Here is a 72,089-nt window from a genome sequence, read left to right as displayed (position 1 = left end):
GGGCAGTGTGGTTGTGGCGAATCATTTATGACGAACCCAAGTTCTTCTTCAACAAAATCATAATGCCATGCTAAAATGAAGTTTAGCCTAATTTTGTTAGTGCTTTAAGTTGAAGAGTTTGAGTGTAATAAGTGAAGAGGTTATTTTTTGTAAGATGCATTTGTTTCAAATTACAATTACAAAAGTTTGGAAGGCCTGTTTAATTGCTTCATGTAAATCCCCATTGCTATTTATAACATTTCCATTTTTTTTTTATTACTAATTGGTACTTGAAGGTACAATGTATAAAAGAAAATGAACATTGTTAGCTGTTCAGCTTATCTATTTATTGTGTTTCCCTTTTTTTTTCACTTTGAGGTTTCTCTCTCTTCTGATGCCAAGGACTACAAATTTGACTTTATTGCATTCCCCAAATTTGACAGCTCCTGTCAAGATTTAAAGACAAAAAAAAATGTAATAATAATATAAAAGCAGGTAGAGCTTTTAATTATTGTATACATTTCTTTTGTTGTATTGAATAATTTGTTTGGAGAACCATTAGTGCATGCTTTGACTTTCTAATTACAGAAAAAAGAGTTTATGTATGCATAATTAAAAAATTCTTTCTAGTCTTAAATTTCTGGGTATAAGTATAGAAATATTCAATTCAATCAAATAATTAAAATGATAAGCCAGTGTTTAGTTTGGAAGAATTGATGTAGGCCTACTGGTCATGTAAGAACCAAAAAAATAATAATAATTAAAATGATCGAATACAAGTAGCAATGCAAAAAAAAATAATAATAATAATAATTGCTTATTTTATTAGATTGGATTTCAAGAAAATAATAGTGTATTAGTTGATGAAAGAAAGTCTAATGCTGAAAGGGAAATTATTTAAAGAAAAATTTGTCGATTAAATGAAGTTTCTATGATGTTGTGTCAATAACAAATTATGTTGTGCTAGTACCGATAATCACGAAAATGTTTTTCATTCAAACTTACGGATGAAATGAAAAATAAAAGATAAATTCCGTCGGAGGTACTAAACTTTAAACTTTGTAACAAATTAGTCACTCAACTTTAATTTGTTCCAATCGAGTCACTTATCTTTTAATGTATTCTAAATTAGTCAATCTATGACTTTTCCGTCCAAAATATTAACAGAATATACTAATTTTATCTAAATTGCTAACCGAATATGCTCATTCTGTCTAAATTTCTAACGCCATGAATATATTATGTCCAAAATTCTAACAAAATGAGCATATTCTCAATTTTAGTTTTTGAAATAGCCTCGGAAGTCCGATTCACGAGTCGACTCAGCTCAGCTCGAATTCAGTTCAGATTAAGCCATAGTATTTGAGTCAAATCGAATTGGACTTTTTTCAGTTTAGAGTTGGATTCATTATAAAAAAATTAAATTGTTCAACTTATTGGCATGTGAGACTTGGCTGATTAGCAGCCCTATGTCCGATGGGCTCTACACCGTTTGATTTTCAATTTCTACCATAGGGTCTCTGATTCTGAATTAAACCCGTTTTGTCACTCCGTCTCCTCTCCCCAATAACATCTATTCTTTCTTACGCGCATCCGCACCGCTGCCTCTCCCAACTCAAAAGTGCCTTATTCGTGCTCTCCCTCTTCGATCCTCCCCTCCCGTCACGCCCTCTTCCATGCTTCATGCTCTTCCTTCACCTCGTCCGATGCCTCTGACAGAGATCAATTTGGTATTCTAAATCAAAATCTCTTCAATTGAACTTTATAAAGCTTATCTTACTTTACAACTTCCATGAAATAAGATTCAAGGCGTAGTGATCTTTACATCTTCAAATTTTAAGACACAAGTTGAAAGGTGCAGAAAATTTCATATCTATGATTAAGGATATATTTATTTAGTTTAGATCTAGCTTTATCGCATCAAAACTACAAGTTGGTGCCTAGTAATGCTATTTTTAGTTGCAATCACATTTACCAGTATAACTGTATAACCACAGCATTTTCTGAATTGAGGATGACTAAACCTTAATTTTGCTTCAATTTGTACTGACATGATTTCGTATCAGTACAATGACAGCGTATTCCTAGCTTACACGACATGATTTCGTATCAGTACAATGACAGCGTATTCCTAGCTTACACTTGTCGTCCAAATAGCAGATTATGAAGCTAAACAGAAGCTGATGGAGACTGACAACCAGGGCCAACCCTGTCAGAAATGGAAGAAGAAGGCATATGGTGGTATCCAGCCTGGCTACCCGGACAACCACACCGACTCCACCTTCCTTCAGGAAATGATAACAAATGCTAATGTAGTCAAGCGCGATCTCTCCAAAGCCATCCTTGATTCGATATCCATCTCCCAATATGTCTCCATAGTATCCCTTGTGGTCTCCATCTGGACCCACACTCTCAATTCCAAGATTGACGAGCATTCGCTGCTCAAGTTGGATATATGCCTTCTGGCACTGGGTTTTTCAGTCCTGTTAGTAACTGCTCCTAGTTTCTCTTTGCAGTTACTGGTAAAGTACTTCCTGAATATATCATTTTTTACCAGTGGTCTTTATGTTTTAGCACCTGTGTACCATACTCTGACGAGGTCAATAAGTTCAGATTCTATTTGGGCACTCACAGTTTCTCTTTTAGTAATTCATTTGTTCTTGCACGATTATTCTGGGTCCACTATTAGGCCACCAGGGGCATTAAATAACCCGAAATTGACTAGTAATATCTCATTAAATGCTTCTATTGTGGCCTCAGTTTTGATAGCATCTCGGCTACCCTCTCGGCTTCATGTCTTTGCTATCATGTTATTCTCACTCCAGGTTTTCCTGTTTGCACCACTTGTGATGTTTTGTGTCAAGAAGTATTCCTTCAGAGTTCATCTAGGGTTTTCGTTCGTCTTGGTGGGAGTGACTCTAGCTATTACATATCAGCTGCACCGGTTGTTTTTTGGCACATTGTTGGTTTTGATAGTGTTTATTTCGGTAATATGCCCATATTGGCTTATTAGGATTCAAGAGTACAAGTTTGAGATTAACGGGCCTTGGGATGAAGCTAAGCTTTGTTTTGATATATCCGAGTAAAAGCAAGTTATTAACATATAGATTTTAGGAAAGAGTAAGAGCCATTTTTCTTTCTGTTTATAATTATCCCATTTGTTTTGTATTTTGCTTTGTGCTTGTTAGTTTGATTTTTTGGAAATTAATCAACTTCTGTTGTTTTGTGGTATTACAGATTTTTAGTGTGAAGTACATTCATTGTTCAATCAAATAATATCTTCATTCCACTAGATGTTATAAGCCACCAGAAGGTGTGCAATGTCCCATTTTTTGCACGAATTCTCTGTTCTAAGCCACCATTGTTGTAAATTTTGTCAAGGCGTCGTGTTGGTTACCTTTCTGATTAGAATACAAAAATTAGAGTCGACAATTTTTGTTTTTTCCTGAAAACATCTGATACAATTGACGCTAACATACTGATACGAGCATAGGACTAATAGCAAGTGCAGACACGTTATATCAGATGTTTTGTGGCACCACAGCTGTAGTTTGCATTGGGTTTGTTTTGATCAGCACCAGCAGAGGAGCTAGGCCGGCTGGACGAGGCCACAGAACGTTTTGAAGTGCTTCCGGTGCGAGAAGTTGACACAGCGCGAGTAGGAGTTGAACCATTTCCCTTCTGAAATCATAAGATTATGAATGTATTAGGTACAACTTATCAATCTAAATTATTTACCCTACTAATATTGCTACATATCTTATGCTACTGCCATCATAGTCGTCGTCGGTATCTCACTACACTATGATTCTTAGAACATAATTATTACAAATCGTCAAGTAACCTACGTGGTTTTTTTGTTTTTGTTTTTGCAATTATCACGTTTTTGGTAAATAACTGGTCAGAACTTGTTTTGATCAGAGAAAGAGAAGAATGAGTTTCTGTTAATCTATAGCACATAGCACAGAATTGACTCATTATTCTACATAGGAACGACCTGTCTTGGTACAATTTAAGATTTTTCCTTTCACATTCATACCCCCGGGATGAAGGCATAGGACCATAGAAGGAAAAATCGGAATCGGGATCGGTCTTTTGACCGTGGAATCATAATCAGGTGAATATGTCGGAATCGGTCAAATCATATTGGAAACTCGGACTTTTTTGCCAGAAGCTTGTTTTATTCTAAAAAATAGGAAAAAAAAATGATAAAAAAATAATGTGTCCATAATTTTTGTTTAAACAAACGATTACAATTGAATAATCCACTAATACAATATAATACAAGCATTTGAACACTTATATTGACATGTAATTAAATATGTATTTTAGCAACAAAAGATAGTTGTCTTGGTTATCAACCAATTGTTGGTTCGAATCACATGCTGAAATTTGAATGGAATTGGACCGTTTTGGCCAAAATTGGACGAAAAATTCACATACCGTGTAACTCGGCTTGAAATCGGATCGGTACAGCCCGATTTCGATCTGGATCAGTCAATTCCGGTCAGGAACGGCCGATTTTTCCTTGCCATCGTTAGTGAATCTGCATCCTCTGCATTAACATACCGTTTGAGTTAATTTATGGACCGTACGATCAGAGCTGAAAGGGAAATTATTTAAAGACAAAACTGTCAATTAAACAAAGTTTTCTATGATGTTGTCAATAACAAATTATGCTGTGCTAGTACCAGTAATCATGAAACAGTTTTTTCATGCAAACTTATGAATGAAATGAAAAAATATATATTATATGTTGTGCTAGTATTGTTAATCATGAAACAGTTTTTCATGCAACTTTATGAATGAAATGAAAAACAAATATTAAAATCGCAAATAATATTACCATGTCAAATTTATTTGATTAAAATATCACCTCAGAACATCTAAAAGTTGGTAATACCAGAAGATCCTCCTGAGTTTTTGACTTGTAACAGATGTTCCCCCAAAATATAATCTTTGCAATTGAAATGAAAATCGTAACCTGATACTTTTGTTCTTGTTGAAATATCTTTGATGAAGTTTAAGCCTTTGCAGCATAAACTTTATATACAAAAATTCCTGATGGCTGATTTTATATTGTTTTCTGTTGCTATTTGAATTCTAATGCTTTGAAACAAAAAAGTTTCTTTAAAGTAAAACTAATTCAAGAATTATGGACTTTCTGTTTCCTTCTTCAATTGAACCCTTTGTCCTTTGTATAGAAATTTATTAACATCTTAATTGGGTGAGGTCCCGTTCCTTAGAGATGGATTAGAAACTGTAAGTTTGTGACCAATTCAATTTGAATTTTTAGGTTAATAATTGAAAGTTTGAAACAAATAAGGAGTTGGAGCAATAAGTAGAAAATCACACATAAATGGCGTCTGTAATGAAGGCAATGGTTAACCGAGCGGGACCAACCATGCAGAGACAGGTGCTCTCAGCTTTGACAGGTCCCACCGCTTCTAGACTAAAGCATCTCCTTAACCAGCGTCAACAGCCTTACCTTTCATCGGTATTATGGAGCGTGGTTGTAGTGGTTTATCGTACACTCTAAATTATGCTGGTAAAATATATTTTTATTACATTAATTTTCATAAGCTTCTTTCTTCTGTTTGAAGTTTGAACTAATTTTCATTTAATTCGGTTTGAGGGTTTATATATATATATCACATCTGGGCTGATAGGAATGATACATGCAAGTCAAAAGACAATTGTTTCACATGAAATATGAATATGATATGGCCATTTTTGTTTACTTGCTGTTGTTGTTTCGGTATTCATGTAGGTCAGAATTTGTATTTATAAATCCAAATGCAACGAGGAAGTGTGGTTGTGGTGAATCTTTTATGACGACAGGTGATGAGCTTTAGCCTAATTTTGCTGATGCTTTAAGTTCAGTTTGAAGAGCTTCGACTATAATAGTTAGTCAAGAGGTTGTTTTTGTATGATGCATTTATTTCATATTACAATTACAAAAATTTGGAAGGCCTGTTCAATTACTTCATGCAAAGTCTCATTGCTATTCGATTCGTAAATTAGGAGAGTAGCAAAATTAAAATGGAAGGATATATAAGCTTGCAATTCTGATCCTCTGTAATCATCTCTGTCATTGTAATTTTGTAGCGAACATTTGTCCGTGATTTATATTGACTCGGTACGTATTTATTAACAATTAATTGGTCGCTGAAACTCAATTTGTAAGTATAGGCGCGCGAGTGCGTATCCTCTGAGATATCTCAACTTTTGCGTGACCGACGTGTCCGGTGCCTATTCGGGGGTGATGTAGAGGGTCAGTATAATGTGTGCTTTAAGATTCGTGCAGAACATATTTAAACGGTTGGGAATTTCCATAAAGTCACGCAAAGTTTGAGATATCTCAGAGGATACGAATTCTAGGAGCGCAGGCCTCGAAAGAGAACAGTGAACATAGTTTTGTCGCGACTTTTGAATTCTCTTCTGACACAAACGGTAATTTTAATTAATAAAAAAAAATTAAAACTGAAGCTTAAATTCAGTTCTTGAAATTTAATCTCCGATTTCGAACGGTACAAATAAATTTTTAGTAATTTGACCTAAAATTGGAAATTTAATCTTTGATTTATGATTTAGTATTTAGGATTTATGGTTTAGCTCCCGATTTTTTATTTATATCCAAAAAATAAATAAAATTATAAAAAATAACCAATTCGGTTCTGTTTTTTCAAAACTACCCAAACCGGAAAAAAAAAATTTTGGTTTCAACATCCAAAACCGGAAAAAAAATTTCCGATTTTTTGTCCCAAAACCGGAAAAAAAAATTTATGGAAATGGAATTTTCCATTTTTTTTATAAACTCATTTACTATACATATACATATACATATATACATGTATTATATTATATATACATATATACATGTATTATATTATATATACATATATATATATATAGGATCCGGCTAAAATGCTGCGGGCAGCATTTTAGCCGGAGGTGCTGCCACCATTTTTTATTTTCTAATGTCCAAACAACAAATTCAAACCTTTAGATGTTTAATTTATACTATAATCTACTTGGAGACCAAATTTTACATTTTTTGGAATTTTTTTACTATTTATTAAGCTAGTTTGAAAACCGCTGTTTTCAGTCAATTTCTGCAGCATTCAAATCAGCAGTTTTCAAACTAGCTTAATAAATAGTAAAAAAATTCCAAAAAATGTAAAATTTGGTCTCCAAGTAGATTATAGTATAGATTAAACATCTAACAGTTTGGATTTATTGTTTGGACATCAGAAAATAAAAAAAAAGGCTGGCAGCACCGCCGGCAGCAAATTAGCCATAGCCTATATATACATATATATTATAAAAAAATGAGTTTATAAGAAAAAAAAAAACCCAAACGACGTTTATAAACAAAATACCGATCGTTGTATGCCTATCGTTTGCTCAGAGATAATTGGATTATTTGATTATTGTTGACATATACCATTTGCTCGGAGATAGGCAAATGAACACAATAAATAGTAAATGCATTTTAAAATAATAATATCAATAATTCTTGAATAATCTTAGGCTTTTGACTAAACAAAATACCGATCGTTGTACGTCTACCGTCGAACGAAAACTTAAACTGGATTTTTGAGGCCCTAAACAATATTTTTTTTGAAATTCTGATGCTTTGAATACACGGGAGGTGATCCCCGGGGTGATATTCGGATCCGTCTCGTCCCCCCTTTCCGAAAAGTCGTCATACGCGCAAATCCGACTTTCCTAGCCAAAGTTATGGCTGTTTAAAGTTTTTTCAAAAACTGAACTTCAGAAATTCATAACTAACTGTAGAAAAATTCAAATAAATTGAAATTTGTGTCAATTCTATGTATTTTTGAATACTCTACATGCTGGTGTAGTCGCTTTTGCAGTTTGGTCCCTATATCAATCCATACTTGCTGATTTACCAGCAAATGTCAAATTTGATGTTTTTAGTGCGTTGCACTATACCAACGGCCTTTGCCTAGTGCTTGGCTGCTGAGTTTGGACTTGATACCATACCAGAGGTCTAGGGTGCTATAGCGTGCTATTGCGCCCCTATAGCTCGCTATTTAGAACCTTGTTTTAGGCATACAACGGTCGGTATTTTGTTTATAAACGTCATTTGAGTTTTTTTTATTTTATAATATATGTAAAAAAAAATTGAAAATCTCATTTCCGGAAAAAAAATTTTCTGGTTTTGGAATCAAAAACTGGAAAAAAAAATTTCGGATCAAAAACCGGAAAATTTTTATCAGGTTTTAGATTTGAGTTTCCGGAAATTTTTTTTCCAATTTTGGATGTTGAAATCGGAAAAAAAATTTCCGGTTTGGGTAGTTTTGGAAAAACAGAACCGAATTGGTTATTTTTTATAATTTTATTTATTTTTTGGATATAAATAAAAAAATCGGGTTTAGCTCTGTGTCGTGCTATTTTTATTAAACTGGAGAAGATTCAAGTAGCTGTTAAGAAGACAGTAGGACATATCAACTAAAAAACGATGATTAATTAATTACATAGTGCAATCCAAATTTTCACTCGCTTACTCTCGCAAACTAACCAGTTAGAATTTTATAGTCGTATACTCGTATTATATGATATAAATAAAATTTCAATTTATCCCTAAACCGAGTCATATTTAATTCGGAGTTGGGCTGTCTGTAATACACTGGAAATTATTAAAAATAAAAATTGTTACAGAAATTATTAATCAGAGATGAATTGGTTGGAAATATTACCTGCATTAAAAATTAAGCAGCAGCATAAAGTTTATACCGAAGATCGCCACAAAAGTCCCGGATCCAAGAGCGCGTGGCAGCCACCGGAGAAGAAGGATGAGATTCCATCAAAATGGGCTTCGGCGGTTCGGCCCGTAATTCTCTTTGCACCTAGTACTTGCTTTACATAACCTGCAACAAAGAGAAAAGATAAGGTGCGTTGTTCTGGAGGAGAGGGATTTGTTTCTATTAATTTTCCTGTATAACTACGGTGCAGCATAAATTCGTTACAGATATAAGCAACGGTCGCTAGTCTCCACTAGCGAACTTCGATATTTATGCCGCACTAAATCAAAGAGCTAGCAAGATGCACATTCAAAGTTTTTGTTTTGACTTGCGGCAAAGTTACATCTTGGCCCAAAAGGACCAGAACGAGAAATTACATAATGTTAAGTCCATCCGCAAGCTTTTTTTTTTAAAAAGAGTTTTCCGCGTGGTTTTTGGATCTGTGTCTCCCAGGTACCTGACTAGACAAAATTGAAACACACGGCCCAGATATAGTATCAGCCGGTGCCTGATCAAGATGATAGAGGGGGCAGTATTATTTGTGCTTTGAGATTCGTACCCAAGTTAAAAATTCCAATCTTGAGCCGTCCAATTTAATTGTACTCAGTCAGGTAACTGAGGGGTCGTGAATTCTTGTGACGACGATGTCATGCATTCGTAGTTTCGTACACACTCTCGTTTGTCTGCTACCGAAAAAGAAGAATAACTCTTTCTGATGAATATGATGAATTCTTCTCTTCTCCCTTTGGTAAATATACAAAATGCTTCATTTTTTGTTTTCTTCTCTCTTCTCCCATTAGATATATACTTGTTATTTTTTTTGCATTTGTACCATAAAAAAGAAAATGGAGGCGATGTGAATTCTGCATTTGTAGAAAGGTACAAAAAAGAAAATAGTGCAGCAAACGCATTACTATTACACTCTCTCTCGTTTGTCTGCGACAAAAAAAGAAGAACCAACTCTTTCTGATGAATACGATGAATTCTTCTCTTCTCCCTTTGGTAAATATACAAAATGCTTCATTTTTTGTTTTCTTCTCTCTTCTCCCATTAGATATATTGCAGATCGATCAAGATGTTTCAATTCTTATTCAATTTGTTTTTCTAAATTATGATGTATGTTCCATGCATAATTTGTAAAATTACCTAATGCTCTTGGTTATCTTATTCTTTTTTTTCTAAATTATGATGTATGTTCTCTTGATTTGTACTAATTTAATACTAATGAATAAATGGTTTTGATCTATGACCAGAGAGAACCAAGCAGAGAAACCATGAAGCCATGCTTCGATAGGGTTGACATCCCTGCAAAGGCCTTGATGGCAGCCTTTGGTGTAATCGTTGTGGCAGCACTCGGCGGATACAAGGACATCGTCAAAGAGCCACTCGATTCTCTAACCTTAACAACTGCTTTCTTCCTCATCCTGACATTGATTTTTGGTTATGTGTTATGGCTTTATGTTAATTACATGTATAACCAAGTTAACCTCACAAAATGGCAATACATGCTTCATGTTGCGCTTGTGTCATTCGGTGGGGTTTGCCTAATGTGCACCAATGTTATGCTTTTGGCTTTTGTAAACCGGGTAAATGCATTGTTAGCTTGTTTTCTAGTTGTCGTGCCATTTGTCACAGGCATGCTTGGTTATGCCGGAAGTCGAATAAATGGCACCAACCACCTACCCAGGGATCAATTTTTTGAATTGGCCATGAAGAGCTGCTGTGATGTGGCGTATTTAACCGTTGGAGGTGTTTTTTCGATGCACCTAGCTGTAGTTTTTGAGTACTACAAGAATCCCTCATTGCAGGTTAACCAACTTCCATCGGTTGATATTTCAGTCACATTCTTGGCATTAATAATGGGAGTTTTCTCAATGATGATTACCGCAATGCCCTTAGAGTTGTTGCCGCTTACCATGAGATCTAAATTACTATTTATATTCAAGTTTATGAAATATTCCATGCTGTTTCTTACAGCAACAACTGCAATGACACTGGGTGGTAAATTCCTTGATGGGTTAGTTTTGTTGGTCCTGATGCCTATATTAGTTGTCATAGTCGCATACCGAGCAATGATGCTCTTCACTGGACCAGAAGTTGATCCAGACCCGAACTACATCAATGAAGAACCTGCGATCCCGAGCATGTTGACTGGTGTGACGAACGCTTGTATCGTTATGTTATCATCAGTTTATGCTTTGTATAATGGGGGTGAAGGTGAACATGACGACAATGTTTATTTCCGTGTTGGTATCTTTGTTCTCGTATGTATTATCGCATCATGTTTGAGTTGGATAGCATTACTTATGAACCCATCGATGAATGAGCAGCGGGCCAATATGACAAAATTGGTCATTGGCATCCTCCTGGGTTTGATGATCACCATTGCTGCTGCTTTTCTTCTAAAGATATACGTTGATCTTTATGATCAGACCAAGTAGTTTTATTTCCTCTATGTATAGTTGTAGAAAATTATCTACGCATGCACATCTTTTTTTATCTATTCTAGAATAAGTTTGCTGCCTAGAAAGAACTTTAATTTGTAGAGGGCAGAGAACCAAATTGAAAGAAGAGAACCAAATTGAGAGAGAGAAGTTTGTTGTTTTTCCTTTTATCTATACTAGCCAAGTTTTCGTGTGTTACAACAGAGATTGAAATATTATTTTGATCACTTTCTTTAGATGTGATTAATTTTTATTTGATTTTTGTTATTATATATTAGTCAATAATGAGAGTAAATGATAACCTTAGAGCTTAATATTACTTGTCTTCTTTTAATAATTCATTCTAGTAGAGATAATTAATTGTAAATAACTCCGAAATAAAATATCAAAATCTTCCTACTATAGCACTGATCAATTATTATATGACATTTTTAATATGAGTATCAATTGCCTCCTCCCTTCCAAAATTGCTAATAACATGAATAAAAATTATATGTAGTTAAGCACAAATTTATGTAACATTCGTGAAATGTAAATGTTGCAATTAAGATTGATTTAAATGCATGAAAAATGCTTATGAATCCAGATATTTTCAAGACATAATGACACTAATTAAGAAACACTTATCTGTTGATTAAACAAAAATTGATTAATAATTCAAATTCAATACCTGAGAATAAACAATTGTATCATGTATCATCTTCATGAAAGAAAAGAGAGGATAATATCAAATCAAATCTTAATGAAAGAAAAGAAGGAAAAGGTCAGATCAGATTTATGAAAGAAAAGAAAAAGAAATAGGTCTAACAAGAAAGAAAAATTCAAAACCATGAATTAGCTTCTACTGCTACTTATTCTAATCAATGTACATCGTTTAAAGATCTAATAACAGATCAGAGGCTCTTTCATAGAAAAGAAAAGAAGAAACCGTAAGCATAAAAATGAAAGATAATTGTAAAATAGAAAAGATTGAGATTCTTCATGATCTCCAGCTCCTCCATCAATCAGAAGAGGCTAACTGTCAGAGTTATTACCATTCACACTGCAACAGAGGAGGGAGTTACTTTTTGTTTCTGAATTGTTTCAAAATTGTTCAACAGACACTATAATTCTCCCAGGTGTTGTATCAACCCAAAGGCAAACATCAACATGAACTCCCTTCCACCCCCCAGAATTTGCATACACGGAATTCACGAGTCCACATCGTCTGCATTAATTCAAAAGAGAATCTTTTCAGTTAATGTATATGGACCGTCTAATTGTAAACGGAGCCCATCCGTCCTATGCCTATAACATAGGGGGTCTTTAATATTTGTGCGGATCTAATTTGCACGAATCTTAAAGCTGATCGGACGGTCCAGATATATTAACTCAAAAGATTCCTTTTTGAGTTAATGCAGAGGATTCGAATTCCGGAATTCACTCCCCATGTACCATCCAGAAAAATTAAAGAAAAGAAAATGGCACAAATAAATGTACAATTTGATTGTTTACCTGAGAAACAGTGGAGTGGTTGGTACCAAATGCAGTACCTACATTGACCAGAGAATCGCCAGAGCTTGAGATGCCTAAGAGCAACAACAACCTAACCTTCACGGCCATGGCAGTGCCATCCACAAAACAGTGGTTCATATTTTTGGTCATGAGGATGTCTCGCACAAGAGATTAGATGTAATTGAAGGTTCTTTCCGACATTTTTAGTATCGATTCGGACTCCAACTTCTCAATCGGCATCGACAGCGTTCTAAAAACTATCAATCCCAGAATCTGCAAAAGGAATGCAAAAAAATTGGTATAAAATATTTCTAATTAGAAGCTAAAGGTTTTATTGCTTAACTTTAATAGCAAATTATGTAAATTTTCTATTTCTAAAGTTCTTTTTGGCTTTGATTTGAGAACAGTTGTAAAAAGGGTCAATTTAACGATCCCTGGTAAATGTTATGAATCCTGCATTTTCATACTGCATACTGCTATCAACAGATACTCCCCCTATTTGTTATGAATCAACAACGGTTTATTAGTTCAATTTGCTACAGGGATGCTAATACAAGAAATACTGCATAGTACTGCTACCACAGTAGCAAAGTTAACTGATCGGACATATATTCAAAATTCAACATGTCTAGGAGCCCTTTTTCTTTTCTTTTTTTCCTTTCAGTATGGAAACCTTGCTTAAAAGAGAAGGCTTTTCTTACTGCGTGAATATAAAAGGTTCCAGTATTTTCTGGCAACAGACATTAACAAGCATGAAATTCTTTTTCCTTCACAATAAAGCAAAAGGTACTTATTAATATGCAAAAGATTAGGCCTCTAGTCTCTTAGTTGGTCACAAAATAAAGCACACAAATCAGAAGGACAGTAAATTAGAATACAACACAAGATTCAATTTTAAAATGATAAATAAATATATATCTCAGCAAACCTGAATTAATTAAGTTACCCTGAATACTGGACCGAATCCACCTTACTCGAGCTTATTCTTCTGACCGAAGTTTTGAGTAGAGGCCACTAAGGTCTCATACCTAAAAGCCTTGTACTCCTTCGCTCGAGATCTTCTAATTCACCTTTCTATAACCTAAAATCGAGTGTTTCGGAACAACATTAGCAGGGGAAAAAAATCTAAAGAAGCAAAAAAAAGAGTAAGTGCAAACAGTTTGAAATCTCACTTGGAACTGGCGGTAATCCAGAATCTTGGTACAGAGAGAACTGAGAGCGAGCGTTTAGGAGAGTGGAGATTCCGGCAGCATTTTGTAAATTTCGGAAGTAATAAATGAAAGGGCCTTCTTTGTCGCGCGAGATGAACAGAACAGAGAGTGTGAGAGAGAGATGCGCTGTGTCACGCGAGACAGAGAGAAACTGAGAGTGACTGAGAGCGCAGACAGTCAAAATCCCGAATTCGTATCCTCTGACATATCTCAAACTTTGCGTGACTTTATGGAAAATCCCAACCGTTTAAATACGTACTTAACGAATCTCAAAGCACACATGATACTGAACCCCTACATCACCTCCGAATAGGCACCGGACACGTCGGTCACGCAAAAGTTGAGATATCTCAGAGGATACGCACTCCACGCGCGACAGAGTAGGACGAAAAAGCGCCTCGTTGGCTGCACAAACGGATACAATTTGTGCGCGGCTCTTCGTATGGTGAATATAATTTTTTTTGTGTGCCCTTGTGCTATAAATATTGAATCATACTTTTTTTTTTGTTTTGTGTGTGCGCGGGCGCTGTAAGAGTAACCGGACAGGGAGGATCCCTTGTGACCATGTACTTTTTTTCATAAAAAAAATGTTTATATGGTCCATTTAATTTAAATTATAAAAATAAAATTGTATAGATGTGCTTTCAATTATTATAGAATGCCTATAAAATTCGAATCAATTTTAAATTTTAATTGGTGATTTATGGTAAAGTCATTAAAAGTCTAATAATGTGGAAAAAAACGTCTTTTAAAGTCAACTCTAATTTCATATGCAACCTATCTAACTAATTAAAAACATACCCATAATTATTTATTTAACCTTTAATCTAATTATTCTAAAAAATAAACCGATCAATTAATATACCCTCTCTAATTTTAAATGGAGTGAGTTTACTAACCCTCTCTAATTTTAAAGCATCTCATCAAGTTTAATATCTCTTCACACTTTCGTACTTATTGCAATAGATATTCTATGTATGAGGTACTCCTCTCTCTCTCTCTGTCCCGCTGGATCCTTTTATAACAAACTGATCATTAAAGAAACTTGGGTTTCTCCAACTAGTAACCTTGATCAGGGATTTTGGGAATCTATATTTTTGCTTGATGGAGAAGAAGAAAGAGAAACAAATATGTTAGGGAGAATCAAATTGTTAATTGGTGAATTTAATGGCGAAATGAATTCGAGTTGGGATGATGCGAGTTGGGTTACAATGAGATGCAATGGAGAATTGATTGAACTTGAAGAGACGATTGTTACAAGCAAAAATCAAGAATTATTTTTGTTAATGAGAGAAATTTAGAAAGAAGCATTATTAATTAGTGAGATTTCATGAAAAAAAAATGAGAGATGGATAGCTGGTTTAGAAAGAATTCAAATTAGGATTAACTTTATTCCCTACAGTACTGTAGGATGTACTTAAGCATTCCTCTGTATTGGAGTGCTTTTATTTTTATTGCTAATTGTAATTGGTACTTGAAGATATAATGTAAAATGCACATTGTTCAGCTTAGCTATTTATTGTATTAACATTTCCTTTATAAAAAGTTTAGTCACTCAATTGATAATTTTTTTATTAACAGTACCTTTGGTTGATTGTAAATATATAATTCATTTAAATACTTTGACAACTGTACCTCTAAATCGCATGGTAATTAACTTTTTCTATTAATATGTATTAATTTCTTTACTTCATTGACCTTATAATCTGAGTTTTTATTAATACCACTGTCAAAAAAATAATTACAAATTATGGAAAATTCAAAAAATAACATGACCTCCAAGTCAATCTGCGGTCTCCCAAAAGCCCAAAAATGCACCATAGTATATTAATATTTTGGTTTTTGAGGAGCTGCAGATTGACTTGGAGGCCTCCCAAGAATGAGGCCGCAAATTGAATTGGAAGCCTTGATATTTTTTGAATTCTGCAGTTTCAAATTTCAGTGGGGTTTTTTTTAAATGGTATTAATAAAAATTTCGGCCTAATAACATCCAAATAGGCATGATATTGATTGAAAAATGCACAAGCTTTATAAGAGATTTTTTTTTAGCACACAAATATACTATATTTGTTAATTAAAATAACATCAATCCAAAGCTAATTTTTTAAGAGATATTCATCTAAAGGCATTTTACTTTATTCTAGCTTTGTCATGTTGAATGCTATGCTTAGTGAATAAACTTGTTTTGTGTTTATAAAAAAACTTAATGCATTAATTTGTACGTTTCCGAGTTGATTTAGAACAAAAAAACATTTAATAATGATATAAAACCAGGTAGAATTTTTAATTATTAAATACATTTCTTTGGATGTATTGAATTTTTTGTTTGGAGATTCTTTATGCATGCTTTGACTTTCAAATGTTATATAAAAATAAATTAAAATAAAAAGAGTTGGCGTGTGCATAATAGTTTTGAGTGCGTATCCTCTGAGATTAGGGGTATTCAAACGGTTCGGTTTAATCGGTTTTGGACCGAACCGAATTAGTTCGGTTTAAACGGTTCGGTTATTTCGGTTTATTGGATCGGTTCGGTTGGCTTTTGAAAACCGAATTATAACTTCGGTTCAGTTCGGTTTGGAAATTTTCAAAACCGAAATAACTGAACTGACCGAACTATCATATAATATGAATTTGATCGGAACCACCCCGGTTTATTTTTTAATCAATTGTTTTAAATACTTAGTTTATTTCTAAATATCTTAATTTATTTCTTAATACTCCGGTTTATTTCTTAATATACTTTGATTTATTATAAATCAATTGTTTTAAATAAAAATAATAATATATTTCGGTTTGAACCGAACAAACCGAAATAAAACTTCGGTTCGGTTCTATTTTTAAAACCGAATTATAACTTTGGTTTGCCAAATTCGATTCAGTTTCAACCGAACCGAACTGATGAACACCCCTATCTGAGTTATCTCAAATTTTGCGTGACCGACGTGTCGGTGCCTATTCGGGGTGACGTAGGGGGGCAGTACTATTTGAGCTTTGAGATTCACGCAAAACGTATTGCAACGGTTGAGATTTTCCAAAAAGTCACGCAAAATTTGAGATATCTCAGAGGATGTGAATTCTAATAGTTTGTCGTGTTGAATGCTATGCTTAGTGAATTTTATTTGTTTTGTTTGTTTTTATATATAAACTTGGTGCATTAATTTGAAGTTCTTATGTTACGGAGTTGATTTAGAACAAAAACAAGCATTTAGTAATGACATAAAACCGGGTAAAGTTTTTACTTACTAAAATACCTTTCTTTTGCTGTATTGAATTATTCTTTATGCACGCTTTGACTTTCAAATGATATATAAAAAAAAGAGTTACCTTGTGCATATTAAAAATATTATTTCTGATTTTTACTTATTTGCTACAAGTATAGAAATATTCAATTAAATAACTAAAATGAACAACTACTAAGTTTCAATGTAAATTAAATTTGTTTACTTATTAAATTAAAATTTAAGAAACTAATATTGTGTAACCTTATGAATAAAATAAAAAATAAATATTTAAAATTGGGGAAGGATATGAGAGGAAAAAAAGAGGAATATTTATTACAAAATCTCAGTTACACACCGAGAAGTTGCAAGGATTAGTTCAGTTACAAGGTACCAGAAAGAATGTGCAAAGGATATACATATATAGCTACATGGCTCAAACTCTTGTAAGCGTCAACTAAACAAACCGCGGCAAATATCTCCTATTGGCAAAGTATACAAGTTCAAATGAAAGAAGAAAGATAAATCACCCAAAAATTTATACACTGCTCAATTTCGATATCCTTTGTGCCTCCTCCAAATCTTTTAAAAACCTACCATTTTATCACAAATAAACATGTCAAATTTATTTATTTTGAAAATATCAGCTCAGAACATATATAAGTTGGAGTAATGGCTTGCACTTGAAATGACCGCCATAACCTGATAATTGTATTCTAGTTAAAATATCTTTGATGAATACTAAGCCTTTGCAGCATCAACTTTTAAGTACATAAAATTCCTGATCATATATTGTTTTCCTATAGGTAGAATTCTTCTAATGTTTTGTAACATATATTTTTCTTTAAAAACAATATATATGAAAAATAGGAATATAAGAATGTCTATACTGCCTCCAATTTAAGTAGTAACGCAATTACATATAAGGGTGTTTGGTCAATTCGCACCAAAACTTAACATGTTAACAGGTAGAGGTCATTGTCAAAATAAAAGTTCACCCGAGTGCTATTTGTTGCAAACCAAGCCCAAAAAGTTTTATCTATTATTTCAGGGCTCAGCCATTTCTATTAGTGTTATTAGAAATAAGCACCTTTTGGAGTTGAGAACAACAGAGCCACCAAGAAAGAAGCGGGTCCCAGTATTCGTCGCATTGTGAAGAGCGACAGCCCGTGATTCCTCATAAGTTGTGCCTCCAACTATAAATATTACGACATCCTGTGGCCTATTTCAAAGATCAAAAGCAGTTCAATATATCTGCAGTTACAGAAGTGAGGGTAATAGAGCAGCAATTTTCCCTGTCAGGTTATATTTTTGTAGCTTTTATTTGTTAGGGGGGGTGGGTTTCTAACCTTCCCTGTTGAAAATGATTCCCAACCAAAGGATAGTCAACGTCCCTGAGTCTACCCTTCATTATGCCTTCCATGGTTTGCAAAAGAAGAGGCTGATGTTGTGTGTAAACGTTCTCCACTCCCTATACCAGTAACATGCAGGAAAAATATTAATGCGCGTATGTATACTTCATCAGATCTCTTAATGTTTACAGCAACTACTAACAAACCTTGAGTCCTCGAGCCATATTGCGAGCAATATTTAGGAAATCACGATTTCCATACAAATCTCCAGTTCTTTTATCCACACCAGCTTGCTTTAGTAGAAATTGCACAAGCTACACCAGCACAAGAAAAATCCAATTTATTGGTTTTCCAACTAAAATACACAGTAAAAAATATAATTATAAAATAATAACCATAAGATTCCAGAATGCTATATGCACCTACCCCAGGTTTGTACTTGGCAGTGCGAGACAGCTTATTGCAAAGTTGCATTAAATGAACTGGGCTATCTTTCTCATAGCGCAACGCATAAAGCAACACCAACCGGAATCGGTCAATATCTGACACGCTCTCATTGTTTAGTAGATTTGTGACCTCCTCAAGAGCAGCAGCTTGGCCACTATTACAAGCAAGGTCCTGCTCGGTTTGAGATACCAACATAAGCTTCCTTTCATCAACTATTCTACTCATCTCTGTCACCAACGTTACATGCTTCGATACATTTCCTTGCATCTTTCTATACTCTGGATAATTGTTCACAAACTTCGCCATATCCTCTTAAATTGCATACAAGAAATATCAAAATTACTTGTTAGACGATGGATGATAAAGAGGCTGATTAGATATAAATAATTTAAGTTGTAAGTACCTATAGTCTGGATATTTTGGTTGCTCTTTGCTATCTGTTGGAAGTCATCGACCATTCTCTTAATATTCATCCCCAGATCTCCAAAGTTCTCATACATATTCGCCTTAAAAAAATCATCTTGCACTGCAGATAGAACCACCTCCTATGACATATTAAAACTAATATCAGCAAAAAAACATAAAAATATGTTCACCACTGTTAGAAAATGAAAAAGGAAAATGCAAAGGTGAAAACCTGCTGATCTTTTGGAACTTTGCCAATGTTTCTAAGATCAACTTTGTTATCTTCAACTCCTATTAACTCATGAACCATTGCCTGGAATTGATTATTGCATAAAACAAAATTTACAATAAGCATATATCAAAATAGTGTGGAAATTTCAAATTTTAATGGGACCAACCAAATACAAAATACATGGAGATAGATCAATTATACCTGATAAGTCCATTGATTTAACAAAGGTGTGACAGGGTCATCTCTCCTGTCAATTACCAGCAATAGAGGAGAATTCTCTGTTCTCCTAAAATCAAATAAACCACTCTCCTGCTCATACATCAACTTCTGCACGTATTTAAAAACAAGGTAATTACACAGTCTAATATCTAAATTACATTTCAAATCCTTATCAAAATAATGATATATCCTCAGACAAGTTACATACTGCAGTTTCTTGTGCAATACGTTTCGCGATGTCAGATGTGCGCTGGTATCGAATTACAGGTCGTTTTTTTAGGGCCAAGAAAACTGCAGCTATTCCATCAACTGCTCTGTCACAGAAGATCTGAGTACTGTGTGGGTCCGCCACCGTAGGCAGCATGTATACATGGTTAGCATTTATGTTCAGTGTGAAGTGGTATGGGTCAATTGCGCAAAAATCAGCATAGAACTCCTGGATTATTTAAAGAATTAAAACAACATATAATATTAATTATATAATTGGGAAAATGCAAGCAAAAGGCAGAGAAATTACCTGAACTTGTTGCACCACCTCTTGTTCGTCAGAATCAGCAAGCACTTGAATTTGAGGGATCTTCAATATGTTTGAGAAAACTTCATCCAAATAATTACTTGTCAATACACATCCAGTAAAAGAAATACTAAATGTTTCTGTATTAAAAGTAAACATGAAGTCCCTACATTATCATCAAGCTCCTCTTTTGGTTAAGTAAAGGCCTCATTTTGATCCCCCCAAAAATTCCATTTGTATCATAGGAGCATCAATAAAACTTTTAAACAGGAAAAAGAGATAGCATTCCTACTACTACTCATTTCTGACGTGAATCTATCTTTTTATTAAGAAAATAGGTGGACAGAATGGTTCAACCATAATTAATATATTTTTTTTAATGATAAATCATGATATGGACCAGAATCGGAAAATTGAAGCTTTACGGGGCAAAAATGGAGGTGATACTATAAGAACCATCTATGTAAGTTACTCTTTCCTTTGCAATAACAAACTTAATGGTGGTAGGACATACACAAATGGTATTCCGCAAATCGAGGGGCTGCAAGCTGGCGCCTTAATTTCTGAATAATGTCTGACGAGGGTCTAAGGAAATAGACGGCTTTGAGGTGAGACATAGATTCTTGCGACATGTTATCAACTGTCTCCACCAAGAAGACCTCTTTCTTCAATAGATCTGATTGGCTGTATACCACACTTACTATACTGACCTGCATTTAATAAGTATTTATTAGTAAAGGCAACTTCCAATTTTTGATAAAGGAAACGAATGGCTATAAACTTGCAGGAAGAAAGCAAGTAGCAAAGTAAAGAAAACCTACTGGGATCTAAAAAGCAAAAAAATATCACACAATTGTTGACAATTAGCTATATATATTACTTCAAGAAAACTAGCAATATTGAAATATGGAGAATAATACATTGCAACAGCATGACTCTAAATACACCATTTCACAAGGTACTATACTTTTAGTGACAGTTTAAATACACTATTTCACAAGATTCTAGACACCAGTGATCATATAGTAATGACTTTGAAGGAAAGATTGATGGGCCAGACATTGAGAGAAAACACAACAATAATGGATCCCCAATTTGCCCCTTTTCCTACAAATTAAGCTGTGTTGGTGAAAATTAACATCTGGTAAACAATATTAAGCAAACCAAGAGGAAGCAATTGGTTAAGCTGGTTAACATATGCTGCTTCTGTTACTTTCATGAGCTAATTAAGTCACAAAGTAAAACAAAATTTACTTTATCAAAAAACTATCTGATACACACAAACATTCAGTATAACAAACTTAGTATAAAGATTTATAACCTTGAATCAATGTTTACCCAATGAGCTAGCAAGCTAACATTTAATATGGAAGTCAATCTACACTTCTAGACTATTAAGCTAAGTGAAGCTCTAATAATGAGGTACTTTAAAAAAAATTAATCAAAATTAATCCATTACCGTGAGCGGATCTAGGATAAGAACTTTCATGCCAGAGATGTCCTGTAGCATTCGATCAATGTAATCCCTCACGACTGACACAAGCGCCATTGTTGTGAAGTACCTTAGTTAAAATTAGAACCTTCTACCAAATCAAGCCACAGTCCTTTGTTGCTACCATAGTCTGGAAAATCTATCTATCAGCAACCCCCGATCCGATTATTTGGGCGAAAGAACGCTTGAATCGGAAGAGATTCACCTTATTACGTCGATTCTTCCTTCTTCTAGTTTGTTTGCGATTCTTCCTTCTTCTAGTTTGTTTGCGATTCTTCCTCGTTCAGATTTGATGTTTTACCGATTCTTCAAAAATGGATGCGGTTTATGATCGGAAGAAAGACTTGGAGTAGCGTCGGTTTACGATCGGAATGGAATTCGTATCCCAGAGGTAACTCAAAGTTTACGTTTAGATTATGACCGTCCGATCAGAATCCGCACGAATATTGAAGTAAAACCGTGAATTATAATTTGAACCGGATTGCCCGGATTCTGATAGGACGGTCCAGAGATAAACTTAAATTTTGAGTTACTTTAGAGGATCCGACTAGTTCAGATTTGATGTTTTACCGATTCTTCAAAAATGGATGCGGTTTATGATCGGTAGAAATCTGAGTTCGGATCTCCTAAAGTAACCCAATTTTTGAGTTTAGATCTGGACCGTCAGATTCGAATCAGACTGTCATATTAAGGGGACCCGTACGCTCCAGTTTGGGCCGGATTGGCCCGAATTCGAATCGGACGGTCTGCATCTAAACTCAGAAATTGGGTTACTTTATGTGATCCGGACCAAGAAAGACTTGGAGTAGCGTCAAGTTCCGCTATTCCGGTTTACGATCGGAATTGAATTCGGATCCCAAAAGGTAACTCAAAGTTTGCTTTTGGATTCTGACCGTCCGATCAGAATTCGCACGAATATTGAAGTAAAATTGTGAATTCTAATTTGCACCGGATTGCCCAGATTATGATAGGACGGTCCAAATGTAAATGCAAATTTTGAGTTACTTTATAGGATCTGACCCCCCGTCAGGTGGGATCCGATTGGTTATAACAGGCCGATGAAGAAACAAGCAACTTTTCTGGACCGTTAATTTAGAATTTTTTGGGCCGACTGTCACTTCTATTTATTTCATTTAGCGTGCTATTATTATTTTTTTAATCTAAAATCTCTATTTTCTGTTTTCAATTATTTATAAATTTTAAAACTTTTCTGCATTGATGTTATTTTTTAGTTATTTTTGTTGTTTGTATTTTAAAATTACTGATATAAAAATTTATTTATAGCAGTTTTTAGTTGAAGTTCATATATTTTTTTGAAATAATTTATGAGGTGGTGTTCTTTCGTTGTAGACGTTTTATTGATTATATATATATAGTTGAGCTATGGTGAGTTGCGAAGTAAGAGTCTTGTTTAAGTTCATATTTTCTACTTTTGAAAGTTAAAAAAGTCAATTGGACTGCTCAACATGATCGACATATTAAAATGTGCTAGGAGACAAAATTTTACATTTTTTAAAAATTTATTACTATTTGTTTAGAATTTTTTAAATCAATCTTTTATGATGGTCCATAATCCATCCAAAAACAGTGATTTTCTACCATCTAAAAAAAATTAGTAAAAAATGTAAAATTTGATTTCTAACACATTTTAATATGGAGATATGTTGAGCAGTTTAGATCGTCTGTTTAGACTTTGAGCATATATTTTCTACCTTAGCTCTACTATAGTTCAGTATTTTCATTGGAGCAATAAAAATGTTCATATATTTAACATGAAATAAAAATAAAGAAAGTATAAAGTTATTTTAATATATATACCCTTATGGAAGTAGATATTTGGTTATCACAGTATGGTGATTTGCATTTCCTTTTTGCTTGGAAGTTAAATTTTCAATTGTATTACATTTCTCTCTTTAATTTCCCCCCATTTCGGCAAAATCAAAAGAACATGAAATATAATTTACAGCCTCATGCAAGGCTAGCATACCAGGTTCCAGGGGCAATTGACCCTCAGTGGGAAGAATAAAATAAAAAAAATAAAAAAAAGATTTATAACAAAAGAGACGATGAAATGGAGACCACAAGAACGCTGAGTGTGGTATGAATTTCTCATATTTACTGGTAAACGACAGTACCACATGTCGTGGCAAGTGGTATGGCATCACATCGCAACTCATCAAATTACTGTTAGACAGAATTACATACTACAGTACTTGATAGCACATAAAACCATCTATTTAGAACTTACATAACACGTCTACCATGTCAACTGATGACTAGAAGTCTTCAAAAGCAAAAAAATTTCTTCTTCTGGATCAAATAGAAGGCAAAAGAAGTATGTCAAATATTGCTATTCAAAGGAAAAATATATATCAGGTCTCAAAGAAATAAAGATGTAAACAAAAACCTTTAGTTTGGCAAACTCTTTCCGATCGATATATGCAAGCACTTCCTCCTGTCTCATCAGTGCCTCATATAATGCCTGTAGAATGAACAATCAAATACATGTTAAAGAATATGATTATAGAAAAAAATTAGTTCAGTATTTCTAATATTGCAATCTGGTTAGTACATTAGAGGGTATATTTGTTGGCAGCTGACCTTATGAACCAAACTGACAAAGGAACTAATTATTTATGAATCGATCTATTGACCACAATCTTATAAAATAAATAGAGTAGAACTAGGGTGTTCTTAAGTTCACCAAGCTCCTTGGTGAACTCAAGTCTAAAATTCATCAAATCGGCTTCAAATGATGAATCCGAACCGTTAAAACCCGCCTACCTTACGAGTGATGTGTCTACATGTGAAAATTTTAAAAATTTGAATTAATTTAGTATAAAGTCAAGCGGTCAAAATTAGAAGGTTAATAAATTAATTTTAATGCATTCATTTTTTGAACGTTTTTGACCATTTGACTCTATGCAAAATTAATTTCAAAATTAAAATTTTTTACATGTAGACGCATCACTCGTAAAGTAGGCGGATTTCAATGGTTCAGATTTGTCGTTTAAAGCTGACTTGATGGGTTTTAGACTTGAGTTCACCAAGAGACTTGGTGAACTTAAGAACACCCTAGTTCTACTCAAATAAATATAACCCTCGTTCATGTGATTTTTTGTACTTGCCTTTTTAGTGACAATGAGCTCTGCCTCCAATGCATCAACGCGTTTAACAGCCGCATCGAGCAGCTCTTCTTTGTCTGCTGGCATTTCAGTTGGCTTGGTCATCAAAGTTTCTATTTTACCTTCCAACTCGGCCGTCCTTTTTATCACTTGAGAAATGATGTCAGACTCTGTAAAACCTGAACCCGGTGAAGGAGGGCGCACAGATAACTCTCCATTGAGCACAGTAGCGGCATTGTTTGAAATTGGAGAGAATTGATGGTCGTTATTGTGAATTTTCTCATCGTCCCGTCTTTTGTTGGGCGTTACAGTGTTTGTGACACTCCGTAGAATTACAAGAACTGTTGTGAAAATTTGCACAACCATTCTTGTTGCTCTCAGGCCTTCCAGAGGTTTTACAGTGCTCGATGGACGCAATGTGGTTAGAACTTGAGTATGATAAAAAATACCAGTAATTAGAAAAAGAGTATAAAACAAAAGAGAACAATGACAACAATAATACGATGATGTGTTTGTATAGAGTTTAAGCTGTATTGATGTAAGGTGTTTTTCTGATTTAATGACAACCTCGGTAGCCGCTACCATGTTTTACAACATTTGAAATCAATTTGACGGGTACTAATTTTATTTTTCATAACTTTGTAAGAGCATATATATATATATATAATATTTCTCATTTTGCCTGAGTATGCATAACATTTTTACAAGTTTGCATTAAATACGTGAAATTGCTCGCTTAAATTCAAGTATATACAAACCTTGATTGGCTAAGAGCCTTTTGTCATAATTTTCTTTTTGATGGCCTAGATCAATTTGCTTGTCTACCATTGGAATTTTCCCATACTCCAACTGACCAGAAGAGATGCTAGGCACATTAACACCCTTAGCCTGTCAAACGAACATAATTTAGAGCTAATTAGACCCCAGTTGTTGAAGGTTTTAATTTCATTTTTACCCAATGAAACCTCCAACTATCATAACCTCCTAGCAATAGAAAAGACATGACACTTGCCCCCCATTGAAAGCATATTTTAAGCACTGCCTGAATCCTTGTGTCTAAATATTTTAAAGAGATTCCTAACAGATGAAAAGTACGAGGTTATTGCCCAGAAAAAAAAAAGCTAGTTGAGGACAGGTGAGAAGTTGTGATGCTTTGCTGCAGGTACTAGTGATATTTGCCAGTGGTGCAGGTTTATTTGGTACATTTGATGTTCTAATTGAGTAGAAATGAAAAATGCCCCCACATTGCAATTAGCAAGGCTCGTAAGAAAGCGAGAGAAAGGAATGGAACCTCTTCGTGAACAGGAGTTAATTGAGGATGAGAAATATATGTCCTTAGTGCTTTTGGGGAGGTAAGTTCTTCAGCATCTGAACTGGAATCAGCAGTTGATGTGTCTCCACTCCTTTTTATCTGTAAGACATCAAAGCTCTCAATAAGCAATGTATTCGCTGGCATGTAAAGAAAGGAAAACATAAAGAGAAAGGTTTAAAAAAAAAAATGCAATTATACATATACAGAGAAAGAGGAAGAGAAATACAATTGGATATTGCGGTCTAGAATAGTAAATGACTTTTCCATCATCATGTGAAACAGTTACAATTTTCCTTGCATATTCCGATTCCCCTAGCATCTGAAAAAACTTAAATTTAGATAATATTTACATTATAATCACGATAAAAAACATCAGATGAAGTTGGAATAGTTGAAGAGAAGAATTGGCAAAAGGTCTTCAGAACTAACAACCACTGATTTAGCGTTCATGCAAATAGAACTGCTAACTTTTGTATTAGCAAGTAACGCACAACATTGCTTTAGTATGATAGAAAAGGTAGATTTCTACTAAATTTAAGTAACTTTACTATGTTAACAGATATAGAGCACTAAATTCTTATGAACTAGTTATATGAAGAAACACTTGGTTGAGTTAGATCTCAAGAATGGAGGCCAATATGGTCACATGTTTGCTCATATCAGCTTATTCAATGGTTCGGTGTTACGTGCAACTAAACAAAAATGTGTGGATGTCAATGCAAATAAAAGAAATATTGGCAATATTTCTACATATGCCCACAAGTGGATGTAATTTGGAAAAGAACCTTTAGGATTTTAGGGTCCGTCCAAGGGCCTTTCTCAGCTTTAAGGCAACCACCATATTCTGCACAAGTACAGGCACCTCCGAGAAACTCTGGCAATTCACTACAATTTTTTGTTTTAAAATTTTTTGCATTATAAATAAATACTAGAGACTTATCTATAGTTTACAAAGGTATAGACAAGATAGAGAGGTTTAATATGGTACAAAGATGGTCAGAAAGTAACTTTTTCATAGTTTAATGAGGTTTAAAGCCTATTTTGAAATTTTCTTAAGAGGGATATCATGGAATTTTCCTTTCTTCATAGTTAGTTAGCATGCAAACAATAGGCACATATTTTACAAGCACTTACTTGGCATCAATTATTTCAAGTAGCTTGGTCTGGTACTTCCCACCAAGCACCTGAAAATACAACGAAATATTTGGAAAATCATTGGGTCTAGAACTTTCAGTTTGAATTAATACTCGTTTTATAGTAGAAACTCAAAATTACTCACTTGAATTTTTGAAGCAGTCTTTGGGTCAAGGAAAGATTTGACAGTGTTCCAAAGAATTCTGAAACCACCACCCGCGTTAACAATAAACAGTCGATGAAGAGTCTGAAATGGATGTTCAAGAACTTGTCACCTTTAGAAATTTAACAAGAAAGATTGAAGTTGTGTACATGTTTTAATAAAATTTGAATCAGAACCTCAGGGTAGTTATCATTATCAATTTTCTGTATCTGCTGCATTAATTCCCGGGCTGTCTTGCTAAAATTTTTCAAACCCTACAAGGAGTTAATAAAAAAAAATTCAAATAAACACTATCAGCAATTATCCAGTGTACTTGCTCAAGTCCCAAAAAGCATATTGCCTTGCATAAATGAGAAATATTTCTGTATTCTTCAACAAGTGCCCAAAGAACCCCTTGGCTTGCTCTTTCCTCTTTAGAATAAGTGAGAATGGAGGGGTAGTTTTTTATTACTTTTGGAGAGAAAGACGAGAGTGAGGAGGGTGGTTTGATCATGTTTTGGAAGCATACAATATAGCAATGCAAAACATAATCAGTATCTCATACACCCTTCCCAATGTTAAAAGAGCAACATTCGCAAGAGGAAAAATAATCTTCTCCATAACCATCCGTTCCCAATGTTAAAAGAGTAATATTTAGATGCGAGGGAAAAATATTGTTTCCTGCCTCACAATATTTTCTCCCCTTCCATAGATGACAGACTGCATTTTGGGCATATTTTGGGAACCAACTTTTTCAAAGAAGTTACCAATTCATAATGTGTCAAAAACTACTAACCTAGCTCTTTACATTTCTTTTTTCTCTAACTGGAAAGGTCAAAAGGTAGGAGAAGTTTGAGCATATATGAAGAAAAAGTTGCTTTTAACAACAGAGCATGGGATAGATACCATCTGCATGCATACCCCCACCTAAAATGCGAGGAGAAATTATATAATATGCTGCCACCATCCGCAGTATATTATTTTCTCTAGTTGCTGAAGAATACTAGTAGTTTGGTTATCAATTCAATCACAACAGCAAAGAGAACTACATACCACGCCTTGGACATCGAGTATAGTAGTGCTAGTATCGATGTGTTTTTTCGCAGCAATAGAACAAGCAGGGAACTTCGTCTGAAAGCTCCTTTCAAATTCTTTGACATGGTACCGCATGTACCGCTCCAGGGTAGTAACATGCATTAATTTACTTGGCTCAACTTTTCCGAGCCTCTCTATGTAGATAGGCCTCCCATCCTTGTCAACTCCATGATACCCATGTGGATAGTATTTCATAACCTCATCTATTTCTGCGTACTCAAACTCCTGTGCAAAAGCAAAAGTGTTCAACTTAGTTGGGGACTTGGAATTATATTTCCTTTATGTAAACTCCACCCAATATCAATTATATCCACTGATTCTATTTAATTATGAACCAACCTCTAAAAAAGGTCAAGTACTGCAAAAGGTGAAAAACTCCCTTAAAAAGATAATACATGTAGATAAGCGGTGATATTACCAATTTGTGATTTAGTTCAATTGCTTGCTCTGAAACAAAATGGACAAAGAGACCTTAATAAGAGGAACAAATTATTTAAATCTTGAATGGGTTAGATATTGGGTGTAATATGTGAAATCCATCGAAAAACTTCTAATATAGTGAAGTCTGGTATATGTCATTATTGATGCAAAGCATGGAACAATTACCTCGACAATTGTGTCAGTGCCGAACTCTCTTCTCCATTGGAGCATATCAGCCCACATCCGCTTTGCTTTGTCTATGTCAAATTTTCGTGCCTTCAAGAACCTTATTTTGAAGAAAAAATCTCAAGGTAACATTACGGTAAGGTCCAATAGATATATTTACTACTAGAAATTCTACACAGGGCAAGTTCGAAAGATATAGTAAACAAAAAATGCACAACTCATCCAAATCAGATGGCAACTATTAACTTCTAAGCTACATAAATATTACAAGCATCATAATGAAATATTGAAGACTGTCCCAGGGAAGAGTCAAACTATTCCCTGACCATAATTATTTTTTTCTTTTTCTTCTCTTCGTGTGTTTTTTCTTGGAGAAAAAATGGTATTTGTATCACCTGTTTCCTTTACCTACCATCTTAATTTTCTTTTCAAACAATATTTTTCCAGAGCAATATCTCACACATAACACCCAATAATATCTAACCTAGAGATTTAAATTTCCCAATAACAATTGGGAGAAACAGCTAGATAGCAAAACTTTAGTTTTTTCCTGTTCCTGGGTGATAACTCATTACTTAAGATCTTAAAATCTAATGAAATTTCTGAACCTTATAGGGATATATTGTTAGAAAGAAGAAACTAAAAATCTCAGGTGCATATAGTTGAAAATTAAAATTGTTTTGTTAGTTTCCTTACTCTCATCATTTTAAAATTGAACTTTGAAAATCATTTTTAAAAAGGTAAGAGAAAATTACCTCAGGTGCATGTGATAATCATCATGCTTAGCTGGTAACAGCTCATCTAAAATGAGAGCCCGACGGAAGGCATCCACTAGCTGCACCTCCTCTACATCTCTGAAGTCTTCAATTGAAAGTGAAACCCGAGATCCGCTTCTCCTCCTACTACTTTTCCTCCTCAAGGAGTGCTTCCAACGGGACGATGCACTAAGAGCTTTCTGTTTAATCGACCCAATCCTTGTTCTCTTGTCGTCTTCTGGATTTTCAACATCAGACCTCCTTTCTTTGCCTTTTTCTTCATTATTAGAAGATCCTTCAGAAACTGGAAATGGCATTTTTTAAGTCAAAATTTGACTGGTTCTCTTATTGGAAGGTTGACACAGATTGAAGCCTAATTCTCCAGAAATAAAATAGGGATACAATGTTTTATTATATTATCAGTGCCTCTTGATAGGCAAAGCATATGAACCAATCGTATAAAATATGCGCAGGGCTATTTTCCAATTTTACCCTTGTACTGTTGCATATTCTTTCAACAATGCTTTTGCAAAACTAAGGTTGAGTTGGTTATAATGCTATATTTGTTGCAGAATAAGTTTTGTGAGATGTGTGAAGAATGAGTTTGGAGTTTGTTGATGCAACATAGCCAAGTGTTTGGGGAAGAGGGGGCAAAAATATGCTATATAGGCAGGGTATATGCACTAAGATGATGCCTTACGTCGAACAGACATTAAAAACCAAGATCTTGTCAGATGGATACAAGTCAAAACAATAAAAAACATGAAAGTCAGTGATAATGATATGGACAAATAATAGAAGTGAGGAAAAAATTTGACCAAGCTTGGCCAGTGAAAAAGGCTGGAATAAGACAAGACTATGCAGATTTCAGCAGTCCGAACAAGAAGAATTTTTTTTCAACAAGGATGAAGATCCCACCACAGTTTCTCTAGGAAAGCACATGAAAATGGGTAGTACAATTCCTATTTCAAAAGAAAATTCATGCGCCCATAAAAAAATTTCAAATTCAAAAACTTGTGGGAACAAAAGATCAGCTGGTCAGGTCAGAGGTAGGTTTCATTTTCTATGGCCAACAAACTTTTAACAGAATTCTTCAAAAGAGAAATTCAATTTTATAATGACAGAAATAGAAGCAGTCAAATCAAATAACAATGACATGGTTGGACTTCACCAATGATGAAATATGTTCAAAATTTGCCTAAAAACTATAAAGCTGTGGATATCATATGTTCAAAGGAAGAAAGTATAAAATACTAAGAAAGTCAGAAGTTCAAGAGTTGTTGAACAGTCTGTGGACCAGTAGGACCATATATACCAAAATAGTAAAAAAATAATGAATTATTTGTAAGAAATCAGAAGAAACTTTTAATGCTTGATCAAAAGGAAAAAAAAACATGGATTATATAATTTCGTGCTTGTTGCCCAAATATTTCCTGATGGTCCAAAAACAACTTTATCTATGGTATCTTTGAAGGCCCGCATTAAAGAAAATTTATATTGCTTGGATAGTTTAAAAATTCAGTATTACAAAGAACTTCACCCATCTCCACAATAAATAAAATAAAATAAAGGGAAATAGAGTATAGCATTATTATAAAAGTTATTTTTTAATAAGTAAAAGACATTTTTTTATTATTGCAAATGAGCATATTCCCCTTGTCAAAATTATAATTAAATAAAGAGGCCACTGATTATAAGATATTATTGCTTCCCAAGCTATGCATACGCTTTAATTGTAAGCTAGCATGTCATGTAGCTAATTAATGAAAAAACTTCGAAAGTATGAAGTTTTGAGGTTCAATTAAGCTTCTTAGCTAATTCCATAAGAACATACTCATGCAACCTCAAAAGAATCAAATAATTTGTACATGATCTAGCGAAGAAATTGATAAATTTTAATCTAAAACAAATTAAATTAGACAATTTAAAAAGAAGAGACTCAAAAGAGTACTCACGAGGTCTGGCAAGTCGATCCAGAGGCCCAGACATGCTATTTCAACCTAAATTCTCACAGCGTAACCAAATTTAGATCTAATAACCGCAAAAACAAAGATCTAGTATCAGAAGAACCAAATTAGCGTCGAAATTGAAAATCCACCGACTTGGAGAAGAAAAAACGGTAACCGTACTGAAATCGGAGCAGAGCAGAGCAGATTGATCGTTACCAAAAGTATTGACAACCGCGATTTGATCGGAAGCGAGAGGAAGGGGGGATTGGAGGAGAGCTGAGGGAAGAGGAAGAAGAAGAGGAAATGGAGATATGCTTTAAATTATACTAGCCTCGCACTTTGATGCTATGTCAATAGTCAATACAATACAATGGCGCGCTAGATACTTTCATTCCATATATACCCTCCTCTCCTGCGTAATTATATTTGCAATTTGGTTCTCAATATAATATAAAATTATTAATGGAGGACCGGAAAAGGATTTTTTTTAAATAGAATTAATTTTATATATTTTAACAAAATAAGCATCATTGATTTGATTTTTATAAAAAAAACTGACATAAACATGTTTGTTCCACCAATCCGGTGGAGCTATTTACTATTGATTTATGTGATTAGATTGTTCAGATGGGTCATAAAATGGCTCTTCTGATCCAGCGGATCGGTGGAACAAATATGTTTGTGCCTCCACCGATTCTGTAGATCGGTGGAGCTGTTTTTTTAAGAATCAAAATCAATAGTGGTTGTTTTATTAAAAAAATATTAAATTTAATTCTATTTTAAAAAAAAATCAATATTGGGTTTAGAGGTGCTATCGGGTCGGGTCGGGTCCGGATACTATTATATTTGGACCCGTACCCTAAAAGTGTTCGGGTCCGAATTTCGATCTATATACTTATTTGTTTCCAATCGGATCGGGTCCGGATCCGAATACCTATCTACCCGTAGATATTTTGGGTCCAGTTTTTTAGTTCCGGGTAGAATACCCATAACTTGTTTATAGATTATCGGGTCCGGTTCGGATACGGGGCGGTTCCGGATCACAAAAAAATCAGGAGGATTGAGAGAAAATAACTTTTGAAAATACAAATATTGAAGAAGAGATATAATTTTTAGAAAGTAAAATATTGGAGATGATGATTTCCTTTTCTATGATTTAAAAAATCTATAAATGGAATACTAATAATTTATAGAAAGGACATATTAATGAGAGCAATAAATTTTCATTATTATGCAGAGGATATCAAGGCAAATGATGTATTCATAGTAATAAATTTTATTTCAAAAATTAATACGATTGTTATGAAAGGAATAAATTTGACATCCATCTATGTGTATAAACATAGCGAATATGTGACTGCATTCTATTTTCTCGCATTAAAAAAAGTACTAAGCTCACCATAGCTTATGCAAAGTTGTATTTTTATATATTAATAGTTATTAATATATGTTTTATCGGGTATTTATATGGGTATTGGGTCGGGTTCGGTTATGAGTCGGATCCGGTTCGGTTCCAGATCGAATCCAGGTAATCGGGTAAAAGTAGCACCTCTAATTGGGTTACATAATTTCACGTGTCTTATAAAATTTTAATCAACGGCCTAGATGAAAAAACCTAGTCCAAGTCAGCATAGATTAGCTGGATTTTTTTATTATATTTTGAAAGTTGGTGCATCAATTTAGTATTAAGTGAACATTTTACTTTTCTATTGAAAAGTTTCAAAAGCAATAGTCCCATATTTTTTTTTCTATTTTATATGATACCAGAATTGACCAAGTCAAATCTAATTACATCAACCAACTGGCAACTGCAACACCACATATTATAGCAATTGGTGAATAAAACAATGAATGATAGTTCTACAAAAAAAAATCTATCTAATATCTCACCACATTTTATTTTAAATAAGTAAAAGTGCGTATAACATGGCCAGTGCTTAATTGCGCCACTTTATGCGGAGAAATGAGAATAATTAGTACACTTCGGATGTCAAGGAATTATATGGGATGAGATTTGACAGGGATGGGAATCCATTTTTGAAAAAGCGGGAACCCACAGGATTAATTATAGGAATGTGTTGAAATAGGTGTTCAGTTGTACCATAAAATTAATTGTGAGAAGTCTTATGTTATTTCTAAAATGCTTGATATTTTATAATTATTTTTGTTAATAGCATTATTAGTAATGTAATTAAATAATATAGATTAAAAATTAACATAACACTACTTATTACTTATTATTTTATAAAATATAAATATTTTTATAATTAAATAAAATAAGAATATAAGAAGACGGGTACAAATAAATTATAAAATATTTATAAACAAATAAAAAATAAGATATTAATAATTTTAAAAAAAAAATTTCTTATAAATATATATTACGTGCTACACTCTACGGACAAATCAAGAAGCACTAAAATTTGAAACTATTAGTTAAATCTAGTTTAATATTATTAATAATTATAATAAAATAACTTAATCACATTAAGCAGTAGTTAAGCCAATTGGGAAAAAAAAATGAACTCCAACTCAATTTGCCTTTTTCCCATGAGAACAGTGCTATTAGAAGGCAAAAAGCAAACCCATCGGAAACCCATACATGAACCCATACTGTACAATCCTGAGATGCCAAACACATATAGGAACAGATACGGAAATATTGCCTTTTCCCACCTAAACCCAAGCTAACGAACACATACTCTTCACAACATTGCGGATTTGAGGTACCTTTTTTTTTACTTTTTTTCTCAACACTTTTATAATGTAGCTTGCAAGTTTATTCTAACACTGTTTAGTTTGCACAAGTTTTTAAAAAAAAAAAAAAAAATGGGAGATTATATTTTTTATTCTCTTATTTACTTTCGATAGAGTCAAATATAGATATTAATAAAAATAAACGATATTAACACTTGTTCTATGACCAAACAATTCTTATATTGCATCAAACATGTACAACTAATTTAAACTATAAAGAACAGTCTACAATTAATTTTTTTTATTTTGATAATTATTTTTATTAGATTTCATACTTAACAAGTTAATTTAGTTCCTAATATAGACCTTTCCATTATTTAAAGAAAAATATAGCATTTTCCCAATGAGTGAATATATGAAATTAAAAAATAAGCAACAAAAAGATAATTATCAAGAGGAGGGTTCAAATGCACCATGATTTTGTGCTCCAATATGATTCATATCTTTTATTTCCGTTTTTAAAGTCCGAACAATCGATCCAAACTGCTCAACATAATCTTCATAATAAAATATTCTTGAAGATCAAATTATATATATTTTTTTTAGAATTTATTTACTATTTTTTGAGATAGATACAAAATGTATAAGTATGTATATTAAAATTTAATAACTATTTTTTTAGAGTGTTAGCTACTTCCATAACTTCAAAAATTATAAGTATGTGTATTAAAATTTAATTGAATTTATTTTTGTTAAATGTTTATATGGTTCAGTCCCTTTTTAGATTGCTAATATATGCAAGTAACATAATTGTTAGTAAGTTTATTATGTGATCATAGAGATTTGACCAAAATAAATTTTCTGTAAGATGGTCTAGAATTAACAGGGATTGATCAGAGTACAGGGCTTACAAACTCAAGGGGCATAATTGGTATTATAACATAAGCTCTGTAATAACAATTAGGAACAGATGTTGTAAACAAATTTATCAATACAGTCTTGGTAGTCACTATCAAGTTTTCAAAAAAAAAAAAAATGGTCTATGATGATAACATGCCATGTATGGAGATACTAAAATAAGAAAAGTAGGAAGGATGTATTTGCATAAATAATTTCCTGGTCATCTTATTTTCCAAAGGGACAAGAAGAGCCAGCAACAGTGTGGGCCCAGCCGCACAGCAAATGGCTACGGCCCAACCGTTAAGAACTAGTCGTGCATTCTAAGACTTCTCATTAAAATTAAATTAATTACCAACTTTTCTTTAAAACCCTCTAAAAATCAAGGTATTGGTTAGGGGGAATATATCATAACAATAATAACTGGAGGAGGGATCCACTTACACTCTTTTTTTGTGACAACGAATTACACTCTATATTTTCAAAATTCAAACAGTCGATTCAAACCGTTCAACATAATAGATATATTAAAATATTACTTGTAGATCAAATTTTATGTTTTTTATTTTATTTTTTTATCATTTATTAAGATGGGTATAAAAATTTAATGGTCTGAAAACAACGATTTTATAAAATATTTAATAAATAGTAAAAAATTCAAAAAAAAATGTAAAATTTAATCTGCAAGCACATTTTAATATATGCATCATGTTGAGCGGTTTGGATTGATTGTTTAGACATTAAGAAAACATTAAGTGTAATTTGATGTCAAAAAAAAAGTGTAAGTGAATCCCTCCTCATATATTTATTACCGCAGCAACAATTAATGTTTTTCTTTCTAATTGTTTGTGGTTAACATTTTTTTCTTTCTTTTTTGTTACAAATTACAATTGCTATTGTTGTTTGATCGAATCCAAAACCCAAATTTAATTTTTCAGATGTGTTTGATCGAATCCATATCCTCTGAGGTAACATAATATTTCTGTTTGAATCACGGTCGTCTGATTAAAATTCGAACTAATTCGGTCTGAAATAAAATATATGGAGCCACGTTGTGCAGATTCTGATTGAATTAACGGTCGAGATTCAAACAAAAATATTTTATTAGCTCAGGTGATGCTAATTATGTGCCGACCTCTACCCGCAAATTAGAGAGAGAATAAAGAATAAAAGAACATTACAAATTGAGATACTGACACTACAAAAAGGTCATATTCAGGGACCATTAAATTAAATTGTATTCTGAAAATAAAAATATTAAATTGTGAAAAGGTGAAATTAAATTTAATATGCCCATAAAAATGCACCTTTTCTGTTCTCTATGTCTAAGAATAGAGAAGAATTTATCTCAGCCATTGTTAAAGAAAAATTAAACTAGAGAATCAGTAATTGATTTAATAACAAAAACTAATATTCTCTTTGTGGGATATTAAAATTGGATGAAATTTTTCTTGTCAATATTAAATAGTTAGATGATTTGACTTTCGATATTTACATGTTTTATGTGGAGTATTTTTGTTGTTGTTGTAATAACTGTTCATTTCTATAAAAAAAAAAAAAAAAAAAAATCAGCACAAATGCTATTCTTCAAAAATGATTTTTTTTTAAGTCCTCGCAAATTGTTTATTAACAAATCCAATAAAATTTATTTGAACCACAGCTATTTAAGTGTTTTCTATTTTGGATAAGTACAAAAACTGGTGAAAAATCCATCAAATAATAAAAGGCGAATTTCATATATCACTTAAAAACTGTGAAATTACATATTTACCATTCATTTTTTTGTAATTACATATTCACCATCTAAAAATCTAATAACTCACATATTTACCCAATATAACTCTAGTAAGTATCAAATATACCCAAAATTCAGATTAATTATGTTTAATTTTTCTAAAACTATAATTAATTAAGAATCAACTTAGCACCCTCTCTTTCTTTTGTTAGAACTATTCTCCTTTATACTCACTATAAAAGATTAAAAACATATATTCTAAATTGAGCCAGTAACAAAACACAGATTCTCAAACTCAGTTACTACTTAGATAATGGGTTGCAATTTTAGCGCCGAATTTAGTACGAGTTGTTTTGTTGGAAAAGTTGGAGTGGTTACCTCGTTTTTAGACACTCAAGCTGGGACTGAAATTCTAATATCTGAGTTTCAGTAGGAGAAACGAGATGAGGTGAGAGTTTTAGCGGAAATGGAAAAGTTACGTCCAAAAAGACAGGAGGGAATCTGTGCGCAAAAGAGTAAGAGACTAAATAACTTATTAATTATATTTTATATAATATTAAACTTAATTAATCTCATTTTTTTATTAATTGGGTAAATATGTAAATTATTAGATTTTTAGATGGTAAATACGTAATTACATGAATTTGAATGGTAAAAATATAATTTCATAGTTTTTGAGCGGTCTATATGAAATTATCCCAATAATAAAATAATATCTCACGAGACCTTGCATGGTTGGTTGACCATTTTTTGGTACCGGTGTTATTTAATGAGACCGAATCGTCTGCCCCCCAGGGGGCAGGAAATTCCTGCCCCCAGAGTCACTGTGGGTGGGCCCTCATTTAAAAACAGTAACAATAAATTAAACCCTTTAACACCCTTTAACAGTAACCGGTCCCACCCCGCAGTGACTCTGGGGGCAGGAGATTCGGTTCCTTATTTAATACAACACACGTTTACAAAACAAATGGGCTCAGGGGCTGATTTGCAAAAAAGGAAGCTTAGTTGAATCAATAAGTAGCCTTTGCTTTGGGATTGGGACTAATAAATTATTTATCCACCACAGAAAAGTTAACAGAGAATCAGGGGCGAAATTAAAAAAAAAAAGATTAAAAATTGAATAAATTTTAATTTATAGAAAAGCTAATAGTAATATTTTTTGTAAAAATTGAAAATTTTAAATGATAAATTCAAAAGTTTATTAGTGAACAAATTTAAAATAAAAATTGTAAGTAATTATTAGCATGTCACTGTTTTTTTTCTTTTTGAATTAGGGCCCCATATTTTATATAGACTTGTTGCGTACTTTAAGTTTGAACTATAATTAGGTTTAATTCGTGTTTTGAATTGGTTGAACTGTTGAAATCATTAGCTAGCTATGATTTAAATTGCGAAAATCTAGGGTTCAAATTGCAAAAATTGTGGATCTTATGCTTTTCTTTAAATCTCTTGTTGTGTTATATGCTTGAAATGTTTAATTTAGTTGAATTGCATGAATTGATTGAATTGACATATTGGATATTTGCTATTTGGTATGGATATGTATGAGATGTAGGTATTTCAAATGTGGTATATGAATTATTAACTTGTTAAGAGTTATATTGCAAAATTGCTCAAACATGCCCAATTGGATATCTTGGAGTCTTGACAAGTTGTATTGAATTACTTGGATTGCATGAATTGAAATGTTTTATATGCATTTGATATGCATGATATGATGTGAATTGTCTTGTAATGTTAAGAATTATACCCTCAATCATATTTTATTTGTGAATTATCATTGTTACATTGCTAAATTGAGGGGGAGTGCATATTTTGAGGGGGAGCACTTAAAATTAGTGCTACTTTCTATTCCCTTTCGTCGATTTCCAAAAGGGGGAGAAATTAGTACCAATTGCTAGACATACAAAATCAAAATTGGGTGAACAATTTTTTAATGTATGCACTTACTCGCATTGTATGTTTTTGCAAATCGTCAAAAGGGGGAGATTGTTGTTCGTACAATAATCATTTTCGTCTATTTGACTAATTTGCAAAAAAAACATACAATTATTGAATTTTACGATTTCTTCTATTTTAAGATTATGAAGGTTCAAGAAGAGTTGGAATTGCAATGTAATATCCTTGGACAGAAGAAATCATGAAGACCTTTATCAAGAATATAAATTGTAAAATCAAAAGCTTAGTAAAGTAAGTTTGAGGCTGTGTTTACAGAGGAAAAACGTTGGTAACGTTTATAAAACGTTATAACGTTTTAAACCTGTCAAAAATGATGAAAAAAGATGTTGATCAAACTCAGAAATAACATAAAACGTTATAACGTTTTCATAAAACGTTGTAACGTTTCAGGAATGGAAAATATGCTAACATACAGGACTACTGAACGACCTAAAACGTTATAACGTTTTGTGAAAACGTTGTAACGATTTATGATTGTTTATGCCAATGTAAAAGCCAAGTATAAAACGTTGTAACGTTTTAATTAAATCTGAGCTTCAAACAATTCCTGTTTTTGATCAAGATTTTACAGAACAAAACGTTATGTAACGTTTATAAAATGTTGTAACGTTTTTGAATGCTTTTGCTGAGCTGTCAGAAAATTAAAACCCTAAATCGCACTTTGAACTAAAACGTTGTAACGTTTTAGTCCAAAAAGCTCATTTTTGAGCTGACACTATAAATAGATTAGTGAGGTTCCTCTCTCACTTATCTCAGCCGACCCTAATTAATTCAAAAGCGATTTTCTGAGAGCTTAGCCTACTCCATTGTTGTGAGAGCTTAAAACTTCAAAATCCCTCAAGCAACCTCAAACCTACTTCACTAATCTTGATATAGATTAGGTTAGAATGATCTATTGAGTGTTTCTCTTGTGTTTCTAGACAATCGAGACCTCGTTCTCATCTCTTTGAGTTGGCCGTTTGACTTCCCGCTTGGTGTGTAAGGCCTCAACGGTTCACAAGTTGTAATCTTTTCGTATTGGGTAATAGAAAGGCGCACCTCACAAGGTTGCGAAGCCCCGGAGACGTAGGCCTTTGTTTTGCCGAACTCTGTTATCACCCCGCGTGTCAAATTTCTCTAAACTCATCTCTTTACTTTCAATTGCAATTTAATTTCACTTTTTGAGCAATTAAAGGTGCCCCTAAGTTCAACAAGACTAATCAAAATGTTATTTTAATTCAAAATTTGAGAATGGAAGCAATTTATTGGTGGATGTATTGGAAAATGTTATGTAAAGATAATGGAGTATGGCTAATATAACATGAGTGTTATTTCAGTCTATATAACACCAACTTCAAAACCTATCAAATCGAGTTCAAATGGTGAATCCAAACCGTTCAAACCGATTTACTTCATTAGTTGTGCATTTACATGTAAAATTTATAAGTTTTTGAGTTTATTTGATATCAAGTCAAGCGGTCAAATGTATGAGTTTTTAAGTTAATTTTAATACATTCATTTTTCAATTTTTTTGCCGCTTGATTTGATACTAAAATAACTCGAAAATATAAAAAGTTTGCATATAAACGCATCACTCATAAAGTAAATTGGTTTGAACGGTTTGAATTCACCATTTGAACTCGATTTGATAGGGTTTGGAGTTAGTGTTATATAGACTGAAATGACACTCATGTTATATTAGCCATACTCAAGATAATGATAGTAGGTGAGCAAGAGAGATATTTTGGTCAACTTAATTATTAATGAATGAGCAATCAATTAAATTTTGGTCAAAAAATATTTTTGGAAAAGACAATGATAGTGACTTGTAACCAAAAATATTATTTTTATAAATATTTAACTTTTTTTTTACATTTATTAGTTATTTTTAATTTACTCTTATTGGATTATTTTTTTAAAGCGTTCAACATCTACCAAATCTTCAACACCCATTTATAAATAAATTTGAATAAGAAGTGCATCTTTGGTGTAATTGATATCCAACTATGATTATTATAATGAGCTAATATATTGTACCCAAAAAAAAAAACATAAAAACCGAACCAACTTGATTGCTTTAGAAAAAAAAAAATCATAGTGCATCTCATTATAATAATCGTAGTTGGATATAATAAAAAAATCATAAAAATCATAAGAACCGAACCAACTATAAGATGCACTTCTTATTCTAAAAAAATAGATTTTACCAAATCAACATCTGCTATGGTTTTTACAAAAACCATAAGAACCGAGATACCATTTCGGTCCGAATTTTTTTTTGGGGATCAAATTGGCATTTCAGTGTGAACCGTTTTCACAGATTTCGAAAAAAAAATAGGTTGAAAAATTGTGAAAAATACCTCGGACTGAATTGTCATTTCAGTTCCAAAAAAAAGAATTCGGATCGAAATAACATTTCAATTCTTATGATTTTAAAAAAAAAAAAAAATAATCATGTCAGTTTTATAAAAACTTTTTTTTAAATTATGGTTTATAAAAAAATGTTCCTTTGATTGCGGTAATGCTCTTAGCTGGAAACACATGATGCTACAAATAAAATGTATGTGAACAAATTAATTCACCGTCCCATCCAACAAAGCACGCTATAAAAGTGGCGAAAGCATAAATCACAAACAATATTAAACCCTTTTCTCTTTAGCCCCCTACAAAGTTCAATATCGCACAATTCTTGCCACTATCTGAAGTAATTTTTTTAAAGAAAAAATAAGGATCATGCTCTTATTTTATTCTATTGATTGGTCGTTCAAATTAATTACTAGGGTTGAATTGGTCAAATTGAGATGAAATAAAGCACAATAAATTCAATATTAATTTCAGCACAAAGAGGTTAAATTGGTGATATTTTAAATAAAGAATCAAAATAGAAATGGCTCCAAACAACAAATGCAAATATAAATTATATAATACAAGAAATTAAATGGTCAAATTTAGAATAAAATCAAGACAGAAGTTACTCCAACAATAATAAGTGCAAACTAATACAAAAAAAATAAATGGTCAAATTGGGTTTCAATTGGTCAAATTGAGATAAAATAAAGCGCACAACTTGAATATTTCAGCATAAATGGGTCAAAAGTAGCGATCTTTAAAAAATGAAATAAAAACATAGGATTTGCTCCAAACAACAAATACAAATTTAATACTAAAAATAAATGGCGGTTCGTCATATTTATTTGATACAGTTTTCTCATCAAGCGATGACAATAACTAGAATTTTTTTTATAAACTATAATTAATTAAATTAATTTTAGCAAAACAGCATGATTATTTTTTTTTTACAAAAATCATAAGGACTGAATTGGAGATTCGGTCTCCACATTTTACTTTTTTTTTCTGATCCTAATTGGGGATTCGGTCTCCCTTTATTTTGAAACAGGGGCTGTCCCTGGCAGAAACAGAGGATGTCCCTAGCAGAAACATGGCCGAAACATAATCACAGAAATATCAATGTTATCAAAATCGGACCGAATATCAAACCGCTAAAGCCCCGGTACAACGGTTCACTGGTCGGACCGATGGTTCTACCGGTTCAATTGCTGTGTTTTTTTTAAATATATACAACTTATTATCTAAATGCCAAACTGGTTATATACTTTTACATCTTATAACAAGGAATAATGAGGGTAGGTATCTGATTAAATAAAACATATAATTCTAACCAGCTCTAACAAAGAGAAACATGTCCAGAAAAAAATAATAGAAAACCAACAACATAATTGAAATTTAGCATTTTGATTATCTGAAGTTCAGTCTTGTGGTATAGCTTTATTAAGATCAGATTGGTAAAGCTGATATTATGTGTTACTGAACTAGATTCAGAGTTTATGTCACCTTAATGTCAATCCATAGCACATATGTAACATGTACTATGTATTTATTTTTGTATCTTTTCTTATTTAATTTAGGTGTTATATCACACAGATGCACACACAATCTGTCTAGAGGCCATATATGTTTCCCTAATTTTTATAGCATTTTAAATAATTTATTTCATCATTTTTCAATGGATAAGGTGCAATGTTGTACCAGTCACAGTGATGTCCTTTGAATTTTAAAATTTGAACTTTGAAGTGCCACTAGAAATTGTAAAAAAAAAAATTAAAAAAAATATGAAAATTGTTTATGTTTGTCCATGGAAGTGTCAATTTGAGTATTTTGGTATAATATTAAGTCTAAGTACTATTTTCATTCTGATTTGTAAAAGAGTCAATTTGAGTATTTTGGTACCAGTAGCAAGTCATTTTATATTTTCTTTATTTGATTGCATGGTATCAAATTTGGGGTGCATCTTGGGATTGGTTCATAGTGTTCTGACACTGATATAGACATAGTTATCAATTATAAACATGATGTTCGAAATGAAATGATGTGCATGATATAAAGAAGAAATATACAGATTAAGTAGATAAAATGTAAAACTTATTTTACAGTGGTAATGTTCCACCAAGCCTCTATTATTAACTAATTTGATGTACTTGATTATTGTTAAGCTCTGATTCCACTATTTAATGAAGGGCCTTTTGAAAATCATACATAATATTCAACTGCAATATCTCTTTCACACAGATAAAATCAATTATAAAACCCTTGATAGGAACAAAGACAACTCCATTACCCTCATATAACAAGAATGACTAAAATTGTGTTCACAGAATTCACATATCATTGAACATTTTTAGTTTGTTTACAGCTGAGTGCTTTCTTAAGACATTCTTTATCTAATTTTATGTAACAACTAGTTTGTAACTCTTTAAATTAATAAAATCGCCAACAGGTTTTACTGCCAAAAAAATAAAAAATAACACACAATAGTAATACAAAGCAGCTTGGAGAATTGGAAAGATTTTTGATTTAAATTATGCTAATTTTAATAATCCAATTGATTACTACATTGAAATGGAATTTTGAGAGGGTAACACAATAAAGTCACCTTGATCAAGACTTGAGATTAAAAATAGCATATAATATGGAATATTCCTCTTATATTCTCCGCCCATCAGAGAAAGGTAAAAATATTCTGAGGAAACACAAAATTCATGTCTTGTTGGCCTTTAAAGAATCCAACTCCAAAATAAATATAAAATGAAAGTTTTTATATAAGAGCATGCAGGAAAGTTTCTTAATAATAAAATGTTTACAAACTCTGCGATGATCAAATAATTAACTCAAATTATTATTTTTTTAATTTATTGCTAGCATGACTTAATAGAAACTCTAAAATTAATTTTAGAGATGTAAGAGTTAAAAATTTTAGAGACTCTAATTTTTAAAAAGTTGTTAACAGTTATTTAGAGAATCATTTGAGTTGCTTTGTTGTAGATGTTCTTAGATCTATGTAAACATTTAAATTGTAGATAAAATGTGATTCTTCAAGAAACCTTTTTAAGAAAGAAATATGCTATATCCTACTGATATATACCATTTTCCTAGTCAATAAAACAAACTGAATTTTTTTTTTTTTTTAACTTTTTACATCAATTTTATTCCAGATTCTTACAGTAAGTGATTTTAAAACTAGTGAGAAATTTTTTTAACCAGTTCCTTTAATCTTGAACATTATATGTTATGGCGTGGAATTTCATTTTTCATTAACAAGTTTGTAACAGTTGGTAAAATTTGGACTGAATTTTGTGCATTGCGACAGGCTCTTTTTTCTTGAATCATTATTTGTTTTTTCATACTGATATATATTACTTTTCATATCTAAATATCACAAACTTATCAACTTTATATATCTATTTTGCATTTTTGTCATACACAGAACAAATTATAACTTTTTGGATATTATTAGCTGCAAGTTGATATATGTTTAAAAGGTTGCATTTAGGGGTGTCAATGGGTACGATACGGGTAGGGTGAAACTATTTTCACACCTATACCTACTAAGGGTCTGTTCGGCTACCACTGTACTCGACTGTTCGTGGGGAAAAAAATTTACTCATAGTGAATTTTTTTTTCCACGCACACAGTGTTTCAGCCATTCAAATTGGACTCGAGTCCGACCCCATTTTCATTCCCGCATGGCAGCCAAACAGGCCCTAAGAATTGATCTTACCTATACCCGTCAAAATTAGCGGGTAACGAAACGATAGCGGGCGAACAACGAATAATACACATATAATGATTTTGTTATTTGTACAAATAAACCATCAAAACTTATATATACCATGTCATACATATGCAATCACAATTACTAATATAAAATTAAAATATAAATATGCGATCAATTCTAACTAATAGTTTTTTATGAAGCAAAAAAAAAATTAAAATCACAAATATCTTTTTTAACAAATTCAATCCGTTAACTAAATAACAAAATGTTCAAATAAAAAAGTAAAATGTTTAAAATAATATTCTTCTTACAATAAAATGCATATATTTTTTCATGATATAATTTATTTTATATAATTACCAGTTATCCAACGGGTACGAAATAGCCTTTATCCGTACCCATACCTGTTTATCTAACGATAAAAAATCCTTATCCATATTCATATCTAATAAGCTAACGAAAAAAAATCTTACCCATACCCATTTTATCAAATGCGATACGGGTATGATAAACGGGTAAACGGGTGTGATTAACACCCCTTGTTGCATTGTTGCAGAAAACATATTAGAATATTACCGTACCAAATAAAAACCTTACATATTAATAAATTCATAAAATAATATGGGAGTAGAAAGCTATGTTGACTTTTCTTGTGATAACAAATAGGTGAACTTCCAATCTATTTCTGATCACTATCATAAATTGAACAGATTATTATTTTTCTTGGATATTATTAGCTGTGAATTGGGAAGTATTTAAAAAGTTCCGGAAATATATCAGAATATTATTGAATGTAAAAGAAATAACAAAATTATAACTTCCCAGTCAATACAACATTTTTTTTTTTAAGCGAGAACGTTGTGCTTACTGTCAGATAAAAATCCGGAATTATAATAAAATTCGCAGACACAAAAAAGTATGAACAATTGAACATATTCTGGTGCACTGTCGGAGTCGTGTAACAGTACTACAGACTTCTGCCTCACATAACGAACCGGACGGATCCATTTCTGATCTGCTGAAACGTGCAGCCGAAGTCACACAGGAAACGGGTCTAAACATTAAAGAGTAAACACAGGAAAACCGCAAGCGAAAATAAAGCCACACGAAAAGATACACAAAAAAGGGAACTAAAATCATATGAACAACCTTTTGTTCTTTTCGTCACGCTACAGAAAGTGATTTGCAAGAGCTCAGCACCGGTGGAACCCAATTCGCATCCTCTAAGATATCTCATATTTTGCGTGACTTTTTGGTAAATCTCAACCGTTCAAAAACACTCTACACGAATCTTAAAGCTCAAATAATACTGGGCCCTGCTGTCTCGCATAGGAACTGGACACGTCGGTCACGCAAAATATGAGGTATCTCAGAGGATACGCACTCGGTGGACCCGCCATGCGAGCGACGTGGAAAATCTTGCTGGTTTTCTGCGTCGTACTTAATTCTGACTGCGCAATTTCTGGCACATTATTGACCCGTTAGACCTGTATAATGTACCGGTTCACAGAATGCCATAGAGTTTGTTGTGGGAAAACCTTTTCAAAAAAAGTCAAGCAGATCCAATCCGTTCGATCCGAGTCCTGCGAATCTCGAACCCGAATTCAAAAGGGCTTTTAATATTAGTGTGAATCTAATTTGTACGGCTCTTAAAGCGGATCAGACGGTCCAGATGCATTAATTCAAAATATTCTTTTTTGAGTTAATGCAGAGGATACGAATTCGGACTAGCCCGGATTTGCACTGACTTCGTAGAATTCGGATCCTCCCCGTATCGTAGAAGGGAATCTGGACCGTTCTTTTAACTTAGCACGAATCTCAAAGCATAAATAATACTGAACTCTCTTAAGCCGTAAAATAGTGGCCCCACTTTATACATACCTGAGAGAATACTCGTTCGACATTCGACTCCATATATATATTTAGTTATTTTCGGGGTTTTGTTCCCCCCCAAAAAAAATTATATTAAAAAATGATAATTATGTATTTAAAAAAAATAATTACAAATAAATTTTCTATTTAGAAATGTTAAAGGTGCAGTACAATTAGTCTTGCGGTAAAACATACAGAGGTATACAAAAGAGTTGGATTCATATAAAAGCTATATTATATTTAGAAATATATCAAATACATCTAATTTAAACGAGGAAAGACAATCATGACACATGTCCGATAAAAATAAAATAAAGAAAAACAAAATCTGAGAATACATTTCATGAGACAAATGGTGACCTCATAATTGATATGCCTAAAAAATTAAAATGTTAACATTCATTGTTAAGTTTAATGGATTTGAGAATATATATCAAAAGACAAATCAAGTAATTTCATGTGTTATCAAAGCAAAATATTAAATGGATTTACAAATAAGGCTTGAAGTCCAGTAATTTTTTTATTAATTATGCGGAGATTGTACAAATCAAATGATGATTCGAATCGGATTTAACTGTGTTAGTTTTATTTTATTATGTAGTCTATGTTATTATTGTGCACCAATTTCATTTACAGAAATTAATGAAAAGACATCTGAATTTTTAATGAAAAAATTAAGATTGCTATTAATAATTATACTGGTCCCAAGGTTGTCTCAGAATATAAAAAGACTTCTCTATTTGGACGGATACTATTCCAAAAACGTTTTTCTGCCCATTTATTTTAAGGGGTCATTTTCTGGAAACGTTTCTCTCCCCACTGATTTTAAGGGATCTCATTTTTCTGAAACGTTTTTCGTCCAATAAATTTACAAAAGAGAGAAGTAAAGAAAATGCAAAAAGGTCTCCATCATCAGATCTGAGAAAAACCATTGGAGATTAGTATTAACGCTTCCGCCTAAAGATGTTTGCACTTCATAACTGTAAGATTTAAATTCCTTTGCTATTTTATTTTGAATTTATGAATTCTGAAACACGTTAACTGAACCTGAAAAATAAATATGGAAAATTTCGAATATCAAATTTATAAATTGCTAAATGTTAACTGTACAAAAATATTGCCCGAAGATAAAAAAAGAGTCAATCAATTAGTAAATCATTTTTGAAGCATTAATAACTATAATCACTTTCATCTATGCAATAAATTTAATTTAATTTAATTTAATAGATTTATATATGCACAACCATAGCGTAATTCATAAATACCTAATTATTAATTAATTAAGTAGCTTGACCTCCAACCTTTACTCAAAAACAAAAAAAAAACAAAAATACTATCCAAGTTAACTAGATATAATTATACAGTTGTAAAGGATTTGGGCTAATAAGCCGCATTTGGATAACATTCTAATCTGGATCAATAATCCAACTAGTATGCGTATATGCATTATGAATTGTAACACTTTGTGCAAAGTATCCACTTACAAATATCCAAATCTGTATCTAAATCCAAACCCATTTGGATATGTTTTGTACTATTTGGTTCTGTGATTTTTCAGATACTGATGCACATACAGTATTACTAGTTACTACCCAAATCCATTAATATATTCAGATACAGATGCATTTTAGGGTTTTCACCCCTAAGTTTATCCCATATGGTTCTTCATGCAAAGCTAAATTTTTGCTACCAATTCCAAAAGGAGAATGAGAATAACCAATTATAGCCAACAATAAATAGCTTGAACACAGCTACTTTCTTTTCTAGCTCTATTTTTAATCAACTAAATTCAGAATGTCACTGAGAATAACATCCCAACTAAACTGCCAAAAATTTCTAACACTAAATAGCAATCATAAGCTGAATCCCTGAAATCCCAAAAAAAATTTCCAGAGACTTTCTCTCACCTAAAGAGCTCCTTAACATTATTTAAATTACAACAAATTACAATTCACATCTCCATATTTTCTCCCAGACTACAATTTAGAACCATCATTTATAGCTAATAAGTAATAACCAATGATAATTATTAACATCTCCCAGCTTCTACCGGAAAGTGCCATTGACCTGTCAGCAGTCAGCACCAACTATACAGAACTATGGCTATACCTCTATTTCCTTTGTTCTTCCTTTTTGCCTCTGATAATTGCTACCTCCTCTGTAGAACCTATTTATGCTATATGTTAAATATCTACAATCTCGCACCTGACAATCCAGTGCGTAACAACAACTGTCACTGCCATCACACCTCACCTCATTGGTCAGACAACTTAATAGAACACCTCTTTCGCGGTACCAGAATAAAGGCATCTTAACAATTGTTCCTAATATATCTGCTTCTCAATCTAGTTTTTCAGACAAAAAAATCACCCAGTTGACTAACAGTTAAATCAGAGAGCTGACTTGAGATTTTTATTTCAAAGCATTTGATGTTGTACAACTCTTCCACTGCCTCTTACTGCTGACATCAGCCCCGGCCTCTCTCTCTCTCTCTCTCTTAAGCCCCCTCCATGCCTTTGATGCATTGTACTTCTCCAGTTTCAATGCTGCACCACTCTCTCCAGGTCTTTTCATTTTGTTATGGTTAACGGGTTTGGATTCGATAATAATACCTTCCTCCAATTCCTTTTCTATCCACAAATCAGCATTCTCACTGGATGTGTCCAGTAGTATGGCATCAGTCTTTTGTTCAGCTTTTTTCATGTTGCATACTGGTTTAGACCCAACAATAATACCCGACTCTAGCTCTCTTTCAATCCAATCGTCCATCCCCCCACTGGAAGCCTCCAGTTGAGTGTTTCCAACTGTGCGGGAGACCTCTGCTTTACTCTTCCTCTTCATTATAGCCACCCGGATGCGTGCAACATAGGCCTTGTCCAGCACCCCCTTGCGTAACCCCTCCTGTTTTGTCTCTGGTGCTTTCTGTTCCGAGGCATCCTCAGACAAACTGGAAGAATCCAGCACAATAGTGTCCCTCTTTGGAACAGCCAAGTCCAGAACTGAGTCAGGGGTGACACTCTTAGGATTGTTTTCCTCGGGTCCAAGTTCTGGTTCTGGAAGGTTCTGGATTGGTGTTGCTTGCTTCAATTTTGGTTCTGGTTCCGGTTCCGGTTTGGGCATAGGTTCAGGTTGAGGCAGTGCTGGCCTGTCTGTCAGTTTGGCACATTGGGGCCATTTTCGCTTGCAGAGTATTTGCACCATTTGACGTATGCATTCTACAGAGAGAGAGAGAGAGAGGAAAAGAGAGATTAATACAGAGTTTTATTGTTAAGAGTAATCGCCTGAAAAATGACAAAGTAACAAGTGATAATGTAGTAAAAGTTAGAACAGGAATGTACCATCCAATTGCTCAGGTGCAAACTTTTCTGACCAAAGAGAAAGGCCTCTGATATCAGGAAGCTTCAAGTCATATAGCTTGTTCAGGATATGGATCGATGCAGCTGCTATCCCTTCTGGTGTGTGCTCCAAGCACAGTGTTGAATCAAGCCTGTTAAACATGAAAAAATATATTCAGCAGAAAATTAACTAAGACTAGGTTTTGTTTATTTATTTATTTTTGTTTTTTGTGTGTGTGGCAAGGGGGGATACCAGCAGCAAACAAGCTTCCAAACTTCTCGTCGGAGCTCCTTCGAATTTATGCCGAGCTTTTTCATGGCATCATGGAGTGGCCTATAGGGGTGATTCACATTGGTGTCGAATCGAAGATTTATGAGCACTACTCTCTCTGCCATCTCTATGAGTTCTCTTTTCTTCTGAAGGAATTCCTGTCAGGATTTTGCATAAGCTTTCTGGAATCAGGAATTTGCCTTTTTTTTTTTCCAGGCTCAGATACATTGATTAGTCGGTCAGTCCAGCAATTGATTATAGATAATCGGCATAAGGTTATAAATGTCAAGTGGGCATGCAATTAGGTTTGCTTTTTTTGCCACTTCCAGTTTTTTAATACATAAAAAAATTATTCAAGAATGTATCTCAACGTCTTCCGCAAAAGTTGTATGCGGCAAAAAGGGTAATATATAGCAAATTCAGAGTCTAAGAAATCCCGCAAATAAAATGTGCGATGTTTTCCAGACTCGGGGGTTGCTAAGCATTCCTTATTTTTGCCGCATGAAAATTTTGCGGGACACAGTATTATCTTTGAATTTCCTTATTATTCCCATAATCTCATTTAATCTTGAAAAACTTGTCAGTTTTCTTTCACGTAGCTTCAACTTGGAGAGTGGGGTGTTATTTATGTTTTTCAACAAAGGAAGGGATATGATTTGCAGAAAGTAATATCTTTTAATGCCCTTTTATATTAGAAGATTCTAGAATCCCAAGCTCTGGAGAACCCTGTACAGTGCATTTTACTATCTGTAATTAAACTATGAAACATGTCATTTAACTATGTCAAAAAAAAAAAAAAAGAGAGAGATAAATAACGAAATGAAAGATAACCTTTTGTTCGGAATCAATAGGAAGCTTTTGCACATCATTCGCAAAGGCAATTTTCACAATATCGTCTAAAGCACGGAACATATTTTCTGATTTTGATGACAGAAAGACACATGCCGTTGCTATTGTCTGAAAAACAAATGAAAAGAAATTATATAATGACTTTATATAATGGCAATATTGAAATAATGGGACACCTTTACTTCCGAAAAAAAAGAAGGTAATAATGGGATACCTTACATATCTGACCTATTCAGGTACAGAGATATATATCCAACATTATTATCTACAGAGGCAATGTGAAGATCTGTACCATATAACATGAATTATGGAAGAATCTCGTACCTTCCAATCATTTTTTGCGAGTGATTGGAGGGCATAGAAACGATGACAAAACATCAAGGCCGTCGCTGTCGGTATTGTGTCCCTGTCACATTACAAAAGATTATATATAGTATAATGCTGTTGAATTATCAGAGTTCCGGTTCCACTTTATCAATTGTACCAGTTTCCCTGTACCAGTTAGCCTTGGCTTAAGACGCACATGTTTAAATTTAGAGAGAGACAGAGGTAGGAAGAGTGAGAGAGAGAGAGAGAGAGAGAGAGAGAGAGAGTACAGTTTAAACTGGGAGCACATCCAGCGAATGAATTGGCAGTATTGCGAACGGGTCTGCTCCTCAACATCCGCACTAATGCCGTCATGTCGAGAAGGCGAGTTCTCTATCAGATCCTTACTGAAGCACCATGAAAGCATCATCTCCCACTTATCATCCCTCATCCTTAAACCCTACCCAATGATAATTGGATGCTTTATATATTTTTACAATTAATGAAAATTGTGCATTGTGGATTTCAATCCGAAGAGTGTCTGATCCAATGATCATAATTCAAACTGGTAAAGGAATTGAAATAAAATATCATAGAACATGAGAAGGAATTGATTAATTCTGATTCCAATCAGGGGTTCCTATTTCAAGGATTCTAACAGAAAAATAAAGAATGCATGCAAAAGTAACACTGCATGGAAGCAATTCAGAGCAAATATAGATATAACAGCTAAAATGAGAGGACCTTTATTTTTAAAAAGAAAAGTACCAACACTATTGGGTTCTATTAGAAACAATTCCCCTTAAAATAGAAAGGAATTCCTTATATAAGAATGACCCAATTTGGGTTGATTGATTAAGATTTTAAAAGAAAAAAGTTTAGCCAATTATGGAACTACAAAAGACAACCATTACAAAAGAAGGTTAAGCTCTTAAAAGGTACAAACCACAAAGGATTCAAGATTCAAACTTAAACAATCACAATTCGAACTGTTCCATGAAGAGAAGAGAGGAAGCTCTTCCCAAACAGAATTATTACCCGTAAAAAACATCTACATTTGAACTCAATCCCAAATCAATCCAGACAACAAGTAAATAACTAATCTTAAAAAGAACAGAATTTGCATCAACAAATTTCAAAATTCCAAACATGCAACAGATCCAAATTGCGTGTGCAAGAGAAATTAAGTACCTGAATTATAGGAGCTGAGATAACACGAGGAGGAGCACGGAGAGAGCTGCGCCGTCTTGCACCTGATCGACGATTGAGAGAACAAGAGAGTGCAGAGGTATAGAGCGAAAGAGAGGAGGAAGAAGCGGGGTTGAGAGAGAGAGGAAGAAGCGAGAAGAGAGAGAGAGAGCGCAATTGTACTTTGTCGCTGAACCTGCGGGTAATAAATGAAGTCTTTGTTCTTCTCCAATTGCATATGATCGGAGGAAAAATGGATACATCACTGACCGTCCGATTAGAAAATCTAACGGTATCAGATAAGCTTAATATTTTGGAAAGGGCGATTGAAGAAAGGCGATGAGTCATTTTGACCGTTAGATCTGATCAGAAGGACACTGGAAAGGACACGTTTGCTTGTTCATTTTTGAAAGAATGGAGATGAGATTCGCTGGTACCAGAAAGGGTCAAGGGTAATCATTTTTCTATTTCCCTGTATTACTAAAAATACAATTACAATAATAATAATAATAATAATAATAATAAATATTTATTTTAAGGAATGAAAACGGAGCGGGTAAAATTATATTCATATTAATTTTTATCTTTTAGATAAGGATACAGAACGGATATCAATATGGATACAAGTTAAGATTAAATCAGATATTTATCAAAATAATATACAAAATTATTAGAAAATATTAAATTTTATAATATTCATTTAATTATAATAGTGAATCACATTTTTTTCATGATATATTAAAATATATGATATATATCTATTATTTAAATACCAATGATTGGAATGTAAAATTATATCAGTATCTTTATCTACATAGATATTTGAATATCAGATTCATTTTGACCGAATTTAATAACTTTCATGGACTTCTATGTGAAATATTAAGAAGAATGATATAAATCAATCACTATTTTTACTGTTACTAAATATGAATAGATATACTGTTGTTCTCTTTCATATTAAGTAACTCCCAAAATAAATTTCACCAAATTCAATGTACATAATTAAGAGTATATCTGTTGTGTTAAATAAGTATATCGTATTATATTTTAAATTATTTATTTTATTTATTTCATGAAGTTGAACTTCAAATAATCATTTGACGAAGTACGTTCATAGTAAATCCACTTTTTATATTCAAAATTTTATAATTTGTGCTAAAACGGATTTAATATCTGAAATTAATTGATTGTTAACATATTTAATTTTTTAAAACAATCAACCAATCACATAAACATTATATTAGCATTTGCATGGTTTCATTTTAGCCACCAAATTATAAAATTTTGGCAAAAAATGAAAAGAAAACAACGACCGTACAGATATGTATCAAGATATAATAGGCTAAAAAAAACTCAGGACAGGTTTGCAAAAGTTCCAAAAGTATGTTCAAAGACGAGGATGAAAAATTGAAAATTACAGGGATATAATGAGAAAATTTTCATGTAAGTTAAAAAAAGAGACTATTTATCCGATTGGATGACGCTACGGTAGTGACGTCAGATTAGATCCATCACCCAAATCCTTGTTCTTTTCACGCTTCCAACTGACTTCGTATCCTCTGCATTAACCCAAAAAAGAATCTTTTAAGTCAATACATATGAACCGTCCGATCTGATTTAAGATTCGTACAAATTAAATACACACTATTATGAAGACCCCTATGTTTTAGGCGAGAGTCCGATGGGCTCCGTTTACAATCGGACGGTCCATATGCATGAACTCAAAAGATGCTCTTTTGAGTTAATGCAGACGATGCGGGTTTGAAAATCTCCGTATGGTCTCTTGTGGTAAAGACCCTGTAAGTAGATACAACAATCACCAATACGTAGGTCCCTTTAGGGAAAGTACTAACTGAAAATGACTCGTTTCACAAGTTGTTGTACAGAAGTGACAGTGGAATTTCAGTTGTTGACTTGGTTGGGATTTCCCGCGGTCTCCGTCTCTCTGGTGACAGGCGGGACTGCAGTGGGAACACGTGGGAGACAACTCTAGAATATTATTTTGGTGCAATTGTTGAAATGAAACAGCGTTGTTGCTCTAAAATGGGCCATTTCTGATAATCAGGCTTTCAATTTATTCAAAACATTTCAAATTGGATACAGCCCAAGTGTACCTAAAATTTTAGATGAAATGTTCCCTAAAGACTTAGTACAATGTTCTTATTGAAGATTAAATGGAATAAAAGAAAGTAATTCAGCACAGATATTATAATTATAGATAAATATTTCTTGATTAAAGTAAGTATAAATTCTATATAAAATCTGAATGCGCTAGAAAAGATAAATTATATATAATTATAGATGTATATGCATCAAAATTCGTACATGTAAGTTCTGTAGTGCATATTAATATTACATGTCAGCCTTTTCATTGACTAAAAAAAATATAATAGGACAGTAATTATAGTAGTAGTACCATACTATGACACATTGACACCTTAACATAGTCACAAGATTCGCTAATTAAATTCGAATAATTTTTTTTTTGATGATGCTGAACCCAACGCCGAATTATTCGGTTTACCGAACTTTGACCGAATTAAACCCGAATAATTCGCGAATTTTCTCCGAATTTTTCGAATTATTCTCGAATTTTTCATGAATTTTTCTCATAGCATTTTTTTTGGCTCTCTTACAGGACTGAAATCTCTGGTCCGGATAATTCCAAATCACTCTCGAATTATATCCGAATTATTCCTGAATCACGAATTTTTTATTTCGCCAAACCGAACCCGAATAATTTATCTGTCACCATGCACCTTACTAGAATAATTTAGTAATTTACTGAAAGGTCCTTTCAATTGTATATTTTTCCATAATCACTACTGACTACTGAGTGATGAGCACAACATTACATTAACTCATCAGTCATCAGTCATGTTGGTGATTAATAATTTATTTTTTATTGTTTTCATTTATTACTTTTATGCCATAGCTTCTCACCTTGTAAATCATAGAGCTGATCAGTTTCTATCACTTCTGTGGAACCCACATGGCTACATGCAATAATTTAGATATATCCCACAAAGTCGTCTCTATGCATCCATCATTTGTTTCAATTTCATTTAGCAGGGAAAAATATACTACTATTGTATAAAAATGAATAGAAAAAAAGATAACCATGTAAAATATTACAGGATGAGGTACAAAAGATTTTTTTTATTCTTTCAGTAATAATAATATTAATTGAGGTATAACAGGAATGATGTCGCATGTACATCAATTACAGCAAACTAGACAAAGTGACAAACGGTTGTCAAATAGCTAGAAGGAAATAAATATATGTAAAAGAACAATCTAAATAGAAGGAAACAACTAGATGGAACAGCGGGCCTGATCTGATCGGATACCGTAATAGCATTGTAGGGGTGGTGCGGAGGAGAGGGAAGTGGTAAGCTCCAGCGAATACTGTTAAACAACAATATTAATACTCTAGATCGCCTTTCTCTCATCTTTTTCCTCCATATCATCTCTCTCAGATTGTCTCCTCCTATCTCCTCCAGACCGCCTCTCTCATCTCTCTCCTCCAGATTGCCACAAAGTGAATACTGTAAAACAACAAGATTAATACTCCAGATCGCATCAGTCTCATCTCTCTCCTCCAGATCACATCTCTCAGATCATGTCCTCCTATCTCCTTCATATCGCCTCTCTCTCATCTCTCACCTCCAGATTGTCACAAGATGAGTAATGTAAAACTACAAGATGCATATTGTAAAACCACAAGGTGAATACTATAAAACAATCCGGTTTATACTCCTGATCGCCTCTCTCATCTCTCTCCATTAAAATCTATGAGAGATGCCGGAGAAGTCCATTGGAGAGAAGAAAGCGTCGGCGAGTAGTGGTGCCGGTGAGCATCGAGTAGTGGCGCCGGTGAGCATCGAGTAGTGGCGCCGGCGAGTAGCATTGTAAAATGCTTGTAGATAGAGATTTAAAAACTTGTGAGTAGCATTGTAACTAGCTACTCAGACTTAGGATTGAAACTACTCAGACTTAGAATTGTAAATAGATGTTTAAAAGCTTGCGAGTAGCATTGTAAAATATTATAAATAGAGCTTTAAAAACTTAGATATGAACGCTGAAATAAAATAAGAGATTAAATAATTGGAAGACGTGCTCGGATATTTGTTTGAGAGGCAATTATCAGGCTCATTTAAATTAAGAGTCTTAATTGCATTTTTATCTCAACCAAATAATCATTCAATCTTGTAACAAGCAGATCTCATTATAATATATTATGACTTTATTGAATCAGAACTTCTCTTCTGAACCGCAACAGCGGCACTAACAGAGTCAGATACAAAAAAATCAAGCCCTTTTACAAGTTAACCTCTGGCAACTTGCAAGATGCAAATTGCATTATATTATATCAGTGAGAAAAAAAAAACTCGCAACCACGTCCTCTTTCTTCTTAGCTTAGATCTAATTATTCTTTGATAAATTAGAATATTTCACCTAATAGAAAAAAAGACCATGATATATTTTCTTAATTAATAGTAGAACATTCTAATTGCTCAATTTTAATATCATTATCTCTCACTTAACTTCATCTACCAGGCTCAATAGCCAATACCTTCATTCACCGAGTGTTCGTTCTCTTCTGATTCCTCTTTTCTTGTTCAGAATCCGAACTTCACAACCTCTTCTCTCTCCAATGGCAGAGGCGGTGGCGCTAGCAGGAGCAATGTCCGTGACACGATGGGTGGCATCTCCAATCATCAGCAAACTCCTCAAAGAGGGCTTCTCCTGCCTTGGGATCGACATGGCTTCTCAGATCAACAAATTGGAGGCCATTATCATTCCCCAATTCCAGGAGGTCATCGATGCTGCTGAGAGGACAGAGCACAAGAGCAACCTGGAAAAGTGGCTCAGACGACTCAAGGAGGCCATGTATGAGGCGGAGGATGCGCTTGACTTGTACAAGTCTCGCCTTCTCCAACAAAAGGTAATACCTCAACGAGATAATTAGTATGAATATTATTTTCTTAAGAGTTACCCAATTCATGGCATAATAGAACTGACAAGCAAGAGTGAGGCTATCATAATATGCATATTAGGGATTGATCCATACTATAGATTTATATCTGTATTTTTAAAGTTTAAACAATCAATCCGATTTGTTAAGCATGAGCTCCATATGAAAATGTACATGCATACCAAATTTTACATTGTATAGATTTTTTTTACTATTTTTTAGATAGGTAGAAAATCATTTGATTTGAAAATTCTTGACCATCCAAAAATAGTGGTTTTCTACGGTTCTAAAAAAATACTAAAATATTCTTAAAAAAATTGTAAATTTTGGTCTACCAGTACATTTGGTCTAATTCATGGGTCATTGGGGAGAGAGTTCATCAGTTCAGTATGGGCCACTGGGGATCATGACAATATGCTAAAACGATTCAGACGCTGTAATTTTAATTTGGCTTGTTTTATTTTTGTATTGTTTAATTTTATTCATCATAAATGCTAATTAAAGTTTGCATTTTTTTTTTAAAGGTGGAGAATGATGGAACCACAATCAAGAAAATTTCAGACAAGTTTAGAACCAGCTTCAGTATCCTATCCACTGAAAAGATTAACCTGAAAAAATGCCTCAACAAACTAGAAAAGATTGCTTTGGAGGCCAAGGAATTTTGTGATTTATTATGGAGAAAAGTTGAAAGCAATCCCAATAACTCAATTAAAGAACCCTTGGTTACAACCTCCAAACCTCCCCTACATATCTTTGGGCGAGATGCTGATTGTGACTATCTATTACAAGAATTGTTGAAGCCGGTAGCTTTTGAACCTGAGCCTAGTCAAGTTAGGAGTTACTCGGTTTACTCTATTGTTGGTGTTGGAGGGGCGGGTAAAACTACCCTTGCCCAGTTAGTCTACAACCATGAAAGAGTAACTGCTGAATTCGATATTAGAATATGGCTTTCTATGACTCGTGGACTTGATCTCTTTCGTGATACACGGATATTGGTAGAAGCTGCCACAAAAAATGAGAGCCCACGTTTAGATAGTTTGGATATCCTGCAAGATGTTCTCATTGGTTCAATTAAGTCAAAGAAGATTTTGGTTATGATGGATGATGTTTGGTGGGAAGAAACCATGAATGAGCTGAAGTGGGAGCAATTTGTTGCTCCTTTGGCATGTGTGAAGAGGGGCAGCATAATTCTTGTAACAAGTCGTACTAAAAAGATGCCACGGGCGTTGATTCCTCAAAAGATAATGCCTCTAAAAGAACTTGAGGAGAATCATTTTACCGCACTTTTTATGCATCATGCTTTTGGTGGTTTGGGATTAAATAGTACTCACTCGCTAGAGTATCTAGAAAGAATAGGGAAGCAAATTGCCAAGAAGCTAAGCCGGTCTCCTTTAGCAGCAAAAACAGTTGGCAGTCGTTTATGTAAAAATTTGGATGAGCAGTTCTGGAGAGATACTTTGGAAAGAGACATGTTAACTGATACGATGCAATCACTTTTATGGAGTTATCAAAACCTAGATGCACCGATCCAGCGATGCTTCTCCTATTGTGCCCTATTTCCGAAAGGTTATTTTTTCTGCAAGGAAGACCTAATTCTGCTCTGGGTAGCTGAAGGTTTTATTCATTCTAGTACAAGAAGGATGGAGGATGTAGGGGAGGACTATTTCCGAGAGTTGTTATCTGTCTTTTTCTTTCAAATTGTATATGATTGGCGTGGTTATGAAAGATATGGTATGCATGATTTGTTTCATGATCTATCTGAAAGAGTATCTAGGGAGGATTGTTTCAGAATTGAAGATGGTAAATTTGGAGAAATTCCTTCAGTTGCTCGCCATTTATCCGTACAGGGTGAAAGCTTCAATGAATATATCATGAGTGTTGAAAAACTGAAGAACCTGCGTACTGTTATCTTTATTGACCCGGTTAGCGATACTGTTATTAATTATTTCCAAAAGAAAATAGAAAAGTTCGTGAAACTGCGTGTACTGGAATTCTGTCCATGCACCATTAACAAACTACCAAACTCTGTGGGAGAATTAGTGCATTTACGCTACTTGGGTCTTGCTCAAACAAGAGTAGCAGAGTTACCTACATCTGTGCATAAGCTTTGCAACTTGCAAACTTTAAGGCTGAATCCCACATTTACTCATTTACCAAGAGGCCTAAACAAACTTGTTAGTTTACGACACTTGATGACTGCTTCTTGGATAACCTCAACACTACCTGAAATAGGCAAATTAACCTCGCTTCAAAAATTGCGCCATTTCAGGGTGAAGAATGAGAAAGGATACGAAATTGCACAGATGAAGTGCCTAAATGAGATCAGAGGATCGTTGATTATTCACGATTTGAAGAATATCAAAAATAGAGAGAATGCTACCAAAGCCAATCTTAAGGATAAGAAATATGTTAAGAGTCTTTCTTTAATTTGGGGTCATGATGATGCTATGGTTGAAAACTTGAATGCACACTTAGAAGTCCTTGAGGGCCTTCAACCACATCCAAATCTAAGATTTCTAAAGATAGCTGACTACAAGTCGCCAATGTTTCCTTCTTGGATGTTTCAACAAGGATCCCTAGATAATTTGAACTCTCTAGTACTACAGGATTGTCCTTTATTGGAAGTCATTCCCCCTATCAACACCTTGTTTCCATGTTTCCACACAATAATCATACAACAAATCCCCAAGCTAACAAAACTCCCTGAGTTTCCTTTGAGCCTAAAGGGACTACATATAAGAGAGTGTTGGTCACTTGTGTTCATCTATGAGGAAGAATTGAAAAATGGTGACTATGAATCGAGGCTTCTAACGGCAATTCAAGATTGTCAATTAAAATTTATTCTTGAAACCATACCAGATCTGAAGAATCGTGCAAGAAAAAAATTATTGAATGAGTGCTCAGAGCTAAGAAAGTTAATGGAATGGGATAACCACAGCAGAGAATTAGAGGAAATGAGCATGCTTGTCACGAACATAGAAAGAACAAGGATACCCGGAGAGGATATCTGGGAGGGACATCTCCGATTGATAAAACTGAGAATGGAATATATTTATGGCAACAAAGAGAAGTACCCTTTGGTCGTACCATCAGGCCTTGAAAGATTGAGTATTGCTTCCTGTCACATTACTGATGAGGCATTAATGCATTGCCTTTCACATCTCACTTGCCTCGAGTCCCTCGAATTGGATGGCATAAGAACAATCACAGTCCTCCCTCAAATAGAGGTCTTAGGTCGACTGGTTGTGCTCAATCGCCTACAAATTTCAAGTTGTGACTGCTTAATTTCGCTTGGAAGTCTACATGCTCTTGCTTCACTAAAAGTCCTCTCCATAAAGGATTGCCCTTGCTTAGAGATTCTAGGAGTAACGGGCACTCGCACTCTTCCACCTTCATTGGAATCACTAACAATCATTGACTGTGATTCTGTTAAATGCTTTGAAGCTAGAGATTTGCCATCACTTTCTTTGGCGATTTTCCAAAACTGTCAACAATTAAAATCAATGGTGCTGATAAACCTTTCATCACTAAAAACATTACAGATAAGAAGCTGTCCTGAGCTCTGTGACCTAAATAGTTCTGATATGCTGGTCTTAGTGAGTCTGCTAGTTGTGGAGTGCTCCAAATTGCAGAAAAGTTTCTCCAATGGTATTCTGGCATGGACATCCATAAAGGAGATTGGAATTTGCAGCTTTAGCATGCTTGGTAAGTTGCCCTCAAAGGGTGAACTGATTACTTTGGAGATTTTGAGCATTGCAAAGTCAAATGAAGCATTCTTCAGTGAAGTTGAATTTGGGTGCCTTACCTCACTGTGTGAGTTCTCCTTAAATGATAGCAAGGTTCAAGCTTTGCCATGTTCCATGAAAAACCTCTCCTCACTGAGAAGGATATTATTGCGGAATTGTCGTGAGTTGCTATCATTGCCTGACATGCCTAAGACCATGCAATACCTCTCCTTGGAAAACTGCCCTGCTATTGCATTGCTCCCAGTTTTGCGAAAGTCTCTGCAGGAGCTAGAAATATTTTATTGCCCTAATTTGAATAAACGATGCCAAGAACCCGATGGGGAGGATTGGCCAAAGATTTCCCACGTCCGGTATAGATATTTTAAGTGACTGATTGATCCGCAAGGGTAAAAAGTGACTATCCGCGAGGGTATACTGACAGAAAGAAAGTTGTTTTTTCTATTAGCGACAGTAGCATCCGCGAGGGTATACCGACAATATCCCCTCGCGGATACTCTCCCATTCTTGCATGTTAGTAACCATCAACTGCAGATACTGAAGAATTCGTTGGTAACATCAGTACGTTTTGTCATTAATATAATTATTCTAGAAAACTTGAATTTTATTTCCATTCATTTGTTAGGTTGCTTATATGTTTTCCATAACAGAGACTCAAGCTTCGATCTTTTTGGAGCATATCTTACATGGAGTTAATTACGGCCTGGTCTATTGTTTATATATGGAGTAACAATTAATTCACTCTGGTAATTTGGAGGTTAGTTCTTCTGTGACCTTTCTAATTTGGAGGTTAATTCAAATAATCTGATATGCAGCAGGCGATTACCAAGAAGTCAGTGGGGCATTTATCTTGCTGCAGCATGTTGGGTATTGTGGAAATGTCGAAACAGAAAGATTTCCGATGCAATCAATGCAGAACCGATATGGGTTGCAGATTATGCAGTACGAGAGGCTAAGCTATGGTTTCAGAACTGCTGATGTTTGGTTGTAATTCGGTGTAATTTTTGTGTTGTTTTACTTTTCATTTAGATGTAATCACTGATAGCCACTGTAATTTATATTAAAGTGCTCCTTTTATCTACATAAAAGTCCATTGATATTTTCTGATTTTTTACTGTGATTTTAAGAAAATTTTTTTTTAATGTTGCACGAATTTCTAAAGTTTTTTTATGTTTAGGGTTATAAAAAAAAACTGTCTTATGTTGTTATGTAAGAGAATATTATAAGTTGGTAATAAAAAGAAGTTTGCTTGTTATTTTTCTCTTTTCTCCACCTCAAAAAAAGTGTTCTACCCACAATTTTATTTTTAACATATAGTTGTATTTAGTTTGGTGTTGAAAATAGGTGATTTCATATTGAAAAAAGTTATGGTGAAATATCTAAACTGAAATGGGTGGAGAAGCTGATGAAAAGAGCGGGTGTTTAGAGCATCTACAATGGATCAATCGAAACTTGATGCAAACTAAGTCGGGGCAGGTCTAATTCAATCCTCACAACAAACTTCAAACTTCATGGTATTATTCAATTATTTTTTTTATGACCACCTATTGTGAGACTAAGTATTTGAAAATAAGTCAAAATATGCAAATATCCTTCAATTCGAGTTCAATTATTAAAATTAATTAAACGAATTAATGTAATCGAAAGAACCATTGAACCCAATTCATTGTGTTCCTTATGTATAGTATTGTACAAATAAATTGAGCGTGCAAAGAAATTAAAAATAAGAAATCGACTTAGTTTGAGCAGTAGCTTGGAATGGCTTTCATGTCACTATTGAAATATTTCTGTTTGATTTACAGAAGAAATATATATATATATAATGGATTAGGAAAGAAAAATCGGAATTTTTTTTTTATAAACCATACAAGCAGGTAAAAATTAGCTGTAGTTGAGAATATATACCTTTTTCTATTAATTAATAAGGTAGGTTAAATTAAATGACAGATTACATTAAATGAGTAATAATTAGAACTCGTACCTCTTGGGTAATTTGCGCATTTATGTTAACATCTGATTCTTCTCGTAGAAACCACATCTTGTGCCAAGAGACCGCAAGCAAGCTATTAATGATTACAGTACATTTTTGGACTTCTGAGAGCCGCCAAGCCAATCTGCAAAGAAGTAACTGCAAAGATCACTATTTTTGGACTTTTGAGGGCCGTCAAGCCAATCTGCAAAGATCACTATTAATGATTTTACATGACTAGTGGTAGCATTATTAGCATATCGATTCGAAGAAAGTTGGAATTAGCGTGAAATACCAAGATATGCTTACCAAAAGAGTTTGGCGAGTATAACTTTCAAAATTTATTGAAGGTTGGTTTGAAACGATGAATCTAAACTGTTGAAACCGATCTACTTAATGAGTGATGTGTGTACATTAATTTTTTTTAAATTTCCGTATTTATTTAGTATAAAGTCATGCGGTCAAAAATGATAAAAAATGAATGCATTAAAATAACTTATAAAACTTCATTTTTGCATAGCATAGAGCCCCTCTGTGCAACGCTTTGGATTTCGACTTTTTAAAATTCTAACGGTCGATCCGAACCGTTCATCTTGTTCTCCATATTAATATGTGTTTGGGGACCAAAGTTTTACATTTTTTGAAGTTTTTTTACTATTTATTTAAATTTATTGAAAATCGCTATTTTCAGCAAATCTGGACCATAAAAAAAACATCGAATTTCAATAAATCTAAAGAAATAGTAAAAAAATTCCAAAAAATATAAAATTTGGTCTCCAAATACATATTAATATGGAGAACAAGATGAACTGTTCGGATCGACCGTTAGGATTTTGAAAAGTCAAAATCCAAGGCGTTGCATGGAGGGGCTCTATGCTATGCATAGCATGCTAGCATATTCCTATATATATATATAGAGAGAGAGAGAGATGGGCTATGGTGCATTGCAATGCATGAAGGAGTTTGTGCATTGCACCATAAATCTAAAATTCAAAATCCAAATGACCGATCCAAACCGTTCATCTTGTTCTCCATATTAATATGTACTTGGCGACCAAATTTTACATTTTTCTGAATGTTTTTACTATTTATTAAGTATTTTACAAAATTGTTGATCCAACGGTGGCTTAACATAACAGTAAAATCAGCAGCCACCGTTGCATCAACAATTTTGTAAAATACTTAATAAATAGTAAAAAAATCAAAAAAATGTAAAATTTGGTCTCCAAGCTCATATTAATATGGAGAACAAGATGAACGGTTTGGATCGGCCATTTAACTTTTGAATTTTAGATTTATGGTCCAATGCACAAACCCCTCCATAAATTGCAATGCACCATAGCCCATCTCTCTCTCTCTCTATATATATATAACTTTTTATTCCATAATTTTAAACAAGATTTTATGGACTTGCTGCTTCATGGATAAACTATCTTTCTACTAAATATGACATGTTCCCCCAAAATTTAATTAAAGCTTCCTCTGAGAATTTCAAACATGTGGTAATAATTACCTATTAGATATTTTCACATATTATTTGTTCATCTTTGGTGTGTACAGTAGTGAGTTCTCCCAATTAAAAGTAAGAGACCAAACAAACTCTCTCTCTTCAAAGACTGTTTGTGAATGAGAAAAATATGAATTATAAGATAATGAGTTGCTCATCTATATTAGGTATGACCTTTTGTCAACTAATTTGGAAATTAATAGAGACATATAAAAGTCCAACATTTTTCTGTTGATTCCTTCAATAAATGAAACATTGATAAGAATCTAAACATAAAAAAATGCAGGCTACATAGAATTAGAGTCCAACTAACATTGTGGCATTTATTAATTAGGTGTAAGATTATTAGATTACTTGACTTTGAAAAAAATATATCATCACAACATATATAATTAGTTAAGAAATACTATCAATATTCACAGGACAGAATTTTTTTTCTTTTTCTTTCTATAATGCGGCCTAACAGAAAAAAAAAATGATTCGAGGGTGTACCAAAGGGTTTTCGTAAAGTAAAAAATGATTAATTAATTATCTCAAAAAAAAAAATCAAAATTAATGCTCAAATAAGAAATCACAAATTTTAAACATATTCAAAACAAAGATTAGTGCATGACGGTGAAAGCTAATGAATATTCAATTTGGTTGTGGCTCCCTTCTTAGAAAAAAAAACCTTATTTGATAAAATTATATATAAAATCACAAAGTTTAAGTGTGTATTCCGAAGTATAATTTTATTTAAATAATTTTTTTTTCTGTATTGATCCTTGTATACCAATTTAAGAGAATTACTACATACAAAGGTTTAACTAGTTTTAATGCAATGATATATCGTACTCTTAATGAGAAACGGAGAACTTATTCTCTTTTAGTACAATAAAATCGAGCAATTCAAGCTTCATTGTTAAGCAAAATGGCAAATCTTCTTTACTATTAAAATGTATTACAAGGAAAATGGCAAAAAAAAACCTCATGAAAATCATAATAACACAACAAGTATGAGTTGTTAATCTAATAGTACTCAACTATCTCTTTTTAAATTTTGAAATTTTATAGAAGATATACAAGTTTTCAAAATCCCCCCCCCCCCCCCCCCCCCCCCCTCCCTCCACCTCTAAAAAATAATTTTAATCCCCTAGATTTAGAGCATTAGAAATTAAAAATTAGAATATTGAAGATTAGAAGTTAGAGTATTGTTTTTTATACTACTTGATTAAATAATAAGTTTAAATTCTTATTGATAGGGCAATGTTCCCAAGGCCTTTTATACTCTTTCATGAGCCATAAATAAGGTCGGAATTCGGACCTTGTCAAGAGGCCAACCCGGAATAACAATAAAAAAAGCCTATGATTCAGCCCAAATTATAAACTCGCAAGGCCTCGTAAAGCCTCGAAACATGCGGGTCAAACCAAAGAATAGCCTACCTGGCTCAGCTAAGCCTAATGTCGCCTTAATGCGGCATAACCGTCCACAATTGTACAAGCATATAAATTTTCAAAAATCCAACAATAATCCAATACAGCAAATATGTAATTTTGAAAAATGTACAATTTTCAGAAATCTTATAAAAAAAATGAATATAAGAACTTATTTAATCTACGTACTAATCAGAAATTAAATGTAGAGTTTGGAATACCTTGATTTCCATGGTTTGGGTCTCTGGTGGTAGTTATGAATAAGAAAAGAAAGAATAACAAAATGGAATTCTCCCTTTTAATTTCTGTGAAGGAAGAGAGAGAAATAGAGAGGTGTAGAATAAAGAATGAACATTTCTATGTATAGTATTTAAAATATATCCTGTACGGCTCCATAGGAAAAATGGTAATTATGTCAAAATGGAATAAAATTAATTTTCAATCCAGCTGTGCATCTATGTGTGAGAGAATTGCAATTTGAATTTTAATGCAAGATTATAGATTTAGAAATTATCTTGCTGTATGATATCAAGAACTGTAGTAAAAAAATATATATATATTCCGAAGCTTGTGCATAATGGTAAAATGCATATACTTCTCTATTCAAATAATGATAATTAATCAATTCTTTCATATAGGTGAATGGTTCTTGCTTTAAATGCAATACAATATTTAAATGACAATCAATCAATTCCTTAATTAAGTTGCACAGATCTCTCTTCAATTATTAGATGGAAGAAACAAAATAATGAGAATACGTTACTCTTATTGTACCACCAGAAAAATAGAACATTAATTTTCCATTTAACTAAAATTAAATATATTGTATAATTCAATTATTACTTTCTTTCAAAGATTAATCATAATGATTTTTAATATTCAGTTATTATGCAATTGAAATTTTGATATATATATTTATATAATTTTAATATATGGAATATAATGCTGTCAAGTCCATAGTTTAGAGAATCTAAGAAAAATAACAACTCTACTAGTTTTTTAATCAACAATTATATTGGTTTAGAAACACTTCTTCTTTTTAGAGACATATTAGTGTTGTCAATATAAACAAAATATGTTACGAAAGACATATAATCATTATTATATTATGAAAAATCTTGTAACTATAATTAATAATAACTAAATTTTTCAGTACGTGGTGGAACGTTACAGTAATAAAAATAAATTTAGAAATATCGACGAATAAACTTCTAGAGTGTTCGGTGAAAAATAACCATAAAATAAATAATATATATATCTAATTGAACTTCTTTGTAATAAAAATTAATTTAGAACTATCGGCGAATAAACTTAACCATAAAATAAATTAATTCATTTAATTTATAATATTTGTATCGTCTAAGAATCTCTCAAACTCCAAAGTTTGTAAAAAACGAAAAAAAGGACCGTATCCCCTAGATGCGGTCCCTAGTAAATGGGTCCGCATTATTTAGATGCAGCCGTGGTATATTTGAAATTGTATAGATATAATGGTTTTTTGGTTTATTTTATTTTAGAAAATGGTATTTTAAAAATTTCGGTGTTCTGAGCCAACAATTCATCAAATAAAATAATTAAAGTTTTGTTCATCGTTCAAATATCGTGTGGGTCAAATTTAGTTTGTTTTTAGTTTGTTTTCTTGACTATCTGTCAAAAACAAATTAAAAATCAACCTTTGAAAATGTAGGTTTGCTTAATAGATGGCTAAATAATTTTTAAACTTGTCCAAATTTAAAACATGCCCTATCTAAACAACATGAACGGATATGATATTTTTAGTTTAACTTATATTTTATATTTTATAGTATATTCATTTAATATTTTCAGTAGTATTGTTCAAACTAAAAAAGATTTAAATTGTGAATGTATTATATTTGGACCAACATGAAAGCCATCTAACTTTCCATCAAACGAATAGTATTTCCCACGTTGATTTGAATTTTTTTTTTTTTACCAAATTTCATAAACTAATTATAATAAGTTTCATATATTAATCCATATATATGAATGAGATCTCGTGAAATCAAAATGATAAAAATATGTATTTTTTTTTTTTATGGAAAAATATGTATATCTTAACAAAGGGTAGAACTAGGGTTGGCTTCAAACGACGAATTAAAACTGTTGAAATTCATCTACTTTATGAGTGATCGTCTACATGTGAAAATTTTATACTTTCAAATTAATATAGTATAAGATTAAATGGTCAGAATTTAAAAGTTTATAAATTAATTTTAATGCATTCATGTACTGAACGTGTTTTTACCACTTGACTCTATACAAAATTAATTTCAAAATTTAAATTTTTTGTACATAGACACATTACTCGTAAAGTATATATAAGTTTCAATTGTTCAAAGTCGTCATTTAAAACCAATATAATATATTTTAGAGTAAAATTTTTAAAAAAGTTGATGAAATTAAGAATACCCAAATTCTACGCAACAAATTCAGATAACCCTAAGTTAGTCAAACAATGGAATAATTGCATGTGGTAGTATGACATCTTTACAATATAATTTAGAATTTTAGTTGAAGACCTCATTAATGGCACTGTCATTAACCTCATATAATATTACAAGACCACTTTAACCGTACAATTATTGTGAGTTGACTAATTATAAAATATTAATCAATAAACTGCTAAAAATAAGTGGCTTTATAATTTTACATGTGTTTGGCAAGGGAGAAATTTGTGTCCAACATCCATCGGACTCTAATTTGAGACCTATGGGTCTATCTATCGTTCGATTTTCTTTAAGATCCGTACACACTAATTGGAACGAATTTTGAAGTCAATGCATACGGATCTTAAAACAGATCGGACAGTAGAGAGACCCATCAAACTCAAATTTGAATTTAATAGACATCGGACGCAATCCATTTGACAAACCCTAGATAAATTGCCTATATAATTTATCACAAACTCTGTTTCTTGTTATTTAACAAAAGAGAGCTCATAATCTTTGTATGTCCTTGAAATCAGGGGAAGAGTAGAGAGAGAGAGAGAGAGAGAGAGATTTTGCAAGAAAAGAGGGAGAGAGGTGTATTACATGACTAAACTAAAAAATTGATGATTTTCTCTTTCTACATGGAAATGATGGGTTCAAAGGGATCAGCTCTCATATTTCTTCTCTTCACATCTTTGTTCCTCACCACTTCATTTGCTGGTTTGTTTATTATAATCATTTTATTTTTCCTTAATTTCTGTTTTTGTTGGTTTTTTTCTCAAGTTTATGCTTTATCAATTTCCTTAAAATTTACTGTCATTTGGAGGTCAGAAGGATGTTTCTTTATGTCTTATAGTTGTAAATGAGCTTTTGAGCACAAAATCTCTTAATCAAAATACTTTAATTCAAGTATAGTTTTTGTAGGTGATGAAATGATTCTATTTCTTCCCTTCTTTTTTGCTAATTTTTCTCATCTATTAACACTTAATTAGGAGGAGAGACGAGGCATTATAGTAACTTGGCAACACAAGTGAGAAGTAAGGTCAGGATTCATGTTTTCTTATTTCTTTTTATGAAAGAAAATTGAATAAACATTTTCTTTGAATGAGACTTTTGATCTTCATTTTATGAAAAAAAATTCCACAGGAAAGAAATTCATTTTGATGCATGATCTTATTTTCTTTTTATTTGATTGAAGCTTGTTTTTCCTTGCTTTCACAAATTATTTATTGGAACAAAGTTTAATTATAAGAATATTATTTTTTTTCAATATGAAACCTTTTTTATGAGACTTTTTTCCTACTTTAGAGTTCATGTAATTTCCTTATTTTGGAAGAAGCAAAATTTCTATGATGCAAAACTTAAAAAAAAAAACCTTATATAAATAAGCACTCATAAAAAAAAAATAATAATTGAGATAAGATTGTCAGATTATATGTTTTAGTTATGTCCACATCACTTTAATGGTTTGCTGATAGATAGTAACAAAGGTTAAGAATTTAAGATACATTTTTGCCAAAGTTCCTTTTATGAGTGCCAAAGTTACCATTTTTCATAGCAAATCTTTCTTACAATAGAAAGAAAAAGAAATGCACCTTTTTCCACCCACACTAATAGCATATAGGTGTTTTAAAGGATACAAATGTGCTACCAAGTGAATAGTAACTCTAAAATCCATGTTATTCTAAATATAGTTGTTGAAATGTTTCAAGATATGTGTACAAATTTTTTTTTGAAAAGAGTTGCTTCGGGATTCATTCTCGAAAAAAATTCAACAGCTGGATTCAAAAAGGCAGAGATTTTAGAATTATTATTCACTCACGGAGAATTGCAGCATATTTATTTCCTGTTTTAAAAGGTTGAGAGAGGCAATGGGTATGGGCTCAGGCAATGTTAAGGGAATTTGTAACATTTTCTTTTATGAATACATTTAATGGATTTAAATTTCTTCATTTTATATATTAAAAACAATAATAACTTGATTAAAAAGAAAGGCAAGACTAGTACAAAATGTCACTTTTTCTATATGTATATAAAAAGGTGCTAAATTTTGATTTTTTTTTTTTTTTTTTTCATAAGCATTAAGAAGTTTGTGAAAAAATGATTGGTGTGAATGCTTTCTTTTTGTTGCATTGTTTTATTATGATCTTAAGGCTCATCAATTAAAATAACAATAATAGCAATTATTTTCAAACATAAACAAATTGATAGATATTGCATTAATTTGTTTTATTATGTATATAACTATTTATACATGTCAAACTTATATTGTTAAAGATCAAAAGGAAAAAAAAAAAAAGCAAACCCATCTTTAAATAATTAAATACATTATCTAATTGAAGTATAATTTATAAAAAAAAATTGTGCATTATTTAATAACTGTTAATATTTTTTTTCCAATTTTTTATAGGGAGAAATTACAAAGTGGATGAAACAAGATGACAAAGCATTAAAAATGCATAGAAGGATTCTCAGAGTGCATACAAAAGACTATGAAAACTATGACTCTCCACCTTCTTTCTCTAAGCCTTCTTTCAAGATGATTCCAAATAAATAATTTCCATTATATTATTTTCTCCTTTGTTTGAGAGGGAAATGTAGAGCAATTAAGCATACTACTTGATATCAGGCTTTGTGGAGATCATTCATTCAAGTAATTATTTCTTGTGTTCAAAGTAATTTTATGTAAATAACCCTCAAAATATTTGTTGGTGACATATATATATATATATATAAACCTTTGAACATGTTCTATGGTGATGGAGTGCTATATTTGACCTTGTACATGCTCAAATATGTTGTATGTATTTTTAAGGTAGAGTCAGACTTTCAATTATGAGGGTCAAACGTGAATAGAGATTAATTATATTAAAAAAAATTATGTTGCGAGTGTGAATCAATTTTACAATATTCATAACGTATTATTTTAAACAACATAGAAAATTACGTATAAATACACATATTTTGTT

General features: G+C 32.8%; 6 protein-coding genes and 1 long non-coding RNA gene across 14 annotated transcripts in view; 4 read left to right on the top strand and 3 right to left on the bottom strand.

Moving 5' to 3' along the window:
* LOC144544592 (Iron-sulfur cluster biosynthesis family protein) overlaps positions 1–307 on the top strand; it is a 2,146-nt gene extending 1,839 nt beyond the window's left edge. Inside the window, exon 4 of the mRNA XM_078293123.1 lies at positions 1–307. This exon is cut by the window's left edge and continues 34 nt beyond it. Coding sequence (XP_078149249.1) covers positions 1–63 — 63 coding nt within the window. The 3' untranslated portion in view covers positions 64–307.
* A 1,254-nt stretch (positions 308–1,561) lies between these two features.
* On the top strand, positions 1,562–3,202 carry LOC144544332 (phosphatidylinositol N-acetylglucosaminyltransferase subunit C-like). 2 transcript variants are annotated; one of them, XM_078292816.1, is made up of 2 exons: positions 1,562–1,709; positions 2,140–3,202. In XM_078292816.1, the coding sequence occupies exon 2, from the start codon at positions 2,163–2,165 to the stop codon at positions 3,063–3,065; it is 903 nt and encodes a 300-aa protein (XP_078148942.1). In that variant the 5' UTR covers positions 1,562–1,709; positions 2,140–2,162; the 3' UTR covers positions 3,066–3,202. The 2 variants fall into 2 exon arrangements, with proteins under 2 accessions (XP_078148942.1, XP_078148941.1); XM_078292815.1 differs by having other exon boundaries at positions 1,571–1,709; positions 2,137–3,202.
* A 14,217-nt stretch (positions 3,203–17,419) lies between these two features.
* On the bottom strand, positions 17,420–22,375 carry VPS45 (vacuolar protein sorting 45). Of its 2 annotated transcripts, XM_078293141.1 has the most exons (13): positions 22,327–22,375; positions 21,746–22,032; positions 20,801–20,996; positions 20,290–20,369; positions 19,981–20,208; positions 19,755–19,880; positions 19,554–19,634; positions 19,320–19,461; positions 18,896–19,227; positions 18,676–18,783; positions 18,467–18,588; positions 18,208–18,339; positions 17,420–17,710 (listed from the first exon to the last, which is right to left on the bottom strand). In XM_078293141.1, the coding sequence occupies exons 2-13, from the start codon at positions 21,833–21,835 to the stop codon at positions 17,656–17,658; spliced, it is 1,692 nt and encodes a 563-aa protein (XP_078149267.1). In that variant the 5' UTR covers positions 21,836–22,032; positions 22,327–22,375; the 3' UTR covers positions 17,420–17,655. The 2 variants fall into 2 exon arrangements, with proteins under 2 accessions (XP_078149267.1, XP_078149266.1); XM_078293140.1 differs by lacking the exon at positions 22,327–22,375 and having other exon boundaries at positions 21,746–22,085.
* Positions 22,376–23,872: 1,497 nt separating this feature from the next.
* Positions 23,873–32,252, bottom strand: LOC144544600 (phosphatidylinositol/phosphatidylcholine transfer protein SFH8-like). Of its 6 annotated transcripts, none has more exons than XM_078293136.1 (15): positions 32,113–32,252; positions 31,903–31,978; positions 29,948–30,251; positions 29,193–29,292; positions 28,545–28,811; positions 27,689–27,766; positions 27,495–27,596; positions 27,350–27,399; positions 27,001–27,100; positions 26,442–26,543; positions 26,195–26,314; positions 25,662–25,791; positions 24,907–25,331; positions 24,186–24,260; positions 23,873–24,088 (listed from the first exon to the last, which is right to left on the bottom strand). In XM_078293136.1, exons 2-15 carry the CDS (start codon positions 31,934–31,936, stop codon positions 24,065–24,067), a joined length of 1,911 nt encoding a protein of 636 aa, XP_078149262.1. In that variant the 5' UTR covers positions 31,937–31,978; positions 32,113–32,252; the 3' UTR covers positions 23,873–24,064. The 6 variants fall into 6 exon arrangements, with proteins under 6 accessions (XP_078149262.1, XP_078149265.1, XP_078149263.1 ...); XM_078293139.1 differs by having other exon boundaries at positions 26,442–26,534; XM_078293137.1 differs by having other exon boundaries at positions 31,903–31,947; positions 32,077–32,189.
* A 16,576-nt stretch (positions 32,253–48,828) lies between these two features.
* On the bottom strand, positions 48,829–53,252 carry LOC144544415 (uncharacterized). The gene is made up of 7 exons (XM_078292923.1): positions 53,061–53,252; positions 52,160–52,329; positions 51,888–51,969; positions 51,546–51,671; positions 50,697–50,872; positions 50,447–50,595; positions 48,829–50,323 (listed from the first exon to the last, which is right to left on the bottom strand). Exons 2-7 carry the CDS (start codon positions 52,318–52,320, stop codon positions 49,521–49,523), a joined length of 1,497 nt encoding a protein of 498 aa, XP_078149049.1. The 5' UTR covers positions 52,321–52,329; positions 53,061–53,252; the 3' UTR covers positions 48,829–49,520.
* Positions 53,253–57,681: 4,429 nt separating this feature from the next.
* Positions 57,682–62,153, top strand: LOC144544370 (putative disease resistance protein RGA4). The gene is made up of 2 exons (XM_078292873.1): positions 57,682–58,008; positions 58,563–62,153. The coding sequence occupies exons 1-2, from the start codon at positions 57,718–57,720 to the stop codon at positions 62,151–62,153; spliced, it is 3,882 nt and encodes a 1,293-aa protein (XP_078148999.1). The 5' UTR covers positions 57,682–57,717.
* A 7,479-nt stretch (positions 62,154–69,632) lies between these two features.
* Positions 69,633–71,839, top strand: LOC144544144 (uncharacterized). Its single transcript, XR_013508151.1, has 3 exons — positions 69,633–69,840; positions 70,113–70,162; positions 71,531–71,839. It is a non-coding gene; the product is annotated as an uncharacterized LOC144544144 (long non-coding RNA).
* Positions 71,840–72,089: the final 250 nt, after the last annotated feature.

The sequence above is a fragment of the Carex rostrata genome, chromosome 26 (genome assembly GCF_964058835.1).
Source record: "Carex rostrata chromosome 26, lpCarRost1.2, whole genome shotgun sequence".
Taxonomy (NCBI): Eukaryota; Viridiplantae; Streptophyta; class Magnoliopsida; order Poales; family Cyperaceae; genus Carex; species Carex rostrata.
Note: the sequence above shows the minus strand (reverse complement) of the source record. Positions and strands in the feature narration are given on the sequence as shown.

Bases quoted from the DNA above. Each gene is read 5' to 3' on its own strand.
- LOC144544415 (XM_078292923.1), bottom strand. From the start codon at position 52,320: ATGAGGGATGATAAGTGGGAGATGATGCTTTCATGGTGCTTCAGTAAG. The intron at 51,970-52,159 runs GTACTCTCTCTC...GTAATGTGACAG, and splicing joins ATGTGCTCCCAGTTTAAACT to GGACACAATACCGACAGCGA. The intron at 51,672-51,887 runs GTACGAGATTCT...TTTGTTTTTCAG, and splicing joins TCGCAAAAAATGATTGGAAG to ACAATAGCAACGGCATGTGT.
- VPS45 (XM_078293141.1), bottom strand. From the start codon at position 21,835: ATGGCGCTTGTGTCAGTCGTGAGGGATTACATTGATCGAATGCTACAG. The intron at 20,997-21,745 runs GTAATGGATTAA...TATTAAATGCAG, and splicing joins TTATCCTAGATCCGCTCACG to GTCAGTATAGTAAGTGTGGT. The intron at 18,784-18,895 runs GTAGGTGCATAT...GTGCTGGTGTAG, and splicing joins CTGCCAAGTACAAACCTGGG to CTTGTGCAATTTCTACTAAA.
- LOC144544600 (XM_078293136.1), bottom strand. From the start codon at position 31,936: ATGTCTGGGCCTCTGGATCGACTTGCCAGACCTC. The intron at 28,812-29,192 runs GTAATTGTTCCA...GCTTTTGCACAG, and splicing joins GCACTGACACAATTGTCGAG to GAGTTTGAGTACGCAGAAAT. The intron at 27,101-27,349 runs GTAAGTGCTTGT...AAAAAATTGTAG, and splicing joins CTTGAAATAATTGATGCCAA to TGAATTGCCAGAGTTTCTCG.
- LOC144544332 (XM_078292816.1), top strand. From the start codon at position 2,163: ATGGAGACTGACAACCAGGGCCAACCCTGTCAGAAATGGAAGAAGAAG.
- LOC144544370 (XM_078292873.1), top strand. From the start codon at position 57,718: ATGGCAGAGGCGGTGGCGCTAGCAGGAGCAATGTCCGTGACACGATGG. The intron at 58,009-58,562 runs GTAATACCTCAA...TTTTTTTTAAAG, and splicing joins CTCGCCTTCTCCAACAAAAG to GTGGAGAATGATGGAACCAC.